Here is a 72,089-nt window from a genome sequence, read left to right as displayed (position 1 = left end):
TAAAAACACGTCAAAACAAATGATAAAGACCAACGGTCAAGGAACAACCTTAAGACAATGTGAAAAGAAAATGGGTGGGTGGGGAAGGGACCCCATTAGGGCATGACCAAGATATGGTATACTTGAATCGTCCGATAGGGATGTTTCCATGAGGTATGCAAAGCAAAAACACAAGGACGCGTCTCCACACTTAAGACCTTAATAAATCGCATGGACTAAGCTACATGGGCCTAACCCTTCATCACAACCCATACACGTATATCCCCACACTTAAAATATGATTGAACCATGCAATCAAAAGAGGTAGGGTTAGAAAAACTTGGCCTGAATTGCAGATGGTCAAGGTGAATCGTTGCTAACTTGTGAAGAGTTGTAGTCGTTGGCAGGAGGTACCAAAACTCGCCACATCACAATCGTCTAACATGGTAAGGACCACACAGCAGCACCTAGGGAGGTAGCTTTTTGATGAAGCATTGGCTAAGTTGTTGGTGGCGAGGTATACCGTACTCAATCTCAACAGTCACTCATGTTGGAATGTTAGATCAGTCTCTCGTCCCATGGCTCACGTCTCTCAATAGATAATAATTGAATCCATAGCTCATACTCAATTTAGAGATTGACAAGAGGGATGGTTCAGAGAGAGTATGACAATGTGCATAATTGATGGTGCATCAATGCATCCCAACCCATTTGGCATAAGTACAAGAAGGAAGGCTAGGGAGCCTTGGTGATAGTGCGCCAATAGAATGAGGTGTATAGTGATGGCAGAGGAGGCCCATCCTGTGTGTGAATAGGGAAATGAGAATGTACCTTTGTCCAAGTATCGAAACATCCCTCAATCCTCACCTCTTAGTTGATAAAAGGGAAAATCAGTCACACTCAGTCCCCCTCTGTCTCACGCTCTGTTGATGATTATAGGAGTGCAATTGAGTTTCTCACACCCTGTTTATTGAATCCTCACTACCACTTGTGTGAGGGTTGTATGCCTTGTGTGCAATTGATGGTGCAATAGTGCATCCTTCCCTATGCCTACATATGGTGCGAGAAGGAAGGCCAAGGAACCTTATAGTGCCACGCATATGAATAATTTATGCTTTATGCATTGAGAGGCCCATAGCCTATGCATGCAATGCTTCATTCACACATCTCACCTCTCAGTTGAATATAAAGGACAAGGATTGGTCACTCACCCCATCCTTTGTCTTACGTTTTGTTGATGATTACAGAGGGCAACCCATACTCACATCCCCATCCACTTAGGATGATAGCTCTCATCGCTCAAGGTTTATTGAGGATGAAGATCGGCTTGAGCTGGTTGATGATGCCAACTTGCATTGATTGATAAAGATGCATACCCAGGGAGGTAGCCAATATGTCTAGTACATGGATTACATCTTGTAGATATCGTCTGTTGTAGGAGTCAAAAGCAACGAGTTAGAAGGCACCTTTTCTTGGACGAGGCTTGTTATGATAGGGAATGTCTTCCTTTTCTCCCATAACAGGTTTGATTTTGTTTGTTTTTTATTTTTTTATTTTTTTTTTCTATTTTCGAGGGGGTGTTTCCACCTTTTCTTGAAGAACAAGCTGGTATGATAGGGACCGAAGTCCTTTTCTCCCACGACTAAAATATGCTTTTTTTTCTTTTTGTTATCTTTGTTATTTTGAAAGAGGAGAATGGTAGGAACACCATGTATTAGAACCATCCTTGCCACCTCTGTTGGATTATATGAGAAGGAAGCAAAGGAGGGGTGGAAGGTGGTTGCGAGGGGCTAACAGAGCGAGACCACCTCATTAGGATAAGTAGAAGGACTATTGAGAGCATTAAGTAGAGCCTCACGATCGACTCACAAAGAACGAAGGGACTATCGGCGGTGATTATTAGGATCCCCAGGGAGGGTAATACGTCTTGAGGTGATAATCATTAATTAAGAAGGGATCATTAGAAGCATCGACTATCTATACTTGGACAGAGCCATTACGGTTGATGACAAGTACCTTATAGGGGTCCTTCCATTGTTGTTGAAGCTTTCCTGGAAACTTGCCAAATCTCGAGTCATAAGCAAGGATTAAGTAACCTTCTTTGAACTCCTTCTACATGATGAAGCTGTCATAATAGGTCTTTCTACAAGCTTGCATGGCTCCATACACTATAGGGCCATCTTGCAAGTCTCATCTAGACATTCCAAAGAGAAGACATGGAATTGCAAGGACTCAGCTTTGCCTAGACGTTCTTTGATAGCCACACGTAGAGAGGGTAACTCCAACTCAACAAGGAAGATGGCTTTTGTACCATATACCAGCTGGGGTTTGTTCTGTCATGCAGCCTTATGGGAGGTTTTGTCTATCCACAGGGCTTCTATAAGTTGAACGTACCAATCATGACGATGTGCAACAATTTTCATTGTGTCAGGATCGAGCAAAGGATGTGATTGGTAAGTTCGACTTAGCCATTGGCTCTAGGGTAATAAGGTGTGGAATTGCAATGGCGGATCTTGTATAGCTCTGCTAGTTCTTCCATAATCTTGTTAAGAAAGTGAGTACCTCTGTCACACTGATGAGTTTTAGGGGATTGCCAAAATAGGTGATGATGTTCTCGTATAGGAATAGAGCCACAATGTTGCCATCATCCTGCTTGAGAGCTTTGGCTTCATATCACTTTGTCACATAGTCCGTACAAACCAAGATGTATCTGTTATGTTTCCTTCTGGTTGGCGGATCAACAGGGCCAAGGTAGTCGATCCCCCACTTCTCAAATGGCTTTAGGATAAGTATGGGTTGCAATGGCATAACGTTGGATTTGGTAGCCTTTCCCATTCTTTGACAAGTATCACAACGTTTGTAGTAGTCATAGACATTCTTGTGGAGAGTCGGCCCCACCAATATCCTACGAGCAAGGCCTTTCTGGCTATCCCTTCTCTCCTGCAAAGTGTCCTCCACAAGGCTCTTCATGGCATGCTTTCAACACTATTCCAATCTCATCTCCTAAAACACATCTACACAATACTTTGTCTTTACCCTTCTTATACAGAGCACCACCTAACAGGGTATAGGGGGCTGATTCCAACAAAAGCTTCTTCTTCTCATGGCTAGAGACACCAGGGGGATACTATTGGGTTTCCAAGAGGTTGGCTATGTTTACGTACCATGGGGCAACAATTTTTATTAGAAAAAGGAAAGCATCATGAAGGTTTGGATCATCTTGCTCTTGTTCATTGCTCTAAGGGATTCACGACGATGATTAGCTAGGATATGGGAATGATCAGGTTTTGTAACCACTTCAAAGTCAAACTCCTAAAACAGAAGGAGCCATCTCATCATTCTTCCCTTCACATCGGCCTTGTTCATCAGGAAGGACATGGCCTCATGATCCACATAGAATTTGAAGTACATGGACAGTAGGTAGTGTCCGAATTTCTCCAAGGCAAACACCATTGCCTAACACTCAAGCTCCGTCATGATATAGTTCCTTTATGTATTGGTTACTTTTCGGCTTGCATAATAGATAGGTTGATCTAACTTCGAGGGGCCCTTTTGGTACAAGACCACACCTAGGCCTTTGACTGATGCATTGATGTGCATATGGAACTCCTTTGTCCAATCAGGAGGTTACATGATAGATGCTTCTATCAGACATTGTTTTAGAGTGTTGAATACCTCGTCACATTCAATAGTCCATGTAAACTCGGCATCTTTCCTTAGGAGCTTATGTAGGGGGGGCTACCTTTGTCGTAAAGTATGAAATGAATATTTTTTAATAACCCACATGGCCAAGGAATCCCCTCAACTGTTTGAGGCTGATTGGCATGGTTAAGGCTGCAATCTTCTCAATCTTTGTAGGGTCTATTGCTATCCCCTGTGCAGAGACAATGTGGCCTAGAAGAACTCCTAAGACGAGACTCCAAAGACACATTTGTTAGGGTTGAGAGATATCCCATACTCTTGACATCTGTCAAAGCACTATTCTAGGTGTCCCCAATGCTCACGGATTAGGCTATAGACATAGAAGTCATCTAGGTACACCTCAATGAAGCCATGCAGATGGTTCTGGAATGCAGCCATCATCACTTGTTGGAAGGAAGCAGGAGCATTATAGAGCCTAAATAGCATCACTCTGTAGGCATAGGTTTCCCATTCTGTTGTGAAGGTTGTTTTGGATTGATCTTCTTTTGTGATCTGAACTCGATTATATCCATTGAATCCATCCAAGAGAGAATAAAGTTCATGAGACCAGCCACTGTGTCCAATAGTTGGTATGTGAAATGGATTAGGGAAATGATCCTTCTTAGTCTTGGAGTTTAGCTTTCGAAAGTCCACACATATTCGAAGCTTTCCATTTTTCTTGAATACTACCACGATGGGCGAAACCCATTTACTATTGAACACTAGATAGATAAACTCAACCTCAAGCAACTTCAAGAATTCGGCTTTCACTAGGGCTGAATAATTTGGATTCATACGTCTCTATCTTTGCCTCACAGGCTTGGCATCAGGCTCTAGATTGATGTGATGTTGGCACATTGGGGGATCAATGCCCTTCAGATCTTTATAGGACCATGTGAACAGTCCAAGTTCTCTTTCAATAAGTCATGCAAGACTGACATTTCTTCTTTTGGAAGACTGATACCCACCTTCAAGTGACGTTTGGTACCATTTTCATCCAAGAATGTTAACTGCTTTTCACCTTTCACTTCGTGGATGAAGGTCCCACGGACTACTTCTGGGTAGAGATCCAACTTCTTCAAGGGAGTAGTCTCCTCTTTTGATGATCAACTCAAACCAACTTCCTTTTTTAGTGGGGACATAGCTTGCTCCAATTGAGATATTGGCAATCACACCCAACTTAGCCTTTTTGTATGGAGCAGTGTGGGCTCAGGATGCAGAATCCCATATGCATAGTGGTGGAAAGTGCAGCCTAGTCTATCCCTATAAAGCATTATACTCTCTCTCTTTTAATGCAATGTCATAGTAATTTTGTCCTTCCACCAAAGTGTTTGTGTCATTGTCAACACACAAGATTGTGTCTATGAGTTCAAGTCTCAATCTTGGAACCTAATTCACTTGTGTGACAATCAGTCGTCTTAATGTCTATGTCCTCATGAGCTCACTCTTCCTTTTTCAATGGCATGGCCTACCTCATCTCTGCTTCCTTCTCTGGTCTTCTAGCTCCTCTTCATCATTGCTCAACTGAAGGTCTCATCTTCCACCTCTATCTCCACTTGACCTTTCTTGGTAGCCATAGCCAGTAGCCTATACCTACCTTGATTGGAGCTTTCATATCTCTCAAACCAAGCCATATCTCATCGAGCTTCCTTTTGAAGAATTGTGTCCCTACTTCCAAAGCTTCTTTATGGCACTTCAATTTTGTTGACATTGGTGGATTATACTTCCAACATTGTAGAAATTTGCCATTGCTACCTTGTTTGTGCCTATTCCTAATCGTACCATTGGCATGCATCATGTAGGTTAGGATTCTGGTCGAGATCATGGGGAAATTGGAGCTTCATACCTAAGCTACCTCCCAATAAGAGGGCTTCCCAAATGATAATCTCTATGAGTTGCCTCAACCAAAAAACTAGACCCCTGTCTTGAAAATCCTAATCTGCCATAGCTCATTTTCATTGAAGCTTCTTTTTCACTTCATCTACTCAGTGATTCAACTCACTGAAGGTCCTATCACTCAGATTTGAAGGTCCCAACATCAAATCAAGGAGGAAAATATTTGGATTTGTAAGAACTTGAAGAATTTTGCAGATTTTGAAGACTCAAGGAAAAAACATAGTGTCCATTGACACTCAGTTAGCGCTCTTAGCACCTGTGTCGTTTGACACATCTCCATCAACTCTTCTGTTGCTCAAATCTGATAATTTTGGAGTTGATTTGCTGCTATCTTTGCCACTCCAGCATTGTCAAAGACTCTCCAATTATTTGATTCAATGAGTCGGGTTTCATACCTAACAAACCCACATCAAACTCGTCCTGATGAAGAAGGCCTATGGGCCATTACTAATGGACAAGAAAAGAAGCCTCAAGATGCAACTCTTGTAGCTACTTAGCAAAAGAATGATGTCAAAGCACATGCCATCATCAAATTGGAGTTGGATGATAGCTACATCCATCATGTAGATGCCTGTGACATGTCCCATGACACTTGGGATATATTAGATACCTTGTTTGGTGCACAGTCCAAATCCTCAAAGTATGGTTTACTGATTGAATTCTTTTGACTTGATATGAAGCCTAATACATCCTTGGCATCTCATATGAACTACATGGAAAGTCTCCCAACCTAGCTTGCAGGGATAAATCTCAAGATGGATGAAGATATTTGTATTGGTGTGTTGTTAAAAAGCCCGCCTCTTGACTATAATAATATGTCAACTACATAACATGCCTAGTCCTAAACTGGTTGACATTAAGGCCTCCCTATTAGAAGAAGAAAATAAGATAAAATCCAAAGAAGAACCAAGCACCTCTAAAGATGAACAAATGTTATATGTTGGTAACAGGCACAAAGGCAAGAAAGACCAGCTGATATGTGACTTCTGCAAAAGGATTGGGCACATGAAGAAATTATATCATGCCAGGAAGAGGTCTCAAAAGGCCTATCTAGCCGCTACTAATAAAGAAGAAGAAGACCATGGAGAAAAAGAAGAAGAAAACCACAAGGAAAAGGACAAGCCTCATCAGTCCTTCTACTCCTATTTTGATAGACTTTTTTAGCCTTGTATTTCCTAGCCCTAATGCTTCTAACATAATCTTATAAACTCCTCATGTAATGTTGTACTATAGCCTCTATACACTTTATGAGGCCCCTGTTATAGCCTCTAGATGTCCACCATGTCTTTGGTACCCACACTTAGCCTTTTCTGCGATAGCCTCTGGTGTTTACCATGTTTGTGGTGTCCCCACACTTTGCAGGTGGTTGCTCACTAAAGCCTCTACACACTTTGTACTTTTGTGGTTGTGATTGAGGAGGGATGTTGAGATATTGGCAGTCATACCCAGCTTAGCCTCTTTGTATGGAGTAGTGTGGGCTCAGGATGCAGCATCCCATATGCACAGTGGTGGAAAGTGTAGCCTAGTTTGTACTTGCTCTCTTTTTTAATGCAATGTCATAGTACTTTTGTCCTTCCAACAAAGTGTCTGCATCATTGTCAATACACAAGATTGTGTTTATGAGTCCAAGTCTCAATCTTGGAACCTAATTCACTTATGCGACAATCAATCTTAATGTCTATGTTCTCATGAGCTCACTCTTCCTCTTTCAACCTCCATAGCCATGTCCTAGATCCATGCATTTTAACAACTCCTTGGAAAGCTAAAAGGGTATCAAAGCTCTTTTGTATCTTATAAGAGGGTTATTTATCTCTTGAATCAAAGATTCATCTTCCAAAGATGCATCAAAGAATATTACATAACAGGAACCTTCTGAGTTATTTTTGGGTTGTAGGAGTAGTGGTTGTTGGCACGGTGCATCGTCATCATCTTCTCTTAAGAACGGTGGATGAGGGCGACAAGAGCCACTACTGAAGGAAGGATTATTATTCTTAATCCATTTCTAATGGATATTTTGCATATAATGCAACTCATTAGCTAGTCTAAAAGGTACTAGAGTCATTCTGTCTAATAGAATGGGATCTTCTACTTCTGTAGCCTTTGGAACTTCTTCCTCATTTGTGCCTTCTACGAGTAGGATAGACTCTTCCATGCCACTTTCATATTCTTATTCCTCCTTATCATCTTTTTCCTCTTTAGACTCTGTTTCTGCCTCTATGGGTGGGGGCTCTGTTGGAGAAAAATAGACACTCTTTTGCGTCTTCTTCTACTTCTGCTTTTTCTCGTGTCTTTGTCTCTATCTTTGTGTCTGTCTTTTTCTCTACTACGGCCATGTAACAGGGAGAATAGTACATCCATGCTTCTATCTCACTATCAGAGGTGACTTTGTAAGTCATCTCTGGTTGAAGCAGGAGGTATTCACCCATTGACAAAGACTCTGCTTCTTCGGCAGTTGGCTTACAATACCCACTAGTAGGGACTATTCCTTTGTTTTCTTGAGAAAGATCTGTTTGATAGCTTCTTTATCTCTTGATGTGCCATTTGTTATCTCACTGGAAGATTCTAGTACAAATTTAATGAAAGTGGATCCATTAACTTTTTTCAATCTGTACAACTTCAACACCACTTTGTTGGGTCCTCTGCTTAGGGTTAGGGTTCCTTTGAACCAATCCGTCTATGCTCTTGCTTCAAACAACCATGGTCTTCCTAGCAGCAAAAGGTATGAGGTCTTGTAGGAATTTGGTTTGACCACCAGATAGGTCTGCCAATAATCTATTCCTGCAAGGGTTGTCTTCACATATGGGAGAATGGCCAAAAGGCTTGATTCTACTTTGGTCTACTAGTCTAATAAGCCACTGCATAGGCTATATACATTGAAAGCCTAGATCCTTCATTGTCACATCCATCATTATGTTCATTGATGAGCCATCATCAAAAAATGTGTTTACTATAAAGCATCCTTCAATCCACACTCTGATCTTTAGGGTACCAGGATCCAAGAAGGCGTTAGCCACATCCACTTCCTTTAGAGGCTCTGGGGCTTTGTTGGACTTGGTTGCCATGGAAGGAGCAATCCTTAGGCCTCTTCTCCTTGTTAGTATGCTTTTGAATTTCTTTTGACAACATCAGCAACTGTCAAAATGTTAGATTTGGTTTGAAGATGTCTAGGTCTTTGACCAAGTCATATTCTTTAATGGGATCCACGGGTTTTCCCAATTGGCCAAGGAATGAAGCCACACCCACTTTTATCTTCCCTTTTTTTTCTAGGAGCGTGAACATCTTCATTTCTTCTACTATAGGAGGTTCCCCTAATGAAAACTCCTTGGGCCAAAATCAGGACCGAACTCCCTGGGCTTTGGTCCGATATCCTAGGTGGTCAACTTGGATCCAATCTCGCTTCTTCATCTTTCTTCCTTCTTTCATGTATCTCCTTCAGAGAGCAATATCTTTTGTATGGTTCTTCCTTAAACCATACGAATAGAAAGCTCCATAGATAGATGATTTTTGGGTACATTCAGTGGCTAAATGTCTTGCTTGATGACACTTTTCACACCATGTATTAGACCCCAACACATCTCTTCCACCTCCCGCAAGAGTGGATATGTTAGCGGTATTCACCTTCAACGTCTATAGCTATTCTATAACCACATCCCTCAACTCCTTCTTGATGCTTGCAAGTGAATTGGATAGGTAGTCCTTCAAATTTTTACTCCCTAGAGTACTTACAGTAGGATTTTGGAAAGCTTATATAATCATTGTATACATTGGTTGGGTTGATCTCCAGAGGGTCCTCTGTTCTAATTCTGATTTAAAGCTCGTGTTGCAACTGGAGATGGTTGATTCCAGTTGGTAGGGTTCCATTGTTGTTGTTGGGTCACCATTGGGGGAATCGTTTGAGGCCATTTTTGTTGTGGCTGAAACATCTTTTGAGGTACTATCGTATGTGGCCATTATGGATTTGGTGCACTATATTGCGACATTGTTTGCATCTGAGGATAGGGGTAGGGAACTATTCTTGGGACTACATTTGGTGGGTATTTTTTAGGATTTACAAATATCTTTAAATAATAGAGAATCCCATACACAATGGTCTTTTATAAGGGTATGAATAAGTTTGGATAAGTAAAAATATGAATAGCTTTCAAAAAATGATTCCGACTTCTTCAATGTGAATAAGTGTTTAAGTGTGAATTAGTTTCAAGATATGCAATGTGAATCGTGTCAAGATTGTGGGAGAGAAGGAAGGAGTCTCACTTGTAGCTCTCTTGCTTGCACAATGGGGGAATACACACAAAGGTGGAGGCTGAAAAAAGTTTTCCCTCTTCTTAGTTGTGTAAGCCAAAAGAACTCAAGTACATAGAAATAGAAGAACCCTATATATGGGTCTCAAACCAAACTCAACTAACTAAGGTGGCATACTAACTGAGCCACCAACTAGAGTAGATAATGATAGCTGTCATCTAGCTATTATTCCTGGGCGGTGTACCAACTGCATCTGCAACTGACAAGTCGGTGACATAAATGCACAACGGTCACCCTGGCATATCACGAGTGGAGCTCGATATCTCAACAAATCGAGGGTTGAGATGAACCCATTTAGTTACACTATAGTGAAAGGGGATTTAGATTAAAAACTAGTTCAGAGAAGTGAGTGTGAACAAGGATTTTAGGAGGTGAAATTTTCACCTTAATATCAATATTTCGAATCAAAAAGCCTATCTTTTGTGGAAAATAGTAGCTTAGGCCATTTTTAAATAACACTAGTCAAGATGGGCATTTAGGATGTAGTCAAGGGAGTCAAATTGATGTAGTATGTCTTTAGGAAGCATGCAATGAGCTGTGGGATCTTACTCCTTAATAATGTAACTTATCGATCTCTTTCTTTCTCTCTTTGACAAGAAGAAGATCCTCTGCTACTAGACTAAGTAGCTCCTCTTCTTCTTTCAATCTACCCCCTTAACTAGGGCCTATGCTTGTTGGAAGCACCCTGTTGCTTTGAGAGCCATAACCCCCTTGGGAAAAAAACTAAATAGAGAGATGATTGAACCAACACAACATACCTTGAGAAAATGCTTGAATGTTGAACTTGAGTTTCTTGGACTTCATGAGTAGCTAGTAAGGCTTCCCATACTCAAGATCCTTGAGGATGTGGCTTTGATATCACATGAAGAAACTATGGATGATATAGGAGAGATCCATGCATATATGCAAGGAAGATGATTGACATTTCATAGTTAAGAAAGTACATGAATATATATATTTTCTAGCTTGAGACACTCACTTCTCTTTTCTTATGGTATGCATTGCATACATTTGTATGTGACCTCTTTCATTGCCACCTCATCCATCCTTATCCATCCACTCTCATAAACATATTTCATATGCGTGTTTATCAAACATGCTAACATAGGAAAATTCCTCCAAGGTAGATGATGCTCTCCAACCAGCTTTCTTCAAAGAGGTAAACCTTTCCGCTTGATCAAATATTCTACTATGGGTCTTGTCCAAAGTTTCTTTTCATGTTAGCCAATGACATCCTTAGGACCATACTAGATAATACCATTTTCATCTATCAGTGGTAGCTCCTCAAGATAGTCCACTTGTGAGAAAATAAAGGGTTTAATTTGACTTACATGGAAGATCTTGGAAGAAGGGAGGTGTAATCTATATGCAAAGTCACCAACTCATTTAAGAATCTTATATGGCTCATAGTAGCATTGTTTCAATTTATTAGCTGAGTGATCCTTAAAGTAGCATTATCTAGACTCGAGTAATCTTAAAAGCACTAGCTCTCCTTCTTGAAAATCCATGAGCCTTTGTCTTTCATCACCACAAATTTTCATCAATTCATATTCCTAAGGCCCCTTTACATTGATGAAGTAGGGGATATATCCTTTCTAGATCTTCCTTTCCTTGTAAATTGATATTTTCATTGAACATGACTATTGGAAGGGGCACATTATAATACAGATCCTCAAAATGGGAAACTCCAATAATTACATGTGTGGTATTATTGTAGGTAAAATTTGCTAGATGAATTAGTGGCAAAGATAAGTTTTAAGCCATTTTTTGACTTGCTCCAATTGGCCATTAGTTTGGGGATGGTATACTATGAAGGGAGCCAAATTTGTCCCTATAGAACTGAAAACTACTTGCCAAAAGTTACTCATGAAATTGGAGTCACGATCATGAGCGATGACTTGAGTTAGCCCATGCAATTTGGTGTGACAATGCCAACCATGATCATAGGGACTATGATGGCTATAGAGATGCTATGATGAATAATTTGATCTTTTGGAAAGATGGAAAGACCCATGAAACTGATGCAAGGTGGCCATCATTTTACAAAGTTTAGAAGAGGCAATGTGCAAAAGAGAAAAGAGGATATATCTATGTGGAATGTTGTAACATATAGGCTATATACAAAGAAAGTGCTTGATTGTACAAAAGTAAAGATTTGGTCTTATGCTCTACAAAATGCAAGGCAAGATATCATGAAAAATATCGAGTGGGATTCACCTTTAGATTCACATATAGTATAGACATATTTGACATACATAGAATACATAAGTTTTATATGAAGACAAGAGAAAGAGAGATGATGAGAATGGTGACCTTAGGACATCTAAGAGTGAAACTAGAGGGGATGGCAAGACTAATCCTAAGTAATCTATGCCTCTTGCTAGGGCTGAACTTGAACATGCCATGCAAGAAGTACAAATAGAGCAAATAGAAGAAAATGAAGAGAAAAATCAAGGCCATAAATAACAGATAGGGAAAAGACACGATGCTTTGATAGAGAGTATTGAGGATACTGATGTAGCACCTGATATATATGCTATACTTGATGAGGATATACTGAGTAAAGATGTTGCGATTGAAAGTACACATGCTACAAAGCTTGTGGATGCAAATGATATAGTGCTAATATATTTAGATAATCTATTGAGAGAGGATATACAAGATACTCATGCCCTATTTGATGTTTTACTAGTACAAACATAGGATAAAGTGACATAAGATGTAAATCAGATGGATGCTTTGAAGTTTTTTATGGGAAGGAGTAAGAATGCTTGTAGGAGGTTGAAGACATAAATTATGCAAGACATATAGCAAGTCTTATTTGATCCATTTCCACATCCTAATGAGCATGATCAACAATGTCATTAAAGCAAGTGGGCTCAACATCCTCAACCACATTTACCATATAAGCATAATGGTGAGTTGCATAACCTTCAAAATTAAATAGTTTAATAGGTATCTAACCCTACTAGATCTGCATATCACTGGATCAGTTTAGTGGAGCCTTTACATTACCATGTGTTCTCTATACACCTAATGTCTTGTGATTGAAGGAATACCAAGCTTTCATCCAAACTCTCTAAAGAATTGGAATCTCCATCAAATACCAAACTATTAGTAGATCTATCATACCATTTGATGCTTTCTTCTTTCCTTTGTCTTTGCCTATAACACTTGTAGATGCACCTAAAGATGTGTGGCTACTTCTTAGTCTCTTATAACTATAGATGATATTTTTGGTCCACTAAGGCACTATGATTCTTACTTTTCTTTCTCCACATAACTATCATGATCATGATCATCATCCAATTTATCTCCACTAGATGCATTCTAACTTCTCATCTTATCAAAGATAACATCTCTACTCACTCTGAATTGACGTGAGACAAGGTTATAACAAGGATACCCTTTCTACTCTAAAGAGTATTCAATAAGTACATTTGTTAGCTTTTGTATCAAGTATCTTTTCTAGCTCATCTAGCACATGAACATATATAATACGACCAAACACTTTCAAGTGTGACATGTCTGGCTTCTTGCTTATAAAGCATTCTTTGAGGGCTATCCCATGAACTTAGCTATGGGAGTTTTGTTCATAATATAGATAACAATATGACTAGCTTCAGACTAAAAGTATTTTGGCATATTCTTTTCAATCATCAAGGCTTGTGAAACCTCTACAATATAACTATTTTTTTTCTCTGCAAACCCATTTTGCTGTGGGGTATACTTACAAGTAAATTGTCTCTTTAGTGAGACCTCAAAAAGTCACTAAACTTATTAGAGAGGTACTCTCTTCCTCCATCTGATCTCAAGCACTTTACTTTCAAGTGTGTTTCCGTTTCAATAGCAACCTTGAAAGTTTTAAAGTGCTCAAATACATCACTCTTTTCCTTCATGAAGTATACCCATAGCTTTCTTAAACAATCATAAATAAATGTGACAAAGTATTTGTTGCCACCGAGAGATATGTTTTGTGTAGATCCCTAAATATCTTTATGCACAACATAACGTATATTTTTTCTCATATCTTTATCGTGCAAAAAGGTTGTCTTACCTACTTACCAAACTCACGTGCTTTACATACTTTATGAAATTTTGCAACTCTAAAAGCAAGAAACCTTATATAACCAATCCTTTAAAGGACTGCATTAATTTTTGCCTTTGCATATTTTCATGTCCAATGTATTTATGCCATATTTCAATGTTTGTAACCTATTCCTTTTCCTTTAGCATGCATAACATCATTCATAGTAGGGATTCTAATATCTAAACTAAACAAATGACCAAATCTACTTCCTTTTGTGACCAACTTACACTCATCATTAAAGTCTTCTACAAAACAACCTTTTGCATTAAATCAAACATGTAGCCCTTTCTCTAATGTTTGGCCAACACACACTAATTTTTTTGTGATTGATGGCACATGGAATACATCTGATAGAGTCTTTGTCTCTGGCCTTTATGCGAGGACAAGGAAACCTTTCCAATGTTTGAAATTGGTTGGTATGAATCATCACCCATTTGCACATAACTTGGGTTTTGTAAATCATGCATCTCTCTAAACCATTTAGTATGACTAATCATATGGTTAGATGCACTTGAATTGACATACCATACATCATCTTGTGTCCTCTTTCTTGTAACAACATTCATCATATGCTGCATAAAAATAGGCATTTATTTTTATCTTCATTCTATTCTGAAGATGATATATAGTTTCCTTGTTGCAATTTACCATTGTGGATATCATCATTTCTTAGCATAACAATGAGTTGCAATATGACCTATTTTTCCACAATAATGACAAACAATACTAGAATTATTAGAATCTATTTTTTTTCATCCACCTCTTCCTCTAGAGCTCCCCTTACCTCTAAAGTTTCCACAGCCTCTTGAAACCTTCATTTCACTGAATTGTTAATTTAACCTATTTTGATGGTTATCACTAGCATGTCCCATACCACAGCCTCTCAAAGAGGATTTTCCATGTCCCCTTTTCGAACTTAAGTAAAATGCTTAGACCTATTCACCACTTCTTTTAGATTATTCATCCTACATATTGATCTCTTTGATGATCAGAAGAGTCATCAAAATGTGAAAATAGATTTTATATATATATATATATATATATATGTATATATACATACATACATACAAGTAATAAATGATTTTCAAGTCTTCTTACCATTATGGTTACCCAAAGTAGATAAAACCAAATCATCATCATCATGCATTGTATCAATCACTAACCAAGACATTTGTAATGCTCATCACCTTCAAAAATGCTCATTTGACTGACATTTTTACTTTCTTAAAAGTATTCAACTCTTGTTTGAGTTGAATCTTTCATACCTTTGTCTTTACTGAAAATATATTCTTAAAATTTGTCCAAGCTAAATGCAAAGTTTTTGCATTTTTAGTATGTCCCAATATAGTATTATCAATGACTATAAATAGCCAATACATCACATTTCTGTCCTTTGCATTCCATTCTTTTCATGCCTTTAATTCACCTGCAATCACATGGTTACTCAGCTGGGGCTCCTTTTCTTCATGTGAAATGAACTTGTAAAGGCATTTTCCAATAAAGAAGTTTGTTACATAGAACTTCCATGATGGTAGTTGTTCTTGTCCAGCTTCTCAATGATGGCGTTTCCACTATTCTTTGCCATTAAAATAGGAAGCAAGTCTTTTGCAACCTTTCACAAAAAGTGCACAATAATACACTAAGTAGTCATTGACTGCTCAATAGTATATGTAATCTACAACTTATCTACAAATAAAACTCATATTTTCTCCTTGAAAGACACCTCAAAACATAGAGATTTCAAATCTATAACCTATGCATCCACTTTCAATCGACAAAGACAAAATTGCAGTATGTGTTGAAACTATTATCCACGACCTTGTGTGTCTAAAATAGGGCCCAAAATAGACTTAGATGGGCAACAAATTAGCAGGCAAGACCTAAAGTGCTTGTCTAGAGAATATATAGTGCTATGCTTGTACACTAATTCTCACAACAATTTGAGGTTTTTGCTATGCTTGGCTTTCAATGTCTCCATAGGCACTATTGTTGAGATATTGGCAATTAGACTCAACTTAGCCTTTTTGTATGGAGTAGTGTGGGCTCAGGATGCAGAATCCCATATGCACAGTGGTGGAAAGTGTAGCCTAGTCTATTCCTATAAAGCATTGTACTTTCTCTCATTTTGAATGAAATGTCATAGTACTTTTGTACTTCCAGCAAAGTGTCTGTGTCATTGTCAGTCCACTACACAAGATTGTGTTTATGAGTCCAAGCTTCCATCTTGGAATCTAATTCACTTGTGTGACATTTGGTCTTGATGTCTATTACCTCATGAGCTCACTCTTCCTCTTTCAACCTCCATAGACATGCTCTAGATCTGACATTTTCTACATGGTATCAGAGCCTAGTTGTGCATGGCTTAGCTCTTCAAATCACTCATTTTTAGCTCTTCTCAATCTTTGGTTAGCTCAGCTTGACATAAACCCTTCATCTTCCACCTCCATCTTCACTCTATCTCTCTTGGTTGCCATAGATATCACCTACCTAATTGTGTTGGAGTAGCCAAATCTCTTCAATTAGGCCATATCTCTTCTTTCTTCTCGAGATTTGTTCCTTAGGTCAATGCGCATGTTTCTAGCCCAAAATTGCCTGACATTGTGCAACATACATCCCTACATTGTTGAAAAACACAGATCTGGAGAAAATTTTGCTGCTCTAAATTGGACATGTTCTCTCTCCCTATTGTGAGCATTATTCCATGAGTTATCATACGACATTTGTTGGTCATATATGTGACTTACTTTAGATAAGAGGGCTGCTCCAATAGAGAGATATTAGAAGATTACTCAGAGGTGGTATTGCACGAAGCCATAGCCAGTAACCTGCTGCTATTCAATTGATGGCACCATCATCACGCCTCACAATCTCAAAGGCTACCATAAAGCTTTTGAAGTTTTTCATATGGGCTACCTCCTGACAAAATTTCAACTCAAATGGTCCACTAGGTGAGCTTCTACAACCAAAATATCTGGCTGCTATCTTGAAACCGTAACTAGCAGCCATAGCCACTTACCTTCAAGCTCATTTTTTCCTTCATTTTCTCTCTCTTGCCACTTAATCCAAACCTTTGCCACTTTGATCCACTAAGAATTGAAGTTTCTAGCAAGATTTTAGTATCCAACAAGTAAGTCCTTTGAAAAGCTTTTGAAGATTTGAAGCTTTCGCTAAAGTACAAGCATGCATCAAGCCTTAGTGAAATTTTATGCTACCATTGCTTGTGTTTTTCAACACACTGCAAGTCAACTTGGTTACTGATCAACCTTAATCAACTGAAGCCATTTTGAAGTTGTTTCAAGCAAGCATTTCCCATCAAATTAGCAAGGAGGGGAGAAATCCAAGCAACAAACTCAAGTTCTTGAATGCATAATATCTATTGATACTTATCAAGTGTTATTTGACACTACATTCCTTGTGTCTCTTCACACAGTTAAATCTTTTGCTACTCAAATCTAAGTGTTTTGGTGCCAATTTGTTGCTCTAGCATGGGCAAAGACTCTCCAACTATTTGGTTCAAAGGGGTTGGGTTTCACACCTAGCAAACCTGCATCAAGCTCATTCTAATGAAGAAGGGTCTTCGGGCCATTACCAATGGAAAGGAGAAGAAACCTCGAGATGCGAGCCTTGCAATTACTTGGCAACAGAATGATGACAAATCATAGGAATTTGATGATGGCTACATCCACCATGTGGATACTTGTGAAACCTCTAATTATACATGGAAGAGATTTGACACTTTGTTTGGTGCACAATCAAAGTCATCTAAGTATGGATTATTGATTGAATTTTTCACGCTAGATATGAAATCAAACACAACTCTTGCAACTCACTTAAACTACATGGAAAGTCTCTTAACTCAGCTTGCAGGAATTGATCTCAAGATTGATGAAGATACTTGTATTGGTGTGTTGTTAAAAAGCGTGCCTCCTGACTATAATAATGTGTCAACTACATTGATCAACATATCTAGTCCTAAACTAGTATTGATCTCAAGATTGATGAAGATACTTGTATTGGTGTGTTGTTAAAAAGTGTGCCTCCTGACTATAATAATGTGTCAACTACATTGATCAACATATCTAGTCCTAAACTAGTTGACATTAAGGCCTCCCTGCTAGAAGAAGCAAAGAATGTAAAATCCAAAGAAGAACCAAGCACCTCTAAAAATGAACAAATGTTATATGTAGATACCAGATACAAGGGCAAGAAAGATCAACTGGTATGGGACTTCTACAAAAGGATTGGGCACATGAAGAAATTCTGTCATACCAAGAAGAGGTCCTCAAAGGCCTATCTAGTTGTTGTTAAAGAAGAAGAAGACCATGGAGCAAAAGAAGAAGAAGACCACCAGAAGAAGGAAAAACCTCATCAATCCTTCTATTCTGATAGACTTTTTTAGCCTTGTATTGCCTAGCCCTAATGCTTCTAACATAAGCTTGTAAACTCCTCATGTAACCTTGTACTACATCCTTTGTACACTTTTTGAGGCCCTTGTTATAGCCTCTAGATGTCCACCACATCTTTGGTACCCACACTAGCCTTTTCTGTGATAGTCTCTGGTGTTTATCATGTTTGTGGTGTGCCCACACTTTTTAGGTGGTTTATCACTAAAGCCTCTACACACTTTGTACTTCTCAGGCTGTGATTGAGGAGGGGTGTTGAGATATTGGCAATCACACTTAGCTTACCCTCTTTGTATGGAGCAATGTGGGCTCAAGATGCAAAATCCCATATGCATAGTGGTGGAAAGTGTAGCCTAGTCTATTCCTATAAAGCATTGTACTTGCTCTCATTTTGAATGCAATGTCATAGTACTTTTGTACTTCCAGCAAAGTATCTGTGTCATTGTCAGTCCACCACACAAGATTGTGTTTATGAGTCCAAGCTTCCATCTTGGAACCTAATTCACTTGTGTGACATTTGATCTTGATGTCTGTTACCTCATGAGCTCACTCTTCCTCTTTCAATCTCCATAGCCATGCTTTAGATCTGACATTTTCTACAACTATCCATGAGAAAGAGTGGAAGAATGGAAAATGTTCTTAATCATTGCTTATATGCTCAAATCCTTGCTTCTTCTCCTTCACTTCAGCCTTCAAAGCCAGTCTCTCTCAATAGAATAGCTTTGATATCATATCAAGAATCATGTGGTGGGAAACTTGCTCGAGTTGCTATGCAAAACACACACCATACACACAAGAGGAAGCTCACTCAAGAGCACAACAAGAGAAATGGAGTCCAAAATGTTTTCTTGCTAGTTTTTCCCTTCTTCTTTCTCACACAATACAATATACACAAAGTATAGATAATATATAGCATAAAGGAAAGTGACAAACTAGCAAGAAAGAAGAAGGAAAAATATATACTCATCGTCTTCCTCCATCAAGCTAGCTGTATGTAGTTGCTACAAACTAAATATAGTAAGTGATAAGTTAGTGGCCATGTGAAGATCATAATGACCACCAACATGCTAAGTGTAGATGTGTGGGATCATCTAACCAAGTAGTTTATCATCAATGTCACATGTATTGAGCTTGCTATCTTAAAATGTGGAAGGTACAAGCTTTGAAAGGTTGATATTTAAAGTAGACAGTGAACAAGAATGGTGAATTGCAAGCTTTGTAGAATTTTTTTGGGGCCAAAGCTTTCAAAATTTAGTCCTGATGTCTTCACAACAGTTGTAGATCAGAACTAGAGCTATAGGTTTTCTTTAAAAACCTTGGCAATTTGGTTACAAATAAAAAATTATGAGCAATTTTCTACAAGATAGACCTAATTGATATTTTTTGGAGTAAGAAGTGATTAACCATAACGAATACAAAGTACTAACACCAACGCTTGGGTAATGATACTATTTATGAATTGGATGATACATAGCTTAGAATACTAAATATAGGTAGAACAATCAAGTTATTCAAGAGAATAGAATCAAAGGAGTATGAAGAGCCAGATCTTGAGGATGAAGATGTAAAGTAGGATATTGAAGATCAAGGAAGGTACACAGCTTATGAAAGATAACAAGAATCAAGATATTTAAGAGAAGTAAAATAGAAGACTATAAAGTAGAAGATCTTGAAGAAGAAGAAGATGTAGGGGAGGATGACATTGATGGAGGAAGTTGATGAGTATACAATAGACATAACATATGCAGCAGATGAGCAAGACTTTGAGATTATAGCTAAACTTGCAGATGATGAAGAGTAAAGGTGGCATATATCAAAGAATGTACAATTAAGAGGGTTTTTCATGTGGCTACACATTTATAAAGGAAAAGAAAGAGAAATGCATATATACAAACATTTTAAACATATGCTTATGGGAGATTTAATCATGATGCGAATAAGTTTTTTAAAGTTCAAAACTAGTCTACAGAAATAGTTGAAGTCTCCATTATTACATTCTACAAACTTAATGACAAATGTGGGTGGACTACAATATATGCAATGACTTTTCTTGAGTGCTAAAAGTAATCTAAGCCTAAAAACATAAACAAGCGACATGTTTTATGGAAAGTGGGATTTTTGACTATTTTGAGAGGATTTTTACAATTTCACCCACATTGGCTTGCAGAGTAGATGAAATTTGATTGATTTTTATTAGATAGATGAATCTATTCAGAGTTTGTGTGACAATGTTATGGACAAAACAAGCTGTAGTTAGACTCAAACCCTAAACAAAAACAAAAATAATAAGTAAAAGAAAAAAAGAAAGGCATAGAAGGCAAAAGGCTATGTTTTTAACATGGAAAGAAATGCAAGAAAATTCTATATAAGATGCATAGACTCTAACATATGGAGGTCTGGGCAATCAAGAGAGCTATCTCATACAAAGGACTTGTGGACTAACATGACTCTACCACTTGACTTGGGTGCCTTTCCCTAGGAGGGATTGCCTAGGAGTCTCTTATTTGGAGTAGGTCAAAGTTGTCATTCAACAAGGGCATCCTTTTATGGTTCACAAGCCTTAGAAGGAACTAAAGCATTACATCAACATGTAAAATCTACATATGATGGAGATCTTAGTCTAATCCTCTACAACATGTACAAACCACTTCTTTATAATACTTCTCTAAAGCATTTAAAGCTTGCCTATGACATGTTCTATATGCAAAGCCTCATAAAAAGAGAGAATGAATTTTTGTAAATCATTAAAAGGGTTGTATATACTTCCTGGCTTTTAGGTCTCTAGGATCCATGACTAGGAGTGTAAGGGTAAAGATACCCCAACTATAAGCATGAAAAGTGTGCTTTATGCTCATGTTGCTTGAAGCTCATCACCCCTTCCTTCAAAGAGTCTCAAGTTTTTTCTTATTGGTCCTTACTATTTGACATTTATAAGATTTACCGTGTTTCTCTCTCTCTTTGAAGACTCTTGTTCAATGGTATATAATTTTCATCTTTCGCCTTGCTTTACATCTTATCCTCTATGGATAGTGGCTAGATAGAAAGCCCCTTGACATTATTGGTGAACTTGACATGAAACCATGTCATTCTTTAGCAAGATGGGAGACAAGGATCAAGAAGCTAAACTTTTGAGGAATTTCAATGCTATATATATTCACATGACTCATGAGGTTCGTGACTTTAAGAGGGCTTATGAACACATAAAATATGAGGAAGCTATGAGCGAGTCTCTACAAAATTATTATCTCAGAGATGAAGTGATTTGATGGGACAAACATCTCAAGATTTTTGTAGGTTTACTAGAAGAAGCCTGAATTTGCAAGTGTGGCAATCAATGGGATAGCATGGCATTTTAGCATGGTAGTAACTTATGAGATATAGAATCATATCCAAACTTTGTATGGAACTCATGGTTTGGCATGGGTTGATTTTAAAAAGGCTCTAAAAGATGAATTTTTCTTAAAAGATGCAGATTTGAGTAACCAAATGATCCTTCTTGGAGTGGAGTCTTGAAGCATGATGAGGGACTTTAAGTTGCAAGCTATTGTTGCAAGAACAACTAAGTGCCACTGAGCAGTTGCTTCTTCCCAAAAGGATTTTACTTTTTCTTTAGGCTGCAAATCCACTATTGTAATCAAGTCTTGAGAAGATTTTAAAAGATAATTCCACAGAAAATGGGTTGAAAGAAAATTGGGCTGATGTATAGAAAGCAATATCAAGATTGGTTAAGAGACAATGAAGGCACAAGCAATTGATGGTTCTATAGCTGATCGTTCCTCCTTTGGGTTATGTGCCTCGGGCTAGTAGACTTCAGCCTTCTACCCACTCCTATTTTAGGTAAGGATGATATTATTGATGATCTTGTAAAAGACATGAAAGATTTGAAGGTCAGGGTGGCTTTAAAAGATGATGATGGGCAAGCTAGTTCTCCTCAAGCATTGCTAGAGGAGACTATGTACGTAGGTGCATATGGTGCGATAGCACCAACCATGAGTGCATGGATTGTGAGACTTTCAAGGAGGTGCATAGATAGAATTTGGTATGTTGAAAAGATGATTTTGGGCAAGCTAGTTCTCCTTAGGCACTGCTAGAAGAGACTATGTACGCAGGTGCATATGGTGTGATAACATCAACCATGAGTGCATGGATTGTGAGGCTTTCAAGGAGGTGCATAGATATAATTTGATATGTTGAAAATATGGGAAATTTTATTTTATTGCAGAGACACGGTAGCCTTTTGCACCAAACTTTGGCAAAGGTGGAATGAAAAAGCTTTTTGAAGATGGGTCTATGTGGACCTCTTATGTAGCCTTGGGTGATGCTTCTTCTTATGGGGTACATATTGAAAAAAAAACCTAAAAGCAAATTAGAGTTATGGTCTTTTGCATTGTAGATGGAAAATAAGGGTAAGGTGGAGCAAGCTGACTTATCTTGTATGGATAAGAGCATTAGATCAAAGATTGGATGGGATTGTCTTGTTGTTACATACTTGATCTATGCATATTTAGAAAAAACTTAGGATACAAAGATGCTTATTCAGGAAAAGAGAAAGAGGGGAGAGAGCTCATGGTAGTTCCAAAAACACTAAGGAGGTGAGTATGCATCACTACCTTCTAGATCAAGGCCTATTCATAGTACAAAGGATGTATCAAAGAAGGAGACTACAAAGCCAAAGAAACAACTAGGGTACAAGTTTTCTTTAAACATTAAGTCAGCCATTGATATTAAGAAGGTGCTAGAAGAAAGGAACTTGAAAATAAAAGTTGAGTTTACTTTAGGTGAGGTTTTGGGAATTGCAAAAAGAGAATTTAATGAGCACATTATAGACATCATCAAGAGGAAGGAACAAGAAATCCAAACTTCAAAGGAAGCAAGCATGCATGGCATTTTGATTGAGGGGCTGATTGATGAGAGTGATGATGACGTTCTTGTTGAAGATGCTATAGAATGCATGAAGATTGTGAAGGATGCATAGCTAGTGCACTATGTAAAGGATGATGTACTTGTAATGATTCCATGAAGTCATTTCTCTAAGAGTCATTGGGTACGAGTGGCCATAGAGACAGTGGATGGAAAAGCATGTATTGCTTTGCTTGATCATGGTTGAGAGATAAATGTCATTGTTTGCAATTTGTATGAGAGTTAAAAGTGGCCTATTAATATTTAGTATGGGTGATAGATGAGAACCACCAATAATACGATAGAAGAGCTTTATATAGAATGTTTGAGCATGAGGGTAACCATTAGGGCTAAAATGCTTAAAAAATAGCACTTTTGTTAATCACTAGATTAAGAAAAGAGTCAATGAGAGTTTACTACATGTGCAAAAATATGGTATTCTTGTCTCCTCTGCTTTGGAGATAGTATAGACCATTTCTTGGATTTTTCCTCTTTTTTGGCCAAAATCTTTGAGATCTAACATATTTTGTAGTTCCAAAGCTCATAAAGCTAAAAAAGACTGACAAAAGATGAGATAAAAATGAGATGCAATTAATACTATCGATTTCATAACTTCAAGATACATTTGAGTTTTTTCTTGGCGACAAGTGTATTTTCATTAGCCTTCTTGACATTCATTTTGGGTTCATCGACCTTTTCTCTTTGAGTTTTCTTCTTTGCATTGGGTGCGCTCCCTTTTTTCCATGGCTTACACAACACATTCTTCTCATTTTGTAAAATCTTGCACCGTCTTTAACAAAAGTATAGATGAAAAATGGGAGCTCAAAACTTGTAAAACCTAATTGTGCATACCTGACTTAGAATACAAAACAAAACAAAGATATAAGATTGAGTTAGATAGTATAAACACATTATAAGTTTTTGACAAGAAAGTATAACTTTTGGATATATGTTCAAGCTTAATAATGTACACCATTGAAAAAAGATGTGAATATTATTTGCTTTGTATAAGGTATTTTTTATATATTTAAATAATATATAAAGCAAATTCTCAATGTATTTTTTCAATTGAATAATATATAAACCATTGAATAATGTATTTTTTGAATTAAAGATATATAAACCATTGAGAATTTGGTCTTGCTCATTAGCACTTTTTTTTGAAGAAATATTTAAATTCAATATGATTCTATAAATGAAAATATATTTGATTTAAATGTTCAAAGTAATTTGTTAAATCATAAGTTATTGATGATGAGATAATGTTATGATCTTTATTTTTAGTGAGACTTTACACCTATCAAATTTTTTGAAAAAATTTCATAAATATTTTGGGTTTTTAAAAAGATTAAAATTTTTAAAAGAATTTTTGGAGTTCATTTATTATTTTAAAACTATTTTCAAGACAAAGATAGGCTTGAAAAATGACCAAAAAAATAAAAATAAATATAAAAATAGGATATCACAAAACGACATGAATAGAAGGGGGGGGGGGGGTGATGACCTAATATCCCTATGACCCAACCCCCCTATTCGTTCCTTTTTATGATGTAATCATCCAATCTCCTTGTTCATGTCATTTTGTGATGTAATTATGCAACCCCCCATTCACGTCGTTTTGTGAAATCATAAAAAATAGGGCATCACAAAATGGTGCAAATAGGGGAGCTGGGTGATGACCAAATGCAAAGGCTACCCCCCCTATTCATGCCATTTTATGATGCCCTATTTTTTGTGATTAAATATAATAATATAGGGTATCTCAAAGTGGCATGAATAGGGGGTTTGGGCGATGACCCAAGGCAATCCCTCTATTCATGTTGTTTAGGATATCACCTAACCTTCCTATTCACACTGTTTTGTGATGTCCTATTTTTTGTGAGATCTTACACCTATAAAATTTTTTAAAAGAAAAATTCATAAATATCTTAGACTCTTAAAAAAGTAGAAAATTTCAAAGAAAATTTTCATTCAAACATTTTAGATATAGTTAAAGAAAACTTGACAAAAATTAGAGTGCGCTCATATGGTGCAATTACAGGGGTTGGTGGTACCACCAATCCCCCTAATTATACCATATGGATAAGTCCTATTTTTTGGTGATTTTTTGTCATGTTAATTTTTTTTATTTTTAAAATAAAAAGTGACGTGTAAAAATATTGAAAACATTTTTAATTACTTTTTCAAAGTATCTCAAGCATAATAAGGCTTGAAAAAATTCGGGCTATTCCCTTGTTATTTTTTCTATCTATCATTACATAATTTAGATCCAAAAGAGACTATCTTTTTGAATAGATATTGCATTAGTATATATTTACGTTATAAATTCTATCTTCTTTAGGAGCTTTAAAAATATATAAGAGATATTGAATAGTTACATATTTTTGAGATAACATATTCTTTTTATCATATCTTTGCTAATCATTCTATCAATTCACTAATTTTGTTATTTTAGAGAGATTATCATTTTATTGAAGAGATATTTAATAATTATATCTATTATAATGGGTTTCATATAATAATTTGACTACCTGTGACTTATTTATTCAACTCCATTGATTTATCAAAAGTTTATATTGTCATATTAATGACTTTACCAATAATTTATTTATCTAACTCTATTGAATTGTCAAAAGTTCATGCTATTTTATGTAGAGAACTTTATATAACATCATATAATACTCTTTAAACCATTTTAAAAAATAAATAATATTATGAATGCTATAGAGTAAAGGAGATCTATAAATATAAGGATTATTTTGGTGGATATTTTGTAAAGAGTGGAATTAGGGGCATATGAAAGGGAAAAGGATACATGTATAGGATATCAAATTTTTTTACAGAAGAATACAACTTTGTCCTTCTTCTATCTCTAGGTCCTCCTCTTGTCCTTTCATGGCTTTGAGCAATCTTTTTTCTTCTTTCCTATCTTTCTCTCTCCATTTCTAGTATTTCTCTCTCCTTGTCTAGACTTTCTCTCTCCTCTGTACTCTTCTTCTCTCTTTCTTGCAATCTTCTCTCTCCATTTCTAGTATTTCTCTCTCCTTGTCTAGACTTTCTCTCTCCTCTGTACTCTTCTTCTCTCTTTCTTGCAATCTTCTCTCTCCTCTTTATCTCTCTCCAGTCCTCTGCTTGACAAATGGTATTAGAGCTTCTCAAGTTCTTGATCCAATTAGTCATATTTCATTTAGTTCTCCCTTTTTAGTCACACAAATCCAAGAACTTTAGGTACACAGGTAGTACAGACATGGCAAGGAGCACTCGAGTGACTAGTGGACATTTCCAAGAAGAAGACATGTAGCATCGAAGACTTTTCATAACCTGGAGACATTTCCAAGAAGAAGATAGGAAACATTTAAGATTGAAGAAATTGATTGGCCTAGTAAACATTAGTTCAATAGTAGCACCAAGTAGGATGCTTATATTTTGGTAGCATTCAACCTGAGGGACTTGTTCTCAAGTGGAGTAGACTCTACTGATCTAGAGAGACATGCTACAATTTCAGAGCTATCTAATAAGTATACATGTTTGCAGAAACATTGACACTATAATTCTAAGTAATTGCACGTGGAAATGAAGCACTTCTCTCTCAATGTCCATCACATACTGATGGCAATAGCATTACACTTTGTCCTTCTACTATGCTTTTCATGTAATGGTAGCAAAAATATGCAATTGGATGATTTTTGAAAGTAGTATCATGGAAGGCCACAATCCATGTCCTAGTGTGACGGTGCATACTTGGTCCCACGGGTCCGTATGCGAAACCTGCACAAGCAACATGGCCCGTGGGGAGGCAGCACCGTGTCATGTCCTGAACACATAGCAGAAGCCAACTCGCAAGACATGTCAAGGCGACACGCTGTCGCATCACAGCATGACCCCGTTGCATCGCGTCGCGTCACATCACGGGCTATTACGCCCTTGATGTCCCTCTCGCATCGTGGCTTGCTCTCATAGCACACGAAATGCATTTTCTAACTTGCACAAGGGTAACTTGGCGCTTGGAGTCGCCGGATCACGCCACGGAAGAGTTCTAGGCTCACAAGGATCCACAATCAACCATCTTAGAGCATGGCGCCACGGGGGCCACACGGTTCACAAGCCACCTTTCCTCGTAATAAGTCATGGCGACACAAACTCAAAATAGGGGGCTTAGCGGCCTCACTCAAAATGAGAACCCTGCAAGCCGGGAGGCAAAAACAATGGTTGCTCCATGAGGCACGGCCTACATGGAGGAAGTGGGGAGACATGGGTTGCACAAGCCTCACACTCCCTTCCCTCATACCTACCCCTCCTCGATCGAATTCGAGTCCATTCGAATTGAATTGGTTCCCTACAAAGAGGATCGAGGTTAATCACCCTGAAAAGGAGTAGCATGAGGATTCATCAACCATTCGAGTTACCGATGGCACAGAGTAATCTCGAGGCAACGGTTTTTTTGGTTTTTTTGTAATACGTCTCGGCACCCTTGCAAGATTTCCCATCCACCTAGCATGGGGAAGAGCTCACCTTAGTTGGCTAGATCTAACCCACTGGCCGCAGGTCCCCGACCTTGATCCGAAGACCAAAGAAGGATCACTTGCCTTGATTTGCTTCTCTCCTCATTCAGATAGCTGAGGTGCTGCCACCTGCTCTAGCTTTCATGTCAAAGACACAACTACCACTTGCATCCTTGAGTTGTTTTCTGAACTTGAATGGAAGTTGTCTCCCCCCTCCTTTTTCTTGGCAAGTAGACTTAGAGTTGCTTCAACTAGGGCCTAAGCCGTGTCCCATCATACGCCTCGTGCCATACTCAAGAAGGGTTGCTTTTCCCCCAACAACCTGGGGCGAACTGTCTATGCATCGGACGCGCAGACAGCTCCAAGCCTCTTATGGTGAGACTAGCCATCCCACTGTAGAGGCTCCGCGGGAACGAGAGATCAATGCCATCGCCTCACGTGTGGCTCTGCAGCAGGACTCTTGTAGTAGCCTCCCATAGTAGACCGCAAGTGTTCCCCAGCACGTTTCCGCCCACCTTGGTTGGTTGCCGTAGTCGCCCTATCCCCTGCCCATACTCCGAGATCGAGATCAATTGCCCTTGCCTCATGAAGGGCTCCACTGTAGGAAATGTATCCACTCATATGGGGTCTGATTCTTCCGCATAAGCGTCTTCATCCCTGTGTATGATACAAGTCTTTCAACTTCACATTGGGTCCCATACCCCGCTGTGTCACATTCAGACCTACACATGTTGCGCCCTCCTAGCTTCCACCTCGGGTCCCAGACACCTTGGCTTCCACATAGTTGGGCGAGATCAAAGGACTCGGTTTCTTTAAGCTTGCCCTGGGTACATGAGCATGCACTCTTCTGGCCTTCTCATAGGCCTTCATGAGTCCACATCTCCCCCCCTTAAATCCATATCCCCAGCCATTCCTTTATCCTCACGGCTCCACGAGTCTTCCCACGCACCTCCTTGCACCCCTCCATCGGTCCATCTCATCAAACCCAAGGCACCAAAATTTTTGCTTCTTTACCCCACTTGTCGGATCAACGAGCCCCTAGCTTCTTTATACTCGCTGGTCCCTACGAGTCCTGGCCCTCTCTCCCTGTCGCTTCACACGGCCCCATTCTTTATACTCCCGGCTCCATGAGTGTCCACCCTTCATTCCCCTTCCAGCCCGACTTCTTTATGCTCGCCCCAAGTCCACGAGCCCTCTACCACCATCCGCGTGGTCCCTCACCCTACTTGGCTTCACCGTGGTCGGCATGGGGCCTTCACTCCTCTTCCTTTACTTGGCTTAGCTTGTTTATACTCACCCTAGGTCCATGAGTCTCTTTACCACAATCCACCCAATCCCTCACCCTTCTTTGCTTCATTGCAGTTGACATGGGGCCTTCTTCCTTCTCCTGGCCCAGCTTTTTTATACTCGCCCCAGATCCACGAGTCTGTGCATCGTTCTTTATACTCTCGGCGTTAGGAGTCTTCCATTCCTTCTCCACCCGGCCTGGCTTGTTTATACTCACCCCAGGTCCACGAGTCCTCTACCACCATCCACCTGGTCCCTCACCCTTCTCCTATGTACCCGGCCATTCTTTTATACTCCCGGATCAAGGAGTCTTGCATCTTCTAACTCAGCTTGGCTGTTCTTTTATACTCACGGTGTCACGAGTCTTGTCCACCTCATCTCTCACCTCCTTATCTCCATCTTCATCTTCCTCATCTTCTTCATCTTCATTTTCTTCATCTTTTCTTCATAAAACCTTGAGGCCGCAACCCGTATCCATATTTTCTTCATAAAACTTTGGGGCCGAAGCCCGCATCAACATTTCATGCTCTTTCCTCTCCATCTTGCCTCTGCTTTCCTTCCACTCCAATGTCTCCTTCTTCTTCAACACAAAGAGCCTTCTCGCCCAAATCCAACTCTTCACCACACACATGCTTTCTTCATACTCCCCGGGTTAGGAGTTGCAAGACCATAGCCTTTTAGCTTCCCTTTATGTGACTTCAGCACCGCAGGTTCATTCAAGCAGTCTATAGTAGCTCCATAATAAGCAGACCATGTCTTTTAGCTCCAACTAATCTAACCCACAGCCATCCATACTCTGCTCCATTTTGCCTCTTGGCTCATTCTTCAACTCATAAAATAGATCTCCAATCTGCATCCTCCATCAAGTGGTCTCACCATAAGCCCGCGTTCTTTATCCTTTTGCCAGGTTCAGGAGTCTTTGGTATCAACACAAGGGTTTCATTCAACAGACTAGAAATTCGCCCGCAGCTAGGCCCTCATCCGCTCCATCAAATACACCCCATCATCTCTACCATGCCCCCATTGTTTATACTCCCGCTAGGTCTGGGAGTCTTCAAAGATCTCTTCTTTACTCCTCATCGTGTACCTGCTTTCTTTATCCTTGCACCAGGTCCACGAGTCTTCTCTCGAGACACTAAGCTCACATGCTCCATCTTCAGCTCACATAGATTTCAGGTCAACAAGCCGTCCTTGAGCCGTGAAAAAAAGAGAGCTACACAACTTTCTTTGATCTGCTTAAACTGCAACGTTCTCTGATTTGCATAAACCTGTCAACCCCCATTTTTGGTCTGCCAACAAGATTTAATCTCATAACATGGACCTCATAGCCCCAAGAGATCCATTTTCAGCAGAGATGAGCATTCCACTTCATTGCGCGTGGTTATGTGCATAGACTCAGGCTCAAACCAATCAGCTACAGCAGTCTCTTCACATTTGTAGACAAATTATGGGTGGCAGCATGCAGCCCTGACCCTGCTTCATTTCACATGATAGCACATTTTTCAACACATGTAACTTGAACATGAAAGGGAGTGAAGGATCGAAGCTTGGACTCGAGAGCTATGGCGGGAGAGCAAGAGCAAGAAAGAGAGAGACAAGAAATGGGAACTCCAACAGTCACAATGTGTGACCGGGCCTTCCTTTATTCAAACTATCACTAAAAGAATAAAGAATAAAGTGACTGTGATGGGCATCCGCCACATGCAGTGTGCAGTGGCACTGTTAGTGTAGTAATATATGGGCGGCTAAGCGGAGGTGCCTTTACCCCCAACAACCTCCCACTTAAAGGCAAATATACCCTAGTGAGGAGTGAAAAGAAAAAGAAAAAAGACAGTACAACATGTACACATGTACAACAGGATGAGGAGAGACGCCATCTCATCCCACGCCCATCAACTCTTGAGGAAGGCAAAGCGCTCTGTAGAGAGGCTTTTCGTGAGCAGATCTACAGGATTCTGGTCAGTTGAGATCTTGACAAGGTCAACAGACTTGTCCTTAATGACCCCACGTATGAAGTGATACCTCACCTCAATGTGTTTTGTCTTCGCATGGAAGACCCGATTCTTGGCTAGGATTCTTGGCTAACTGAATAGCACTCATAGAATCCCAATGCAGTGTAGGGATAGCATCAATACCAAATCAGCAACCAAATGACCCAACCAAATGGCCTCCTTGCAAGTGTAGGGGAGCTACGAAGCTCTATCCCGAGACCTACGGACCACTTATTGATCAAGCGTTTCAAGCCGAGTGGCCATGGCTACCTCTCACATAGCCGACGCGCAATGCCTACCTTGCGGGTGTAGTGAGATTACCTTGATGCTTGATCGAGTTCTCTCCTCTCTCTCACACTCCGGTAGTTCCATGATCCTTATGGCAAGTTCAAGCAACCTCAAGCCCTCTCCGTCAAGCTCCATCCTCCATAGCCACGCAAGATGAGAGAAGAGAAGAAGGGAAGGAAAGATGAAGAGAGAAGATGGGAAGCTTCTTCTCCACGATCCCTCACTCTCACACACTCACTCCCTCACTCCCTCACACTCCCTCAATCCCTCACTCAAGCACAAGTAAGAAGGTAAGAAGCAAGAGAAGAGGAAGAAGAAGCTTTAGCCACACCCAAGAACGAGTTTCTCATTCACTTTTGAACTTTATATACATGCCCTACCTTTTGGGCGGTCATCTATACTTTTTTACATGGCTGGCCATTAGCCTAGGCCCTCTTTTCCTATTTCCCACTGTTCTCACCCATCATGTTCCCACTACTGCATACAATTGGCACAGGAGTGAGCCCGACACTCTTTTTTACAAAGATTCGAAAGCGCCTTCATATCTAATGGTGCACTTTTACTTTTTTCTTTTTTCGAGGTGATACCGTCATTTAAATCATTCAAATTTTTGGGCTTCCATTTTTTCGAACTTTTGCTCCATTTTTCGTTCCTCTGTGTTGTGGTAAACATTACCTTCGGACTTCCATTTTTCCGCACTTCTGCTCCATTTTCCGTTCCTCTGGGCTGTGGTAAACATTACCCCCCCCCCCCCCCCCCCCTAGCGGAGTGCCAGTCCCATGGCACTGGGATGGGGGGTAGCAGCAATGCTGGGAGTGGTGCTAAGTGGAATTAGTGGGTAGATGACCCTGATCAAGATGGTGCTGCTGGGAAAGAGACATGATGGGTTGGTGATTCTGGATGATTTGGAGAGGTTCCGGATGGCTTTGATCTTCTTGAAGGTGCTCGGCCTTTGTTACCCCTTTGGAATCGGCATTGGCGATGATTGCCATAACCAGGACTCCATAATTGTGGATAAACATGGGGTTCCAAGGTCTATGCCAAGAGTAGGCCCTGATTGAGTTAAAACGGCCTACAAGAGAAGGTTGTGCGCTCCCTAAGGGATGTGTCTGCCTTTTGGTGAGGTGTCAGTGCATGCGCAGTGGAACTGGGAGATGAGTCTAACCTTGGGCAAGCCCTTGGTAATGTCTCACACTTGAGGACCCAATTTGTGAGTTGTTGGAACTGTAGTGCAGTGCAGAGCTTAGGGTGATAAGTCTGAAAGTCCTGCCCTTGATGTGCCCTAAGCGTGAAGTTTGGAGAGGGGCTAGGGGTGAACCCTAGGTGCGGTGAGCAAAGTTTTTTTTAAAAAAAAGGGCGGTATACATAGAAGGTGTTTGGCTAGTGCTAATCACTATCAGCCGAAGCGCGGGGGAGTCGCAGGCATTGGGATAGAAAGGCACGGCTTTGGAGATATTCTTTAATTGTAGCTCGAGCCTTCAGAGGTGTGGATGACAAAAAGGGATGGTTACACCTTGTGAAGCGGGTGTCATTCATGTTTTCTAAGAGTTCCAAGCAAAAGGAGGGATGCCCTCATCATTAATCTACTCATAGCTCTACTATCTATTCCTAGATTGATGTCAAAAAAGAGGGGGGGAAGGTGAGCTTCTTCAGCGGTAGGCTTCTGTATTAATAGGAATTTGAGCAACCTAAGATAATTGCAGGTGGTTAGGAAGGCAGGATCCGGGCAGGAGGAGAAGTCCGCAAGGAAGTAGGTGATGGATGGAAGGATATCCTTGTTCAAAGATGAGAGAGAGAGACAGGGAAAACTCCATATCCATGAGCCTTCAGGCTCTCATTGTCTTTTCTTCATTATTCAGAAATAACACTAAACCACACAATACAATGTAAAGTAAACTAGACTGACTAGACTGGCTAACTCTAGTCAAGTCATTGACTAACTACTAGCATGAATTATTTAATGTATTCACATGGAGACAACTGTACACAGTAGCTGTCATAGATGTCGATTACACACCAAGACAAACTGACGGGTGGAGCTTGATTTCTAACACTCCCCATCAAGCTCAAACCAAAAACTCAAACCATCTGCATCACTCCAAGTAGCTGTCTAAATTGAATGAACTTATCTTTACCAAGTGATTTGGTAAAGATGTCTGTTACCTGGTCTTCAATCTTCACATGCTCCAAGTCAATCTGATATGCTAAAACCATTTCCCTAATGAAATGGTAGTGAACCTCAATGTGTTTCGATCTTGCATGATAACCAGGATTACTTGCTAACATGACATTGCTTAAATTATCAGAGTACAGCCTTACTTTGCTGTCCAAGTGTATTTCCAAGTCATTCAGCAACTTCTGTAACCACATAGCTTCACAAGTCGCTAGGGCTGCACCACGTTACTCTGCTTCCGTATTGGACAGTGCAACTATAGGCTGTTTCTTACTCTGCCAACTGATCATGCTACTACCCAATCCAAATGCATAGCCGCTAGTTGACCTCATGTCATAAGTGCAACTAGCCCAATCAGCATCAGTATACCCCATCAAGTCAAGGGGTTTCCCATATGCATAAAACAGCCCATGATCTGTGGCACTCTTTACATATCTCAGAATTCTCCTGATTGCATCCAAGTGTGGTTTGCGAGGCTTCTACATGAACTGACTGATCAACCCCACAGCATAACTCAAGTCAGGTCTAGTGATCGTGAGATAGATCAAGCTGCCTACCATCTGTCTGTACATGGTAACATTCTCAATCTCTGTCCCAACATCAATCTACAGCTGGACATTTTGCTCTAAAGGCGTATCCATAGGCTTGCAATCAGCCATACCATATTTCTGTAACATGTCCTGAGCATAATGCTTCTGTAGCAGCCATATGCCTTGAGATGTAGAGACAACCTCAATCCCCAAAAAATATTTCAGCTCTCCTAGGTCCTTGACCTTAAACTCAGCCTCTAAAAATATCTTTACTTCAGCAATCCCGCTTTCATCATCTCCTGTAATGATTAAGTCATCAACATAGACAACTACGAATACATAACCACGATCTGTCTTCTTCACAAACAAACTACGATCAGCATCACCCAATCGAAAACCATGTTGTTGCAAATAACTGCTGATGCGAGCATTCCATGCTCTGGGTGCCTGTTTCAGCCCATATAATGCCTTTTTTAGTTGGCATACATGTGCTGGAAATTCTGGATGCACATAGCCTTCAGGCTGTTCCATGTAAACTTCTTCATGTAACTCTCCATTCAGAAAAAGACATTCTTTACGTCCATCTGCCATAGTTTCCAGCCTCTAGCTGCTGCCAAAGCAATCACAATTCTAACTGTAGCCATATTTTTACAGGGCTGAAAGTCTCCTCATAATCAAGACCATACTGCTGCGCATACCCTTTAGCAATCAGCCTGGCCTTGTATCTTTCCAATGATCCATTTGATTTACGTTTTACCTTATACACCCACTTGCAGCCAATAGGTGTTTTGCCCTCAGGCAACTGTACCAAATCCCATGTGCCATTTTCAGCCAAAGCTGAATATTCCTCATCCATAGCAGCACGCCAATCCTCATCTGCAAACTGCCTTATCAAACTTACTTGGTTCTCTAAAACCTGTTAATTTTGTCATATAAGCATAATGAAGGGCTGAATATCCAGTGTAAGTGTATCTATCAATAGGTTGTCTGACCCTCTTTGATCTCCTGAGCTGTGGCTCACTATGAGCTTGCCTCTCATGAGGCGGCATATAACGACTCTGCCTAGCACCTGGCGTCATAACAGATGGAATCCCCAATTCACTGTCTAAGCTGTCACTACTAGATGGCTCATAACCTGTAGTGAGTGGACCTATTACATCTTCAAAATCCTTTTCTTTTCCCTTATCTATTCTCCCCCTCATTGACATATCCGTGTCAGTGGATGTAGTAGTGTGACTACACAATCGTCCTGTCCAAGGATTCACTGTAGATGATACATCACCTATTGGACCACTCATGGAAGTACTCTTTGCAGGAGTATTTTCCACACGACTCATACTGGGTGAGCCATCAGTAGGCACTGCAATAGGATTCCCATACCAGGATGCTAACTCATCAAATACCACATCTCTGCTTATGAGTGTCTCATGCGTAGAAGGTACATAACACTTACAAGCTTTCCGTTCCTGTGCATATCCCACAAACACACTCTTCATTGCCTTAGGATCCAATTTCTTCCTCTTTTCATCTGGTATATGCACATATGCAATGCTGCCAAATACCTTCAAGTGTAAAATATTAGGTTTATGACCATACAGCCTCTCATATGGAGTAACATCATGAACCCCTGTTGTAGGGGTTCGATTCAGTACATAGACAGTAGTCATCAACTGCTTCAGTCCAATAACCATTTGGCAGACATTTCTCATTTAGCATAGCTCTAGTTGATTCCATTAGGACCCTATTTTTCCTCTCTGCAACACCGTTTTGTTGCGGTGTATAGCAGCAAGTAAGCTGTCTTCTGATCCCATATTTAGCAAGATACCTGTTAAAGTAATTCGAGACATATTCACCTCCTCCATCTGATCTCAAACATGATATGTAGCAGTCCAACTCATTTTCTGCATGCTTCTTGAAATCTTTGAATGCATCAAACACATTATCTTTATGCTTCAAAACATAAAGCTAAGTGTACATACTGAAATCATCAATAAATGAGACATAATACCGTGCACCTCCAAACGAAGCATTATGTGAAGGACCCCAGACATCAGAGTGCACCAACTGTAAAGGCCTAGTGCTGTTTTTTACATGTCTCATGAAAGGAAACCGTGCCTGCTTCTCAAACTGACATGCAGGGCATACATGACCAAAGTCATTATACTTGAACTTAGGTAATCCAAGTACTACTTCCTTCTGCTACATAGATTTCAGCTTTTGTACTTTGACATGTCCAATCCGCTTGTGCCAAATCTCTACATCCCGAATGGCACTCTCATCATGAGAAAACATGGCTGCCTTAAGTCCCGGAATGGTCGCATCCAAAGTAAACATCCTGTGATCCCTTCTGCCCTTGGCAATTAACTTACAACCATTTCCATACTCCTCAATGAAACATCCATCTTTGTTAAATCTCACTTGTAGATTCTGTTCTGCCATTTGACCCACAGACAAAAGATTCTTTGTTATGGTCGGTACATGTAATACATCATGCATGCCTTTCTTCTTGCCATCAGGCATCATGAGAGGAACAATCCCTTTATGATTTATGTCATGTTGGGTGTCATCCCTAGTACATACATGACCATGTGTACCTGCAACCATCTCATCAAACCACTCTCCATGCGGTGTCATGTGGTTTGACGCTCCAGAGTCAATGTACCATCTATCATCTCTATTATGTCTCGGTGCATTTTTGGATACGTGCTCCATGGCAAATAGTCTATCAACTTACTCATCATGAGCACCACTGGAAGATGCATAGTGCCCATGCTATCTTCCCTTTGCCTTCATATCTCCCTACTTCTTGTAGCAATCCTTTGCAATGTGCCCATACCTGCCACAATAATGGCAATCCTTGTCCCTGTTGGACTGATCAGATGACTGCCATGAACTAGATCCACCACCTCTACCTCGGGGTGATCTCCCCCTGCCTCTAAACCTGCCAGATCCACACGCTGGCCTTGTGTATTTGCACCATGCCAATTACCCTGTTGCTGTCCATAAGCATTACCACGACCTCGAAATGAACCATGACCTCTAGATCCCCTGCCATGCTGGCTAGAGTATAACACAGTGTCTCTACTCTGAGATACATTGGAACCTAAGCAACTAGCTCTTCCCAGGTAGGGGGCTCTTCTCTAACACAAATGGATGTGTCAAAGCTTTGTACTCTTTCCCTAATCCATTCAAGGCAACAACAATCATATCATCTTCTGATACACTTGAGCCAATGGTAGCAAGTTGATCAGCTATGGTCTTAATCTCCATGGTATACACTTGGATGCTCCTGCCATTCCTAGACATGTTGTTGAACTGTTGTTTCAACTGGATCTTTCGTGCATGTGTCATGGTTCCATAATTTTTCATCAGTATGTCCCAAGCATCCTTCGGAGTCTCACATCCAGTGATTTGAATTACCATAGCATCAGATATACATAGAGAAAACCAACGCATCACCTTGCATGCTCTCTCATTCCATAGCCTATGAGCTCTTTTCTGTTCATTAGTTGGATTCATTGTAGGCAACTCAGGAGCAGCCTCATCTCCTATACATAGATCCCAATAACCCCTGCCAACTAGAAAGTTCTTCATTCTGAATTTCCATAATGCAAAGTTCTTGTTGTCTAACTTCTCTCCAACTATCTGAGTGATATTATCAGTCCCATGTGCATTAGCCATGATGCAATAGACTGTTTGTCAGATGTTTAACTACTTGCAAACCAATAAGTATGACTTACCAAGTTCAGTCCACAACAATTTATGACAATTTTTTGCAACTAATTGCAGTAAAAAACCAGTGTATTTCAGCCCACTGATAACCCAAAAAAGTCCCAAAACAAATGGTCTAACCCATAGGTGAAATAGTCAATACATATGCTATGTATTTGCTTTAGTTTAAGCTCCTGCAACCTCACTGCCAGGACCAAAGATGCAGTCTGAAAACTATAGAGTGTGTATAACCAGCAACAATTTCAAGCCCAAAAACAACATGCATACATGTCATACATGTCCCAGAACTTCCTAGATAGCTGCTAGTACATGTGTCAAGCCATATATAGGCATAGAAGCACAAAACAGTGCATAACCAGCAAGTACAAGTGTCAACTAATTTGGTTGTAGGTTGCAGTCAACCAAAAATCAGCATAACAAGCTTTAAGCAGCTCCAAAAAGTCTTCAAATCATGTCATACATTTGCTCTAGTGTGACAGAGTCAATAGATGACTATGCAGGTAACTCTAGGCTTCGTGCCTTCAATGAGCCAAGTCATACATTGCATTTACAGTCTATATTCAGCCAAGAAGATGAACTTGCATTTGCTTCAGCTCCAAAACTTTAGCATTCAGTAATATCCAAAGCTCTCTTTGATCCTCTAAGAACTCAGCATACATATGTCACCTCATGTAGATGACGGTTGCCCAAGGTAGCATGTAATGCTTCAGTGGAAAGTGATGCTTGTTGTTCACTATTTAATGACAGTTTCCAACCTGTCAATGGCTTTCAAATATGAGTGTTCTGAGCAAGAAATCTTAGCTCCAAGACATTAGATCCAATGTATACATGCTTTGACACATTCTTGTGCTTTAATGATGCCTTTTGAGTGTAACACAAAGCTCGTGTATGTCAATAATGACTGAATGCATGCTGTCCATTCATTTTCACAGTAGTTCAGAACTGATTACAGGTCTGTGTCTATTACTCCAGCTCATAATAGAGCTCCCACACAAGCATTTTCTTCTTGTACTCTTCAAGTACCTTCAAGAGTGAGAATTCATGCTTTATGGGTCTTGTACATACAAATATCCTTGCATTATTTGCTTTGCAGATGCCTTTGCCATTAGAATACATTGGTTCAACACCCTTTTTGAAGCACCTCTTGCATCATAATCCATTGATATTGATGAAGTTGCATCGCCATTTGTGCTATACAAACAAGGTGAAATTATAGCTACTCTAAAGTCCACTTCAGTAGACTACTCAAACACCCAAAACTGCTCTGATTGAGATATTCAACAAACCCAATATGGATCAAACTATTCTTCCCACAAGTGAGGTCTGAAGATTTGCAATAGAAGAGCAAATATGCCTGCAAGTTAGATTAGTGTACTACAAGAGCATTGACAAAATACTGAGTTGTTGTTGTATTGAAGCTCTGCTCATGGCTGTAGATTTTGCATCCTAGGAAACTATATAGAGGGCATCAAAAATCTATTTGTAATCTACATGTATGGAAACTTAGATTTTAATCTAGTCTAACTGCTCCCATACTTGGATTAGTGATCACTCCATATACGAAAATTATCAGAATGACTCATAGCATCGTATGTGTTCGATTGCAGTTGTTGGCTTGTGACCACTAATCAAGCTTCATAGCATGTCATTATCAACAATTCACTAAGTATCACTTCAGAGCATTATCAGCACTGCACTAAGTAACACATATTCATTGGCAAAGAAGTGAAAAGATGATGAATTCTATAGGATAGACAATCCCATACCACCTATGAGATCAAACCTTCTCTCACAAATATTGTTGATCAATCTCTGCAGAATGGCACAGACTAGTGCCTAATAGGAAGGCAGCTGATCAAGCAGGGGCTGGAAGATTAGCTACTCTAAGCTTCTCTCTGTTGCAATATTTTTGAAAGTCTTTGGTAATTAAGATTTAGCTAGATAGTTGTGCTCCATTCACATTCACAATACTTCTCCACTAATATCTCTTGCAATTACAACATCACTTGTGCCTTGTAGAAGCAAAAGTCTCACAACAATCATCCCCATTTGTTGAAGAACTAGCTCTTGAATATCCAAGCTCGAGGTTGGTTCCAGATAGCGCTTGACTAAGACACCAGTAGGAGTAGGCTTTTGACTATCCTAGCCTAGAAAGTTCTAGAACAAAACAAATTATGCAACTCCCAAATGATGGTTAAGCTTTTGCAACATTGAGTTAATAAGGTCATAACCAAGTTGATTGGTTTAGAAGATTGGGTCCTTATACAAAAAACTTGCTGAATCAAGATAGTTTGCAAATAATTAAGATTTGCATAAGAAGTGGAGGTAGGCTAACAGGTGATGTGAAGCATCAAACTTTGTTGTCCTCCTGACATTAACAACCTTCTTAAAAATTGCATTCAACAGAAACTCACATTCCTGGACTAGAAGATCACCCCAACAATCAACATAATATTGTGCCTAAGAAGATTCAAGTGCTTAGAGTTTGGAAATTTGCCTACTTTTCAATGTCAATCCTTCAAGTGCCTAAGGCTAAATGTACTAGTCTGAGCTTTGGTAATTTTGATCTTGAAATAGGTGTGACTACTGTTGTAAGTCCTAAAGATGACAAGCTTGATACATGTGAAGATGTTGCAATGGTAGTCTCAAGTGGGGAGAATGTGCATGAGCAACCTATTTTCTCTAGAGTGTAATAGAGCCAAAGCCTGAGATCTCTAAACTTGAGCCAGTGGAATAACCAAGCCGACAGCTATTCTTGCCTAATTACCATGGGTTTAGGCTAGTGCCACAACCTGAATACTCCTATGAAGCCATAGAAACCCTGTCACAAGAGGCTTCTCAATTGCCTAGTAGCTTCAAGTCTTTTTTAGATCCAAGCACAAGGTATTTTAGCCTAGTTTTTCAGCCAGGTTCTTATGCATTTACCCATTATCAATTTGTCCCTACAAACTATAGCTCCCTACACAAGATGAAAGCTCTGAGGAAAGTGAATCAGATGAAGAAGCTAAGCCTATGAAACCATCTCTACTACACCAAAGGTGAAGGCCCCTTCTACAAAGATTAGTACTACTAATAATGGCAAGCCATCAATGCTCTAAAGGACATAGTTTTCACTTTCTAAGGCAGTTCTCCAGCCATTGCAGGAGACAATTCTTCCAAAATGATTGTAAGGCTCTAGAGCATGAGTTGGTAGGCTCTCAAGTAGAAACTTGCTTCTATGCCAAAAGAAGGTAGGTCATCTTAACATTTGGTTGGGACTTTGCTACAAATTAGTGTCCCTTCAAATATTTTGAAAGGCTTTTGAATTTGATAGACTCTCAGACAGTAGCTTGCTTCTATGCACAAAAGAAATTGATGCCTCTTGAGATGTTGGATGTACACTTGAGATTTTTTAGAAGGGTCATGAGAGTGATTTGATGGTGTCCCTTCAATTCTTTTGAAAGGCTTCTAAATCTAATAGATTCTCAAATAGTAGCTTGCTTCTATGCATAAAAGAATGTACATAATCAGCACGCTACCTACAAGTGTATCTTTTTTCAGGCATGTTACTTCAATTGTGTTAGTGTCGAGAAATGATGCTCTGTCATTCGCATCATCTAGTTGCCTTGCCACCTCATGCCCTCCAGCTTTGTTGAAAGGTCCTTATATAGGCAGATCATCTCAAACAACACATGGAATGATGTGCCATAGATTACTAGCTAGTCAACCATGATTAGCCTCCATTAACACAAGCATGTTGTCATAGTCCCCTTGAAAGCATTGTGTTCTACAAGAGAGTCATTAGAGAGCAAGAGCCAAGCAAGTGGTTGGCATTAGACTTATCATTGGATTATTCAGGTATTGGATAGTTGGGGATACTTACTGATAACACTAGGTGTGATGGTCCAACCCTTAGAGACCCACGTGGGATCCCCTTTGTACCCCGTCTAGGCCCTGAAGTAGCTCTAGACCCTTCCCCCAACTCTGCCATCTTGACCCCTCAACATGTCACAGGGCACCCCAACACATCACAGAATGTGACACGGAACATGACACTGAGCATAACACACACACAAGATTGCACAAGGGCCCATCTTGAGGGCATCACATCATATTCATAGCAAAATGTATGTACAAGGTAGCCGGAGGCTCAGCAAGGGACCATATCATGGTTGGTGGGTGGAGCTATCAACGCGTTGCGACACAACACCAACACCGTGGGTGAGGGACTCCCTCACCCACGGTGTTGGCGTTGTGTCACAACACGTTGATAGCCCCACCCACCCACGGTGGGTGAGGGACTCCCTCACCCACGGTGTTGGCGTCGTGTCGCAGCGCATTGATAGCTCCACCCACCCACCGTGACATGGTCCCTTGCTGAGCCTCCGGCTACCTTGTACATACATTTTGCTATGAATATGATGTGATGCCCTCAAGATGGGCCCTTCTGCAATCTCGTGTGCGTGTTATGCTCCATGTCACGTTCTGTGTCGCGTTCTGGATGTGTTGGGGTGCCTTATGACGTGTTGAGGGGTCAAGATGGCAGATTTGGGGGAAGGGTCTAGAGCTGCTCCAGGGCCTAGACAGGGTCCAAAGGGGGTCCCGTGCAGGTCTCCAAGGGTTAGACCATCACACTTGGTATCAGAGCTACCTCCTACCCGATTGCTGGGGTGGTCAAGATGGGTGGAGGCAAGTCGGCTAGGATTTCAGGCTATGAGTGTCCAACAAGTCGAGACGTCAAGTCAAGCTTGTTCTTTTGGGGGTAAAGGCACCTCCGCCTAGCCGCCCATGTATTACTACACTCACAGTCACCGCCATTGCACATTGCAGGTGGCGGGCGCCCATCACCGTCACTTTATTCTTTATTCTTTTAGTGACAATTTGAATAAAGGAAGGCCCAGTCACACATTGTGACTGTTGGAGTTCCCATTTCTTGTCTCTCTCTTTCTTGCTCTTGCTCTCCCACCATAGCTCTTGAGTCCAAGCTTCGATCCTTCACTCCCTTTCAACTGGCATTAGAGCTCGGCTTCCCGACTCTTGAGCTTGGTTCGTGGCATTCTCAGCTTCCCATCGACTCCCTACTCGCATTGGGTCTCCTTCCCGACAGCCATATCCGACTCCTTCGAGCTCCCATCACTCCCCGGCTTCCCGAGCTTCTTCTCGGCGTTGTTGGGCACCTTCAGGGCATTACATCAGAGGTATTGCTTCATTCTCTTCAGGTTTTCATTGAGTTCACAAGTCAAACAGTGGACAACAAGAAAAGGGTAGCCATTGGTTGAGCCTCTCATCGGAGTTGAAGCTCTCTCTACCACTTAGGCTTGATTCAAGCCCTTCATTGGCCCCTTTGGGCCCCTTGAGGCCCACCCTACCTACCCCTTGAGCCCAAGAGGGCCTGCAAATCTGTCCATGTCAGCTAAACAATTTACGCCACCAGTCTAGGCCATTCCCATAGCATGTTTTCAGCCCTTGGCTTTGTTGTAGGCTCTTGGGTAGTCTTCTATCTATTGGGCATTACCCTTTGACTCCTTGTGTGGTCCCCCTTCACTTGGCATTGAGCTTTAAGCTCCCTACATTCAGATCTTGGTTGAGCTCACATTGTTTACAGGTATACTTGCTGTAATACAGAGCAACCCTCTTGCATCTCATGCCTATGGTGAGTGGTGATAGCTTGATGATGCCCGTATGCCATTGGATGCCTACATATTGTTGGTGGATGCTATGTTGATGGTTTGCCATCAAATTGGCACTCATTTGGGTCTACAAATACTTAGTTTTGAGTAGTGAATCACTACTGTAATAAAAGCGGGCTGAAGCTATTACACATGCCTTAGGTTATGCCTATTGGTTCTGGCCTATGTCTTGGATATATGCCATGAAGTATTGATCTTCGGGGTATGACTTCGAGCTTGGATTTCATTCCGGATGCTTTTGGAAGAGCTTTGACATTACACACTCATTGACATGGTTCATGCTCGACAGTGGTATATGCTTTGATGGTGATGCTCCTTGGGTTTATGCATACCCGTTGCCTAGATGCTCATGTTACGGTTGATTACCCTATGCATACATTGAGCTTGAGTGCTCATTGAAGCTCTACCTTGGATGCATTTTGGATTATCTGGATTTGTCTTGGATGTTACTTGGATTGTCAGAGTTTGGATTGGGATGTATTTGATGTCTTACATGCTTATGGATGCTCTGCCACCTACATGTTCGGGATGTACTATTGATGTCTTGTCTAGGACTTATATCATTGGCACTGTGTCTTGCCTTGGTTTGAGCTCTTGAGCTCGTACATACGCTTTTGTGCCAGTGGGAGCATTCTTGAATGCTTATCAGACATTGATCAGGTGGTGCTTTTATGCATTGAGCAGTCACAAACACTTGAGACTTTGGGATTTCTTACCCTTTGGGATGATGCATGGTTTATATGTCTTGGTTCACTGTATGCTTATGAGCTGAGTCCCAGATTTGGATGCGTATCTTTGTGAGCTGACACCTACTTGTGTCAAGTTTTGGTAGTGGCAGGAACACTTTGCTCTGTTGACTAGGGGTGTGCCTACTCACTGTGGCAGATATTTGTATGACATGCTTGGGTGTTGGATTCATGCTTATCGACCATCATATGCTTATGTTATGCCCGCATGATGCCGGCTTTGGTCTTGGCAGTATCTGATTGCCTTGGGATCTAATTTTGGCACTAGTAGTTCTCATTTACTGAAATTTGTAATTTATTACAGCAAGCATATATGTATGGACTGACATGGATTTTTCATGCTGAACCATTCTGAAATGATGTACTTTCACTAGTACTTAGGGGGCAGCAGCTTTGGTTATACTTTTCTCGCCATTTTCTCTCGATTTTGGTGATTTTTGGTCATTTTCTGCAGTAAACAACAAGCAATTTTGAACTGTTTACAGTCTTCCAGCTTGCATTATGGCGAGTTCGTCCACTGATCATGCTATTTTCAACATCACTAAGCTTGATGGTATGAATTACTCTTATTGGAAGAGCCAGATTTGGCAGGTGTTGGTGCAAAAATCGCAGATCAAACCTTTGAGGTTGAGTGAGCATCCGCCTGCAACTATGCCAGATGAGGAATGGCTTGAGCTTAATGAGTTATGCAAGTCCACTATTGTATTATCTCTCACAGAATACATTCACTACAATGTATTTGAGGAAGAACAGAGTGTATGGAAGTTGTGGGATAAAATCAAGAATCTCTATGACAAGAAAAGTCTAGCGAGTCAGATGTATTGGCTGAAGCAGCTTATGGATCTGCACATGAAGGAGAATGTGACTATGTCTGCTCACTTGAGCCAGTTCCATGCTATACTCAAGAACTTGACTTCGCAGGACATCACTTTTGCAAAGGATGTCATTCCTCTTTTCTTGGTTGGTACTCTTAATGAGTCATGGGATGTATTCCGCACTGCATTATGTGCCTCTACTGCTACCTTGAAATTATCTGATGTTGAGAGTGCTCTTCTGCAGGAAGAGGTTAACCGTAAGAATTTGGATGCCTCTCATGTGTCGCATGCTATGACAGTTAGAGGCAGGAATGATGGATATGGAAAGCATGGCAGTGGGAGTGGGAGTGGCGGTGGCCGTGGACGGGATTCTCAGAAATCTCGGTCCAAGTCTTGTGGGAAGTCACGTAGCAAATCATGTGGCAGGAATGCATATGTTACTTGTCACCATTGTGGGAAAAAGGGCCATATTAGGCCACAATGCCATGAACTGCACAATCAAAGGCGCAAAGATAAAGGGAAAGACAAAGTGCAGGATAAGTCTTCCGATCACAACATAGTGCCTGCAAAGTCCAATGTTAAAATTGAAGAGATCAATGTTATGCAGCCTGAGGATGTTGATGATGATGATTATATCCTTGCAGCTTCTTCTAGTGCTTCGCAGATGACAGAGATACACTCTATGTAAAAACAGTGTTGGCTCTTGGACTTAGGTGCGTCCTTTCATGTGACACCTTGCTGAGAGTGGTTTCATTCATACCGTACTATTTTGGGTTTTGTGCGCTTGGGTGATAACAGCTCTCTTGATATTACGGGCATTGGTGATGTTAGGATGCAGTTTCCTTCTAGCAATAGTTTTGTTATGCAAGATGTACGTCATGTACCTACTTTGACACGTAGTCTCATGTCAGCTGGATAGCTTGATGATGCAAGATATCACGTATGTTTTGGAGACTCTGCATGGAAGATCACTCGTGGCAAACTTGTGATTGTGAGAGGTGACAAGGCTGGCAGCCTCTATCCCTTGATTGTATCACCTTCTTCCCTTGATCATGTTTTATCTGTGGGTTCTATCCCACATGTATCTCTTTGGCATGCCCGTTTGGGCCATATGTCTTTGAAGGGAATGAAAATGATTTCTGGTTTGCAGTACTTACCGCCCCTTGATTATGCATGTTTTGATTCATGTGAGCATTGTCTTTATGGCAGGTAGACTAGGTCTACACATAAGAAGTCTGGTAGGACACGCATGAGTGAGCCCTTGGCATTGGTACATTTGGATGTCTGTGGGCCCATGCCTTGTCCATCTATGGGTGGTGCAAAGTATTTTGTTACGTTCATAGATGATTTTTCATGGAAAGTTTGGGCTTATCCCATTAAGCTAAAATTCGATGTCTTGGCTGTGTTTTAGAGATGGCTTGCATTGGTTGAGAACCAATCTGGGTATAGGCTAAAATGCCTAAGGATAGATAATGGGGGTGAGTATGTCTCACGTGCCTTTGAGAAATTATGTGATGAGAGGGGTATTAAGCACCCCCTACACCCCCCCAGAATGGTTTGGCTAAGCGGATGAATAGAACCATCGAGGAGCATGTACATAGTATGCTTAGCCACACAGGCCTACCACAGAGCTTTTGGGCTGAGGCAGTTAGTACAGCTGTGCATGTCATAAATAGATCACCTTCTAGTGGTTTGGATTTCTAGGTTGCAGAGGAGGTATGGACTGGAAAACCTCCCTCTTATGCGCATCTCCGTGTCTTTGGATATGAGGCATTTTGCCATGTGCCTAGGGACAAGAGAAGTAAGCTAGATCCTAAGAGTGTCAAATGCATTTTCCTTGGTTATGGGGATGTAGACAAGATGGGTTACCGTCTTTGGGATCCGCAAGTGCGGAAAGTCATTTGCAGTCATGATGTAGTCTTCCATGAAGACAAGATGCATCGGCAGCCTGAGAGAGTTGTTGAGATCCGCAGGTCATATTTCAGGAGGAGCAATCGGACCAGTCTGTCCAATTCCCAAAATCAGACCAGAGCACCAGAGCTTGAATAGAAGGTGGTTCACCTAGCCACAGTCCTGGGTACTGTGGTCACGTCTATGATCCCCCAGGGAACCCAGTTTAATCTTGGAAGCTGGAGACCAGACAATGTGACCAAAGATTCACCTAGAATAGCTACGGACATAATTTGGAATTGGACGTGACGTTCGAAGACCAGCCAACCAACTAACCAACCCTGAAGCAGAATAGGAAATGTAGCAGGGTCTTTCTGTAAGACTTTAGATTGGCTAGGACCCGCACCTAGAGCCATAGTAGGCTACAAACGTAGGCAGTAGGGTGGAGTCTGCATCAAGCATTTAGTGCATCCTCACCTCACCTTCTGATTTCATCACCTAGGGTGCACTATGAGGAAGGGAAAAGCTTGCTTCCACATTGAGCACTAGAAAGCACGAAGCACAAGTTGTGGATAAGATTAACGACAATTTCTAGTAACAAGGAGCTTAACAGGAAACATAATAATATCAAGGAACCCACTACTAGGAGAGGATCCCAAAGCATAGCTGGCTACTAGGGAACCCCATATGTAGGGCCCTAAGAGGACACAAAGATTCAAAGGACCACAACATAGAGAATCGGATGCTGCCAGAGTTACTCAAGTTGAACGATGACCTGGTGAAACGGGAGAAGTGAAAGCAATGTCAGGATCCCAAGGCGGACAAGGAGAGGACCGACTCGACTTGGGAGAATTCCCAGACATGGTGCAGGAGCTAGTCAACGAGTATGACTTGCTAGCTAGGATGGTAGTTCAGGGTAGGCCAGTAGAGGAAGTGGTAGTGACCCTAGAATAGGAACGAAAGGCAATCAGAAGGGCGCTAGAGAGCATGATCGCCTATAACCAGGAGCAAAAGACTAGGAAACTCCAACAAGATGTGGATATGTACGAGGCCCAGTGTGTGCTAGCCTTGGCTGGAGCAGCAAAGGCAGGACCAAATGCAGAGACAAAGTGGGCAGTGGAGGCTAACTTGTCATTAAGTGAACTTGTAGCCAAGTGGCTCATGGACAACACATCCATTGAGCAGGGCACGGCAGCCTTAGCCACAGCCTTACTCTCAAGATTAGGGGTCACACAAGGGGCAAAGGGGCAATCTAGGATCCCTATAGTGGTGAAACAACTGGACAAGTATGAACCTAGCAACGACCCATATAGCTTTGTGGAGCAGTTCGAACAGGTTTGTGAAGCAAACTGCCTCACAGACCCTGCACAACGCTCCCAAGCTTTTGGGTTGTGCTTAGGTGATAAGGGAAGGGTGTGGTACACTAGCTTGGATGCAGTCGAGCATGGGAACTTTTCCCATCTTAAAGACCACTTTATCAAGAGGTTCTTTGAGGCAGGATCCTCCAACAACCTCATCGTTTGCTTGATGAATGTTAGTCAGAGGGAAAAGGAGGACATAAGACACTACGTCACACATGTACGTAGCCTCTTCAAGAGGATCCCGACCAATGAGCAACCTAACGAAAAGGTTGTGTCTACAATATTCATAAATGGAATGCGTAGCGAGGAACTCTACAAGGCCTTGGCTAGTAACTCCACCCTACACAGAGATGTGCTGGCTAGGGTTTTTGATGAAGCAATAAGGGTGGACGACCAACTTAGGGAGCAAAGCATGAGGAACACCAGTCGGGATGGTACAGGCCAGAGGGCTTCAGAGTGGTCAACGATGTCGGGTGAGAGAGAGAGAGCTCTAGCACATGGGATAAGGGAAAGGGAGTCGACCAAGGCGTGGACCTAGCTGAGGTAAGGATGGAGCTTGCACGTTTGCAAGAACAAATAAGAAAGCCTACGCAAGCTCACGTGCAGTGTATACACTGTGGAGGAAACCACCTTCTAGCCGAGTGTCAAGATCCTAGATCTAGGCCGTGTTCGAACTGTGGTAGGTTGGGACATGACACGTTGCACTGTAGATTGCCTAGGAGGTTTCCATATGCGAAGCAATACGATAGGCCATCTAACTTCCTTGGCAGGGGAGCCCAACTGGCACTTCTAGCACCAAACGACATGAGACCAACCATCCTAGGCTAGAGATGAACCCAACAGGCATACCCAAACCACCAAGACCCTACATAACCCAACCACCGAGTGACGCTCCTGTTCACTATGTGGAGGAACCTAGTGAAGAAGAGAGCTACATAAACCCATACATCTCCTATGACGAGGAATTCAATCCAGTCCTAATGGATTATCGATCGGTGTCGGTGATGGCGCTAGGAAGAGGAAGAGGCAGAGGCTTTGAAGGACCAAGCCTGGACCCAATCTCATGTTGAACCTGCGGTCATCTAGGCCATATCTCATCACGCTGCCCAGAAAGGGAATATGCAAACCAGGACAAGGCTGACCTTCGATGCGTCGAATGTGGGATCACACACCTGTTTCCTGATTGCCCTAGGTGAAAACCATCAGCCAGTCCGGCCAACGTGCCCTCTGTGCCATTGGGGCTATTTGGGGTGGGAAGACACACCCATCCCACTGCATGTCATGACGCGAGCGCAAACAAGATAAACAGGCATCTCACTGCCTGGGCCAAGTAACCTGGACGTAGCCTCGCTGGGAAAGAAAAGCCAAAGGAGAAGGAGAAAGAGAGCAGATGCAAGGATCACTATTAAGACTAAGGAAGCTACAACCTTAGTGACGGGAAAGGGGGTCACAGATGCCAAGGTAGAGATCTCCACCCCCAAGATAGTGGAACTAGGTAGTGCCAAGGTGGGGGAATACCCTCATCCCAGGCAGCAACTTGAGGCTATCACCAAGGTAAAGGAGTGGGTCAAGGATGCCCAAGAATACCTTAAAGATGTAGAACCCATATTGGAGGATTCGATGGAGGACCTTTCTAGTGCAAGCACACCCGATTTGCCATCGTAACCTCAATCGGGGAATGCACTAATACCACAAGAGATGCCACAAAGGCAAGACCATGGAGAAGCTTGTCAACAAGCTAGCCACAACATGTGGCCGAAGAGTGGTGACCAAGGAGGAAGCCAACTACCCAGCAACCTCCTCACCACCTTAGTAACCACCCCAGTGACTATGAGTTTGGGAGACCTACTTCAGCAGCACCCTCCATTGTGGCAAGAATTGAGGCACTGGGTGGAGGGGAAGGGGGAGCATGCTACAACTGACTTGCACGAGCAAGACGTAGTCACACAAATTCCAAGCCTAATGCTGCACTCAGTTCCAAGGTCACTACACATCAACGCTTTCTGGGAAGGCATAGAGATGCGTGCAGTCTTACCTGTTTTAGCCTTGGGGGACGCAACATGGAAAGGAATTGTGGACATTGGTACTGGGGTCTGTGTCTTGAGCCATGCAGTTCTATAGGCCTGGGGAAACCCACCTATGGAAGTGAAGATCGCAGGAGTGCAGTTTTCTGTAAATTTCATTGTCATGAAGGGGTTGGACTACGACATACTGCTAGGCCGGCCATGGATGAGGAATGCACGAGTGGTTGAAGATTGGGGAAACAACCTCGTATTCTTGGGGAATAGGATGGAAGCGGTAAGGGTTGAGATGGACACATGGAAGACTACCCCAGCCAACCTCGATGCTATCTCGACCATGCTAAAAGGCGATGCCCAGGCGTGCAAGCCTTATGGGACACTGACCAAGTACATTCCCTGCCCTGAGGATGAGAGGGATTGAATGAATGTCTTGGCAACCATTGACCTGCCATTCTCATATGAGGAAGAGTTGTATAAGCAAGTGGCTGAGTCACCGAGCATGCCAGCAGAGGATCCCACTGTGCCACTTTGCATGATGGCGGGGAGCTCTCGTGGGATCTAGGGAGACCGGTCTCGTTCCACACCCCCACTAACAAGCTTGAGCTTTAGGGAATCATAGGGTATCTAACCACTAAACTCAAAGGCAATAAAGTGGCTAATCTAAAACCCCTAAGTGATCTCTTGGCTTGGCCTGAATGGGAATGGACCAAAGTGCACGATCTCAACCTACCATACAATTGGGCTTTAATCATCGACGAAGAGGAGATCGGAGAGGAAAACCTAGGGGATGACGAGCAGTCGGAGGGGCAAGATTCCGGTGATGAGGAGTACGAGCACTATTGCTCTGAGACGGATGAGAGCGAGGAAGGGTTTAACACGATAGATTATGACACTGAAGGGAGAGCAATAGAACAAATTGAGGCAGACTCTAGGCCGAAATGGAAAAGGGAAGGCAAGAATGGAAAAGGAGTCGTGTGGATGGAATGCGATAGGACTTGGCTAGAGCAGGTGGGAGCTATGGATTATGAGCAGGCAGGGGTGGCAAAATCGCTGGTAGTCCCAATACTGAAGATGGATTCACCTACTAGCTACGACCCCCAGGAGAAACCCCTTCCTCAAGCGAGGGATGTGAGTTTAACTTGGAGTCTGAAGTCAGTATAGAGAGTGATCCCAAAATACCCCAACCCTCTAAGGTCGGATGCACTAAAGGGGACTTGCCAGTCCACTTAAGGCGCAAGCACATCAAGGAGTGAGCCAGGAAGCAAACTAGAGATTCAGAAGGAGAGAGGCAAAAAAAACCATAGGACCTCCCCAAACGCTTCACGAGTTTAAGAAGGGTGATAGAGTGGTGGTTTTGCTAGGAGCAAAGAGACAAGGGCAAGCCAAGGAACAAATTGAGGGACCCGCCAGGGTCAAGAAAGTCGACCTGGAAGGGGAAGGCAAGAAACTTCGACCCGTGTTCATTGCTGACGACCTGACCAAGGAGGAGGAGGCTAGACTGGTTGCTCTCCTGCGAGAGTATGTCGATGTGTTCGCCTGGTCCTTGGAGGAACTAAGAGGAGTCGATCCTAGGGTTGTGACCCATAACATTCCCATGGTCCTAGAAGTGGTGCCAACGAAGCAGCAACCTTACCCTATGAATCCCAAACACGCTCATGTGGTGAAGGAAGAGATCGATAAGCTCATGAAGGCGGGATTTATATATGAGATCAAGCGCACAGATTGGGTATCGCCCATGGTGATCGTTATGAAAAAGAACGACAAGATTCGAGTGTGTGTGAATTACAAGAAGGTGAATGCCGCTATGAAAAGAGACAACTACCCTTTGCCATATACCAAGCACATGCTAGAGAGAGTAGCAAGCAAAGAAGCTTACAGCTTTCTGGATGGATTCTCAGGCTAAAATCAAGTGCAAGTGCATCCTAACGACAGGCACAAGACTGCCTTCACCACGAAGTGGGGTGTCTTTGCCTACATTGTTATGCCCTTTGGGCTAATGAATGCTCCTGTAACCTTCCAATGATTAATGTGCACGATCTTCAAGGATATGCTACGACGCGAGCTGGAGGTGTTTGTAGACGACCTATGCATACACTCTAGTTGGACCGAACACTTAGAGAGGCTGGGAGCCATCTTCGAACGATATCGACTATACAAACTCTCGTTGAACCCCTTGAAGTGCCAGTTCTGGATGAAGCACGTATGCATCCTAGGGCATGTAGTGTCATGGAATGACATTGCCACTGACTTCTCAAAAGTCAGGGCCATTACCGACCTCCCACCGCCCACCAATTACAAGGGCATCCAGTGTTTCATAGGCCACACAGGATACTACCAATGCTTTGTACTAAACTACGCACTGATTGCTAGAGCATTGTACAAGTTGCTCATTATATTCAAGTGGATTGAGGAATGCCAACGCGCGTATGAACAGTTAAAGAAGGCTCTCACCACTGCACCAATCTTGTGAGCCCCAGACTGGAGTGTAGCATTCCATGTACACATAGATGCCTCCAAATTTGCTATCGGAGCCGTTCTATGCCAGCCTGGAAATTTAGACATTACCTGTTGGCCACACCCTTCTTCTTTTACATGGACCATCAAGCCCTGCTGTATCTTGTGAACAAGCCATGCGTCGCTTTGATTGGACCGCTAAAAATGTGCTTGGACAGAGGCGGGCACACTATAGTTGGTATCAGAGTGAAACTTTGTAATGAGGTGTGATTGATTAATGTATGGTCCGTAAACATATCCTAAACAGAATATTCTAAGTGGTATGGCTTGATTGTCATGCACCTTCTACACCCACGAATGCTGACATGCAAGAGAAGAAACTCCTTCTCAAGAAAATTAAGGCAACCAAGTTTGGTGGAAAAGGAATAGATGTAGCAACGAAGGCGGAGATATGGATTGTGTCAATGAACGATTATTTCTTTGCTATGGGAACTGCTTTTGCCAATCAAGCAATGATATCCAAACTTAAGCTAGTTGGCCAGGCTTGGATATGGTGGAAGAAATGGTGCAAGGATCAAGGTATCTTTGAAGTTGTGTCACTTGGGTTCAACGAAAATATGCTATACGGGGACGATACCTTCTACCAACCTACCATACTTTGAGGATGAATGATTTTTTCAAGTTAAAGTAGTTGGAATTAACCTTGGAAGCCTATTACTCAAAGTTTGTAACCCTACTAAAATATGCACCGCCTATGGATATTGCCTAGCAAGTATCCAAGTTTTGCCATGGCTTGAACAATCCTCTAAACCACCCTCTTGAAGCAATGCATCCAACAAACTTGCAAGATGCATTACAATCATCCAAGGACTTAAATTGGGAAATTGTGATAAAGATGATTCCCAAGCTCAAGGCAAAAGAGTTGCCACACATGCGGAGAGATAGGGCACATCTGTAAGAGATGTCCCAATCATCGATGCTTCCACTACAATGAGCTAGGGCATGTCTAAGTAGACTGCCATAACTTAAGTCTAGAAGATATTGAGCCTCCAAGAAAACGAAGCTACACAAGTGTAGTCTTTGGATATATAGAGGAATCATATGAAGACAAAGACTTAGAACCTATTACACCTCTAAAGGATAATTAGAAATTTTAAAAATCTCATGGACATATAATAAAACATGTATTGGGCTAAAGCTTACTCTTGCAACTACAGTTAACCTGAGTAAAAAAAAGTTGCGTAAATTTTGAGCCTAGAACCTACAAGTAGTCAGAGATACTTTAGCAAGGAATGATATTTATAACTTACAATGAATTTCTCCTAAGTTGTTTCTTATTAACTAATATAGATGGGGTCTTACCAGAATGTCAAAGCTTGGGAGTATTCTTTAGTATTACAAGCAAAGCTGATTGTCCATGGATCTCAATCCACATCTAAAAAGAGGACAATTTGGAAATAGAGTTTCCAAGATAAAGGACCACTTCGGTCCGCTAAAAGAATCCTAGGGCAATTTGGTCTAAACAAGAAAATCCTGCCAAGGATAACCAAGAATCTTGTGACCACAAGTGATATCCGCGTTGTTTCTATTGCAAGGAGGTAGGTCATTTCAAAAGGGAATGTCCAAAGCACCCTAAACAATGATGCTCCTAGTGCCACAACATTGGGCATATCCACATCAATAGTCCCAACAGGACTCAAAGAGAACTTGAACTTACAAGAAATGAAGTTGTACAAGCTTCAGTGATCTAGAACCTACCACGAAATTATCTAATACTTAGGAAAAACCTAGAAGATATTAATAAGATGTAACTACAATAAAATTTATCTTGTAATCTGAACTCGGATATATATCAAATACAATAATTTGTTGTTTTAAAGACCGCATGCTTATGAGTGGTCAAAGTGTTGCAACGAATGTATGATGGGTATCACTCCATAGGTTCTAGAATGAAACCCCCAGTTCTCTTGAGATGAGGACATCTCGATTTCTCTAAGGGCAGTAGGATGTAATATTTCCATGCAATTAAAAGTTAGTTGGTTAGTTCAAAAGTTAGTTAGTCCATTAATAAGTTAGTAAGGTTACTAACTAAAGACCAACTAAAGTAAAAACTAACTAACATTAATAACTAATAATTTTTATTTAATTGAACTTATATTTTAAAAAATCAAGAGTCATAATCCGATATTTTTTTCAAATTGACAAGGACTGTAGCCACCCTTCACGAAAGTTACAACATGAACGAGAGTTATGATCCATATTAATCACTAGTGTTAATGTGTATAGTATGGATGGCCTAAAAATATTAGATTTTTGGGAAAAAGTAGCATATTTTAGATATTACTTATTGTAAATATCCTAAAGAGATATGGAATTTTCTAGAACTCGATGTCATGTAAAAAAAAGCAAGTGATTTTTAAGCTAGTTTTGGAGATTTAATTTAAAAAAAAGAAGGATTGGCAAAATTGCGCAAGCTGTGATTGCAGTTTATAGGCAGTAAATATCACTTCGAATAGGGAGAAAAAGGAGCGATTTGAAATATTTCTAAGCAAGTGTCTTGAGGTTTTACCCCCCTTTCAACGCCAATGGAACCATCAGAATTATGATTTGAGCATCGGATCACTGATTTTTCCAAGATCCCCTTCACAGAGAGCTATTTTTCTTAGCCCCAACCCTTCTTCTCTTGTTTAGCTATAAATATGAGGCATGGGGAGCAGTTAGGGAGGCACAAGGAGACCCTGAGAGAGAGAGAGAGAGAGAGAGAGAGAGAGAGAGAGAGAGAGAGAGAGAGAGAGAGAGAGAGAGAGAGAGAGAGAGAGAGAGAGAGAGAGAGAGAGAGAGAGAGAGAGAGAGAGAGAGAGAGAGAGGAGTTACCTCGAGACGCTGCGACGGAGAGAGTTAGCTCAATTTCCCCTACTCGGTCTTCGACTAAGCCACCTTCTCTTATGCTCTCCCATCTCAAATTCATTCCACCTCTATCTCTTGAATCCACTTGCAAAAAATGGACCCCAAGCGAAGAATGTGGCATGCAAATCTCAATCCCACAACTAGCAACAAAGCTTTGGGCGAAGGTATCACTTTCAATACAACTACGGTACCGGGTGTAAGTAATACATTTTCAAATTGTTAGATGCTTGCTTTGATTCCCGCATGAGATACATTAGGTCTTATACTATGCCGCATGAGAATAGATCATTGAAAGGGATAAATTCCATCTTTGTAATTTTAGGATACATATTCAAGTATAAGAGTTAAAACTATGAAAAAGAAAATTGTACTCATCCATGTATGGTAAACGCATCTACACCTAAGTGGTGGATGAAAATGTTATCGCGTCTATTCTTGCATTGTTTGGAAACATGCAATTGGTTTTGTTGGTTGATCTAACAACATCCCAAATGCTTTTACATTAATCAGATTGTTGGATTGTCATTTGGATGTCTATTCCAAATGCTTGTGATGATTGATGGTAAATTCATGGCGAGGGTCTGTGATGACAAATTTCCATGAGGATAAATGAATGTTTTCTTGGAATAGGATATTAGGGCTGATTGCCTTGACTGTGCTTGATTCTTAATTGAATTAATTAAGGAAAGGATATTTTGCATGGGTGGATCATCTCCAAGTTTGCATCACGGATTAACCTAAGAAGGGCACTGCTCGATTCACGGGCTGAAGGTCGAGTGGTGAAAAGGTCAACCACCACGGAAATGGTGTTTGACTCCTAGGTCGCTTGTGGGTCAGCCGGATACCCCTTGTCAAGTTCAGAATGGAGTTGAGGACATCCGTGGCCGTAATGTTTGTGGCATTGGAATATCCTATTCTAGATAAAGGATGGAAATTATGGTGCCATGTGATTTCGACTGGGTGCTTTAGCAGGGCAGAAGGGACATATAAATTCTCTTGTATGGGCACGAGACAAAGATTAACTTGAAGATAAGTTACGGGACTTGTTTGTCAAAAGGATTGCTTGCATTGTTTTTGTGTCTATGCTATAAATTACGCGAATGAACCTTATTCCCTAAAAGGATTAATTAAGGAACATGGTTTTATATGTCACATATAAATGTGGTAGGACCTAATAAGATAACTAAAGAACTCTTATTGAGGGAAGCGGGTGGGCATGACCTCCGATGGGTCTTCCCTACAACAAGGTGGTCCCAGATAATTGGGAGGCTTCTCACAAGGTTTTATCGATTGACCCTTAGTAAGTGTTAGGTTAGAGCCTCAATTCATGCCGTTTTAGGGGACTGGAATGGGACTATGCCCTAAGTGCAGAAAGGTTGAGCGGCACATCCCTCTCATTTTCCATTCTCTTTGAACCAAGTGCATCATGGATTTGACTCGGCTTGGGTATCTCTACATAAAGTAGGATGTCCAAGACCCGATGCTTGAATGCTATCAGGAAACCTTGACCACCAGGAACCCAAATTTTAGGTCGATCCCCTGCGAACATTCCATTGCGAGGCGGAGTTGAGAAACCCTAGGTGACAAACCCCATAACATTCCATGGGAGTGCCGGGTAGTGTCACTTAGATTCGTCTCTCGATGGTGGAATATTAAAAACGTGCCTGGACAAGCGGGCAAGTTACATGTGCATTCACCTAGAGTGTATTAATTTGGCAAGGGGATATGTCTAGGGAGAGGCTCTTAGCCCTTAAAGGTATACACTAGATTGAGAGAAGGTTGAATGATATAGAGAGTGCAAAATCAAGGAGGATAGGTTGTGGAATAAGGATAGGTTTGATAGCAAGCATAGACTATAGTCTAGAATAGTGCAAGAGGGTGATTGGGTACTGATCTATGATCGTAGCCTAGATAATTAGCATAGGATTGTTTAAAAGATGGTAAAGATGTGGTTTGGTACTTATGTGGTGAAGCATGCATATGACAATGATACTTTATGAATATATTGAGATTAATGCGATAGTATTAAGGGTACCCATTGCATGCAAGAGGATTAAGATCTTCAAGAAAAGAGAGAACGATACATATGTAGTGGGAAACTTAGAAGAGGATGATCATATGGATAGAGAAATTGAAGAGGAAGCAATGGATGAATAGGAAGATGAAGAGCTCGAGTTGATTGTAGAGCTTAGTAAATATGAAGATGGATAGTCATGGTCCATTCGAGGGATGAGTAGGTTTAGAGGGGGTGGATGTCGTGATGCTACACATTCACTCTCAAAAAACCTTGGAAGGAGAATGTTTGATAGTTGATTGGTAAGAATAAAGTTAGCATCAATATTTTTATGTTTTGGATTGTTTAGTGTGATATAATGAACATCTAATTCATGTTTATTTTACCATCAGTTAGAAGAATAAAGACTTGAGTTGGGTATCTCATAATGGTTTCCTTCTTGTCTCCAGAACTCTACCCCCCCCATGCCCTTGATGTGCTGCCTCAAGTTCAACAACTATACCTTTGTATGAGTTACATTATAGGCTAACTTTGTTATGTAAAATGTGATGATAATAAGATAATTTGATTTTTATTTTTTTGTGAATTTTCATTATCTATATGCCTCATAATTATAACATGTTACATATAAGTGCTTGTTATAACACTTGTCACATTGTGCTTAGATAAATAGCAAGGAACTAATGTGTTTTGTATTGTGGTGAGTAGACTATTAAGTTAAAATATATAAATTAATATTTTAAATAATAATCAAAATAAATAATATTTTGGTGAATCTATATATTAAGTATAATAGGATGTATTTATATGACATTCTAGTATATGTACAATGTACATGATATTGAAAATTATTACTTCATTTGTGAATTATAAGTTTAAGCTTCTTTAGTGGTAATCTTAACAAAATTATTAATCTTTAGTACTATTAGTTTATTTGATTTAATCTCTCTAATATAGATAATATTAGAGTATTAAATTAAGATATGTTTTTATCTTTATGGAATGCTTTACTATTTTCTTTATGTGGTCCATTTTTAGAAAGCTTTCCTAGATTTCTTTATAAAAGCAATTAGATCGCAAAAAAATAGAAAAATAGGTGAAAAGCTTAGTTTTTCCATTTCTCCCTCATCCAAGGTCGAAACTCAAAAATTTTCAAGCTGTTTTGGATTTTTGGTATGTTCCAAATGTGATATGATTTTAAATCATCATGATTCGACATATAACTCTCTACAACAATTGTAGAAATGTACATGAAACTTGTTGACACATAGAAATTTGCATTTTGATTGATATTTGATTATCTTTGTAATTAGATATATGGAATGAATGTAAATAACTATGCAAACTAGTATTCCATAATGGAGGGATAACAAACCATGGCTTTTGTCCATGGGGGATTCACTAATAGTAATAAAGAGACGTCACCTACGTGCAAGAAATATATGAAAATACCCCTTATCTACCCCCTATTTATGGGACCTTACCTTATAAAATGTACCTTCCTTCCCTTAAATAACCCCTCTCCCTTACACTCATGTGGTACCATACGGTAAACCCTAGTGGACCCCCTAGGCTTTTGTCATAGGGGAGGTTAAGCCCTATCTTGCCTTTTTTTTAATTCTTCATGAATTTATAAGCTTATTAAAAGTTCTTTTATATTTAATTAGGTTATCTGTATCTAAGATTTTGGATGTAGATTTGCCATGTGGTCCACTTTGCAACAATGGTATTAGAGCTTGGTACTCTCCAAATTTAAATGTATCTTCCCCCCATGGCATGCAAGTATTCTGATAGGAAGGGGTCTAATAAGCCACAATGCAATGAAAGAAATAAGTGAAGTGATGTGAATAGTGAAATTCCCCCTTGTGGGTGCATATAGTATGAGTTAAGAAAACATATTTTTAGTAACACTGGAAGCTTAGTGGGTCTTTGATCTCATAAACTCCTTATTACCATTGAAGGAGTATAATCACATATTTCTTAACCTTGTGGAATTCAAGGGTCCCATCTTAGATAGGATAGTCTTTGGCCACTCTTGTGGGAATAAAATATTTACATAAATTGTTAAATAAATATGAATTATTATTTTTGAAAGCATTTTTTATGTGGCTAAAGGCTATATTAATGAGTATTTTGTAACAAAATAAGGAAATAAAGTTGTTTTTATATGTTCATACATTGTGGTAGCCTTGATCTAGCCATAGATTCTTAGTCATTAGGATCAAGACCTCCTAGTTATTAGGGCCATCTAGCCATAGATTCTTGGTCATTAGGATCAAGACCTCATTTTCTTGATATGTTTATTTTCATTATCTAATTAAGTAGCCATGAAGCTTCAATAAGGAGGATAATTATTGTGCTTTAAGTAGGAGTAAATGCTCAATGATGTGTTTGGCTAACAAGGTTTTGAAAAGGATCCTCACAAATTTTTGGAAAGGATGAGATGCAAGTAACTAAGGCAACTTGAGGAGGATGTTTTCTTTCTAAAGCTTGGAGCAAGGTTCAAGCTTCTCACGAGTCATGTGATGAGGTGGATGTGAGGGATTTGCATATGGTGCAAGGTGTGTTGCTAGTTCAAAGCACTTGGACAAAGAGTTTTGAAACCCTTAATCTATGCTCAAGGAGGGGTGGACCTCTCCCCAAAGACAAATCGTTTGAATTACCTTGGGGGGAAGGGGGGGGGGGGGGTAGAAATAAATTAACCTTATGCTTTGGTGGATGATACAAGGAGTGAAGAAGAAAAACAAACACATGCCTTTATGCATGTCGTAAGCTTTAACTTGCTTTTTGACCAAATTTTTAGTTGCATGATGATGACTGGAGAAGGAAGGAGAATCTCGTATTTGGGGAAAAGCGGTGGAGGAGAGTGAGAGGAGAAAACACTAAAAAGCCATCAATGTCTCTTATTCTAGAAATTAGTGGGGGCAATTGTGCTGATGTCTAGATAACGGGAGTAGATCGTGAAGTTTAGAGCATCATGATGAAAGCGAATGTGCTATTTTGCATGGCTACATGATAGCAACCACTGTGCAAAGAAGTAGAGGAATCAAATGAGAGTAGTTGGTTTCTAAGCTTTACAAGCTGTGATGAAGCTTTGGCATCAGCCTCTATCATAAACACTAGCAAGACATATTGTTCATCAAGAAGAACTAGTTTTCGTAGCTCTTTTGGTATGACTGCAAGGATTATCAACCATTAGGATCAATAGGAGATGTGGTGAAGCTTGGGAAGACCAAGGGCTTTATGCCCTACTAGTGCATGCAACAAGGAGCTATCCCTTGAATAAAAACCCATTGTTGGTTGGCCCTTCAGTTTGACATCCATGTCTAGACACTTTCTTAGGGTGTAGGGTCCAAAATAAGAGCATAAATGGCATGCTAGGAAGGACAACTTGGTCTGCTACACTCTAAGAGTAGGTAACAGAGTGTTTGGAGGTGAACTGCAATCTAATGAAAAATACCAAATTGCTAAGAGCCTTAACTGCTACTGAAGAAGCTAGCTCTTCATATTTCTCTTCCTCCTATCACCATCGAGGAGATAAAGCAAAATAATATCCACTATTGGAGATTATGTTTTGTTTCTATCCTTTTTGGAATACTTGATATGTATTACTTGTGTTGAGCTCTATTATCTTGTAGCTCTACCAACCCATAGGACTACTGAGTTCTCTTTCCTAACTTGTTGGTGAGAGCATGGTTACCCACAAACATGCAACTACTAATAGAAAACTAGGGTTGCTATCATGGAAAAATAAAACCCTATGATAATGGTGGTCATCCAAATTACAATAGAGTTGTTTTTATCATACATGAGGTGGTTCATAATGATTTCTGCTAAGGGAAAATCAAAGGAGAAAGATAATAAGAATGGAAGGGACCTTTAATAGAGCCTAGAGTTATCTAAGATGACATAACTCGACTTACTCAAAAACTCTAAATCCTAGAGGATTGGGGCAGGGTTTCGTGGGGATAATAATGGGGAGGGTAGTGCCTACTAAAGGCAAATTGCAATTCCTATTGCAAGGATAATCGAGGGATGAAGCGTAGATTACTCACCCTGGAATAAGAGGGCTTGTACCCAAAATACCTCTATCATGTGAGAGATATGAATGTTAACACCAAGGATTCGATGCAAACGCATCATGACCAATCTCCCCAGGGCAAGAAAGATCCAAGGGTTTAATGCTAAGCATTTAAAAAGGGAACTCCACCTAGCAGGTGTTCTGAGCACTCACCCACATTATTGGTTGTGCTTATAATTTTAGGAGCACTGGCTGCCTGTGAAAGGATTTTTTGACCCAAGCTCTCATAAGAAACTGGTATCATGAATGAGGTTAAATTCATGGAGGGGTGTGCCAAACCATCCCCAGCTAGCCACCAACCCTATCCAAGGGGGTTCTAAATAACCGTGATGGGAATATGCACTGAACCTTCTATGAGAGGTCTCTCCATGGATTAGTTTGATCGTAGGAGGATGCTTGGATGCCAAGGGGAGACTTTGGCTGTAAATTCCCTACCTCTAGGTCCTACTCAAACGATCTATGTGACTTGAGATGGAATCTCAAGGCCTTGTTACTAGTGCAAGGGTGGAAATTTGGAGGAAAATAAGATCCTTACAGATCGCAAGAATCGTCCTATGGACGAGATTTGTATTTGAGTTTGAAATTTTAATATAAAGTCTACCTTTCAAGGAATTTGCATGAACTATTTTCGTATTAGTGCATAAAATTACATAAAGGAACATGTGGCTAATGTGTTAATAAAGAAAGATGCTTGTATGTGTTACCACTAATGTGCCCTTAGGTAAGTAGAAAATTAAATGCAATATGAGTCCACCTCGGTTTAGATGCTTTGCGCAAAGTAGATTGATGCTAGAAGGTTGTAGCATGACTTGACCATTAGAAGCCTAAGAAGATTCAGGTTGGTCCTAACAAGGTTGGTCCATACGCTTCATTGCAGAGTAGACTCGGGATTCGCTATCCGATAACCTCAGTGACATTCCGTGGGAGTGCTAGGCAAAGTCTTTTAGATCAGACTCCCGATGGACTACCAAAACTTGTCGTGACCCAGGCACATTACAGTTGGTATTAGAGCAAACCAACAAATAACACAATCAAGATAAGAATAAATAAGGAAGAGTAAAGTGATGTTTTCAGTAGAAAACATTTTTCTTTTACTCACTTCAGGATTGTTGTTGCTTCTAGACCCACCAAGCATGGAGCAGGTTTCTCATATTTTATATCAGGTTCAGGACGGCTATGAATTCTTCAAGTTATCGCAAAAGAACTGACATGATGGGAACTCTAGATCGCCTCTACAACCCTTCACCACTATATGCGGAAAGGCGTTGGACTTGGAGTGCAGGTTACTGCTACATAGATGCTAACCCATCCTGTTTATCTTAAAAACAATTTGAAGAGGCTAAAATGGTTGGAGAACTTGAAGATTATCAAGTTATTCATCTTCCATGAGGCATGTGTGAACTCGATCCTACACATCGGATGCCCATAGGTAGAATAGACTAGCTACATCTATGAGAAGGTGGTCAAAGTCTTGCCAGTAGATAGAATTAAAGTAATGGGGCGAAACAAATGTCATGGCTATCAAAAACGAGGATTTTTTGAACTATCCATGACTTATCGCTTCTTGAGAATCCATTTCCCAAACCCATATTACTATTCTATTCCTGTAGTTGAATCCAATAAGGAATTGTTAACCTGGCATTTGCAATATTTCCATGCAATTAAAAGTTAGTTGGTTAGTTCAAAAGCCAGTTAGTCAATTAATAAGCTAGTAAGGTTACTAACTAAAAACTAAGGTAAAAACTAACTAACATTAATAACTAATAACTTTTATTTAATTAAAAATATTTTATTTAGAAAATTCAAGAGTCATAAATCCGATATTTTTCTTGGATTGACAAGGACCATAGCTACCCTTCACAAAAGCTACAACGTGAATGAGACTTATGAGCTATATTAATCACTAGTAATAATGTGTATAGTTTGAATTGTTCAAAAATATTAGATTTTGGACAAAACTAGTATATTTTAGATATTTTAGATATTATCCTAAAAAAATATGGAGATTTCTACAATTGGATGTCATTTAAAAGAAAAGACAAGTGATGTTTTAGTTAGTTTTGGAGATTTTATAAAAAGAAAAAATAAAGAGAGGGATTTGCAAAATCACGTGCGCTGCGATTGCAGTCTATAGACAAAAATAAGCACTTTGAACAAAGAAAAGAAGAAGGAGTGAACTAAGAGCTTTCTAAACAAGTGTCAAGTGTCTTGGGGTTTTACCCGAACTTTCGGAGCCAATGGAACCATCAAATTTATGATTTGAGCATCAGATCACTGATCTTTCCAAGATCCCCCCTTCACAAAGAGCTCCTCTTCTCAGCCACAAGCCTTTTCTCTAATTTGATATAAATATGAGGCGTGGGGAGGCACAAGAGGCATAAGGAGACCCTGAGAGGCTGCGAGAGAGAGGTAGAGAAAGAGAGGTAGAAGGTTACCCCTTCAAGAGGCTGCGAGAAGAAGCTTGAGAGAGAGTTTAATGTTCCCCCGTGACCCCTGTGCCCTCCCCCATGAGAACCCCCCTTAGATTATTAAAAAAATTTGAAATTTTTTTAAATCTCTCCCTGTGCCATGTGCATGGCGGGGAGAGAGAGAGAGAGAGAGGGAGTTAAGTGAGAGAAGGGGGGCATGCAGCCCCCCCAGATGGCGGCAGTCAGCCGCTTCCTCCCCCCTCCCTCCCTCGGCTACACAAAAACATCACCCGTCCCCTCCCTACGTCGCCACCTCCTCCCTACAGCAGCAACCCCTGAGGGCATTGATGGCAACTTCTCCCCCCTCCCCCCCTCCCCCGTGATTCGTCACCCGCTGTACGGCAGCAATGGCCTCGGGCGTCTGCCAGTACACCCCCTCCTCGTTCATCAGGCAGCCAGGAGCACCCCCCTTGGGGCCTTCCATCAGCATACTCCACCACCCCCCTCCTCATCGCCAGCCTGCGGCCCCCCCTGGGCGTGACATTAGCACCCCCCCTCCCCCCCATCAAAAAAGAGGAGTGGAAGAGAAGAAGTGGAGGGAGAGAGAAGAGAAGAAGAGGAAGAGAAGGAGAAGTGGGAAAGAAGAAGGAGAGGAAGAAAAGGGGGAGAGAAGAAGGGAAGGAGAGAAAGAGGAGAAGGAGAGAAGAGAAGAGGAGGAAGAGGGAGAGAAGGGGAAGGAAAGAAGAAGAAGGAGAAGGAGAGGAGAGGGAGAGAAGAAGAGTAGGAGGGAGAAAGAAGAAGGAGAGGAAGAAAAGAGTGAGAGAAGAAGGGAAGGAGAGAAAGAGGGGGAGAGAAGAAGAAGGAGAGGGAGAGAGAAGAGAAGAAGAGGGAGAGAAGGAGAAGTGGGAAAGAAGAAGGATAGGAAGAAAAGAGGGAGAGAAGATGGGAAGGAGAGAAAGAGGAGAAGGAGAGAAGAGAAGAGGAGGAAGAGGGAGAGAAGGGGAAGGAGAAAAGAAGGGAAGGAGAGAAGAAGAAGGAGAGGGAGAGAGAAGAGAAGAAGAGGGAGAGAAGGAGAAGTGGGAAAGAAGAAGGAGAGGAAGAAAAGAGGGAGAGAAGAAGGTAAGGAGAGAAAGAGGAGAAGGAGAGGAGAGGGAGAGAAGAAGAGGAGGAGAGAGAAGGAGGGAGAAGAGGAGGAAAAGAAGAAGGAAAGGAAGAAGAGAGGAAGAGGAGAAGAGAAGGAGAGAGAGAAGAGAGGAAGGGAAGGAGAGAAAGAAGAGAGAGAGAGAACCAAAAGAAGAAGCAGAAGAGGTAGAAGGAGAGAAGAGAGAAGTAGAAAAAGTAGAAGAAGAAGAAGAAGAGAAGAAGGAGAAGAGGAGGAAAAGAGCTAGAAGAGGAAGAGGAGAGGGAGAGAAGAGGAGAAGAAGAGAGAGAGAGAGAGTAGGAGAAGAGGAAGAGAAGAAGAATAAGAATAGGAAGAGAGAGAGTAGGAGAAGAGGAAGAAAAGAAGAAGAAGAGGGAGAGAGAGAGAAGGAGAAGAAGAGAAGAAGAAGAGAGAGAGAGAGAGAGAGAGAGAAAGAGAGAGAGAGATAGAGAGAGAGAGAGGGAGAGAGTTGGTGGGAGGTGAAGGTTCGAGGAGCCACCCCTCATCGACAAAGGATCCCCTGCCCGTGACCTTTCCCTCCCGAACCGGTCATCTTGAAGGCCACTAAGGCCCGAACTATCCAAACCCCGAGTAGAAATGGCTCCCAAGAAGAAAATCGCGAGAAGCGTAGGTGCCAAAGCTACCGTTGGTACCGGTAATGCGAAAGAGGCAAGCGGAGAGACCAACGCAATAAATGCCCCTACGAACACGAATCAACCCAGGTTCTTTAAGCGTTATAGTTAATTATGTATTGTTTCTCATGGAAGAGATAGAAGGGATAGCTACGTGCATGGAACAAGGATGAGTCGTAGGATTTTTGTTTACTCTAAGCGCTCGGTTGCATGTGTGAAATGGTAGAGTATGGAGTTCGCTTAAGTTTATATGCATGAAATGATAGCTTTTACACACATAAAATGATAAGGTTTTCGCGTTATTTCACATAAAGTAATAGCTTTTAAACTAGTTCAGTGCATGAATAGTCATTTAGAATTCATGCTTTGCGATCATGACTAAAAGAAACACATGAAATGATAGTTTTTGATTGATAGAAACCTAGACCTTCATGAGATCCGGTGCATTAGGAATAAGTATAATTGCCTGTGAACTATTTGATCGATCATGCTATGGACTATGGCAAATGGATACGCTCCTAGCTTAATTGAAGCTGGTGAGCTAACCCTAAATGGATTGTTGACCCAAGTTATGCTTGGTTGTTTGAAAAGGTTGTAAATTCCTTGAGCAAGTGTTTTGATACATCCAAGTTAAATTCTAATTGTACATACAGTGGGATTGAGATGCCTTGAAGCAAGAGGGTGTGCATTCAATTGTTTGTTAATGTGGTTTTGGATGTTAAGCCAAGTGGGGTGTGTTTGATGATTGCATGGCCGGGTCTGAGATGACTGATTGCCATGGAAACAAAAGGGATGTTTTCCCTAGTAAATGTTATTAAGCTGGTTGCTTCAGCTATGGTTGATTTCCTAAAGGGATAATTAAGGAAGGATGGCGCTAGCTACCCCCCGCGAACCGCCAAATCCTAACCAAGGGGGTTATGAATCCGCGCCGGCAATGTGGATCGAACCTGTTGTGAGATGTCTCTCCGTGGAAATTACTTGGCGTAGGAGGACGCTTGGGTGCTAGTGGGGGCTCTGGCCATAAATCCCAATGCCTCCGGACCCTACACAAGAGTTCTACGTGACTCAGATGGGATCTCGAGGCCTTGATACTAGTTACAAGGCGGAATCTTGGTAGGATAAACCTTTGGGTTTTGTTGCCGGGAGACGGAAGGATTTTTCTGCAGAGGCAGAAAGGAACACTTAATTCTCCTGTATGGGCAGGAGACAAATATTAATCTGAAGATAAGTTAAGGAAGTGTTTGATCTTGTTTTATCTTGTCTTTGTGTCTATGCCCTAAATTACGTAAAGAAACTTATGAGTAATGGGTTAATTAAGGAAGATGATTTTATGTGTCAAACATAACGTGGTAGGTAATTAGATAACTAAAACAACCCCCGAGGGAAGAGTGGTGGATGTGATCAATGGGTCTATCCTATGGAAGGGTGGTCTCGGTTAGTCGAGAGCTTTCCTCAAAGGAAATATTAACGAGAAATGTTAGGAAAAAGTCGGCCTATGACCTTAGACAATGTTGGCTAGGAACCCGGACTTCAAGTCGATCCTAGTGGGAATGGCCGGATAAGTTCCTGTTGAGATATCGAGCTCCACTCGTGATATGCCAGGGTGACCGTTGTGCATTTATGTCACCGACTTGTCAGTTGTAGATGCGCTTGGTACACCGCCCATGAATAATAGCTAGATGACAGCTATCCTTATCTACTCTAGTTCATGGCTCAGTTAGTATGCCACCTTAGTTAGTTGTCTTTGGTTTGAGACCCATATATAGGGTTCTTCTATTTCTTTGTATGTGAGTTCTTTTTGGCTTACACAACTAAGAAGAGGAAAACAGTTTTCAGCCTCCACCTTTTGTGTGTATTCCCCCATTGTGCAAGCAAGAAAGCTACAAGTGATACTCCTTCCTTCTCTCCCACAATCTTGACATGTATATGTTGCGGGATAAGGCTTTAGCCCTTGGCAACCTTATTTTTTTGATTTGAGGCCATTTCGGGGCCTATTTTGGATGCGGAAGTTTTCTGCACGCACTCAGGAAAAGGCCCAGTTTTATGCTGTGCGACCACTGTTCTACATGTCGGTGAAAAGTTACTGTAGAAATTGCATCGTATGCTTGTGCACAGAGACATTGGGAGTTTCAGAATCATCCTTGGTTCCTGTTTATGCAAAATCATCACTAGGAAGTGACTGTGTGGTCAAATACCACTTTCGCCAGTTTTGCAGATTTGCCCTTGTGAGGGTGAAGCTGAGTTTTTGCAGTGACAGAATTTTTCGCAGTGTTCTGTAATGGCGTCTGATTCTCTTTCACAGATTGTAACTGAAAAGCTTGACAAGAACAACTTCCAGGCATGGAAGTTTAGAATGACGAATTTCCTTATGGGAAAAGGATATTGGGAATTTGTTGCAGGAAATGAAGAAGAACCAGTTCTTCCTGATGTTCCCAATCAATAGCAAATGCAGGCATTTAAAGCATGGCATGAGAGAGCCAGGAAAGTTATGTACTGGCTGTCTATCAGTATTTCAGACTCTATGATTGTGCATATTCAGGATGCAAGTACGCCAAAGGAGGCATGGGATACTTTGTCAAAAATGTATAGCACAAATATGCAAGCCAGGAAAATGCAGCTCAAGCAAGAGTTGCATAATGTGCAAAGAGAAAATATGAGCATCAATGACTACCACATGAAGGTGAAGAAGATTGCAGATGCACTTGCTTCCATTGGGTCGCCAGTGGAAGATGATGATTTAGTTTCTGTGACCTTGAATGGTCTAGGAAAGGATTATGCACAGTTTCGGACATCCATTTCAGTTCGTGAAAGATTTCCTGATTTTGAGGAGTTGATTGCTCTTCTAATTTCTGAGGAGCAGAGAAATGGTGGTGCATCTTCTTTAGGAGGAACTTCAAAAGAAGCTAACTTCTACTCAAATGCTGGAAGAGGTAGAGGCAGAGGTAGAGGAGGCCGATTTGGAGGCCGTGGTAGAAATCAGAATATGCAGCAAACTCAAGAAAACCAGTCCTATGGAGGAGGACGTGGTAACTCTAGAGGCAGGGGGAGCCAAAGAGGTCGTGGTGGATGGCAAAGAGGCCAAAATGCAAACAGTAATGTTGAATACTACTACTGTGGTAAAATGGGTCATATGGCTAAAGACTGCTATAAAAAGCAGAATGACATCATGAATGGAAAACTGCAACAAGGAAATTATGCATCTTCCAGTAGACAGGGTGATGACAGAAATGAGCATTTGTTTATGGTGCAGCACATGAACAATTCTGTGACAAGTACAGAAGAAAGCAATGATGTGTGGTATGTTGATTCAGGTGCATCAAACCACAAAACCAGGATTTGTGAAGACTGGTGATGATACTGCACATCCTATTGTGCAGATTGGAAAAATTCCTTTGTCTATGCAGGATGGGAAAAAGAAATACCTGTCCGATGTATTTCATGTCCCGAATATCACCAAGAATCTGGTTTCTGTTGGTCAAATGGTTGAGCAGGGCTTGCAGGTCAGATTTAATCCTCATGGATGCTTTGTTGAGGATATGAAAAATAAAGGTCGCTTGATAGCAAAAGGAAAGAAGAAGGGTAGAATGTTTACATTGGATGCAAACATGCCTGAATTGAGTGCAGCAATGTTTGCACATGGGACCAGTGTAGTTGCAGATATTGATATCTGGCATAAACGCACTAGTCATGTTAATGTACAGCGACTTAAATCAATGCAGGCCCAAAACATTATTGCAGGATTGCCTAAGTTCAAGGTTGCAGAAATGCATAAGGTATGTGAAGCCTGTCAGTTTGGAAAACACGCAAGGAAACCATTTCCTAGACATGTTCAAGAGAGTAAGAAGCCATTGGAATTAATCCACTCTGATGTGTGGACTACTAAAGCTACATCTCTTGGAGGCTGTCATTATTTTGTCACTTTTATTGATGACTATAGCAGAAAAGTTTAGGTGTATTTTATGAAAAAGAAAAGTGAAGTTTTTGGGCATTTCAAAACTCTTAAAGCTATGGTTGAAAAAGAAACAGGTCTGCAGATAAAATGCCTAAGGTCAGATGGAGGGGGAGAGTACCTCTCAAATGAGTTTGCAAGGTTCTTGCAGGAGCATGGCATAAAGCAACAATATTCATGCAGTCATACCCCACAACAAAATGGAATTGTAGAAAGAAAAAACAGGCATATTGGAGAGGTATCTTGTGCCATGCTTAACGAAAAAACTTGCCAGATTTTTATTGGGCTGAGGCAGTTGCTACAGCAGTCTACATAATGAACAGGACTCCCACTGCAGCAATACATGGCATGACTCTAGAGGAGAGGTATACTGGTAGGAAACCAGATATTTCTCATTTGAAAATTTTTGGCTGCATTGCCTATGTTCATGTGCCAGATGAGTTGAGATCCAAGTTGGATCCAAAAGCTGAGAAGTGCATCTTTATTGGTTATTCTCTGCAGCAAAAAGGGTATAGATGCTATAACCCTTCTACTCATAAGTTTACAGTGAGCAGAGATGTTGTTTTTGATGAGATGAGTAGCTGGTATAAACCAGTAAATGTGATTGATAATGTAGATGCACAAAATGGTAATGTTGCACAGAATTCTCAGTAGCAGTCACAAGATATTAGTGGACCTAGAGCGTCCTCTAGTAGTGGTTCACATTCTTCTCCATGGACAGGTAGATTGAGATCAGGAGAATCTTCTCAAAGCAATGCAGATAGTGGTATGCAGGTATCACAAAAAGGAAAAGAGAAGGTAGATCAGCCCATGTTTGATGTGAATGCAGGTCACTCTTATGTGGATGGTGAATCCAGTGGCTCAGAACAGAGCATTGATGATGAGTTGGGTATTCCTTCTATTGTTACACCTGGAGTAAGGAAGACCAGGGATGTTTTGAGAGCACCTGGGAGTGAACCCACTTTGTGCAGGTTTACCAGAGTTAAGTATCTTGTGGATAGGCTGAAATATGATGGATTTACAGCCATTCACTATGCATATATGGTTAAAGTGATATAGGAACCAGAACCCACTTCTTTTGAGGAAGCCATGGGAAAAGAAAAATGGGAGAAAGCCATGGATAAAGAAATGGATGCCTTGGAAGTAAATGCTACATGGGAATTGGTACCTTTTCCTAAAGGTAAAAATGCAATTGGCTGTAAGTGGGTTTATAAGGTGAAGCACAATGCAGATGGTTCTGTGAACAGATACAAGGCAAGATTAGTAGTCAAGGGGTATGCACAAACATATGGCATTGACTATGAAGAAACATTCAGTCCGGTTGCAAGGATGGCAACCGTAAGAGCAGTCATTGCTATGGCTGCATCAAAGGGATGGTCTTTACATCAGATGGATGTAAAGAATGCCTTCTTGCATGGTGATTTGCAAGAAGAGGTCTATATGGAGCAACCACCAGATTATGTGCATGCTGTTCATCCTGAGTTTGTTTGCAGGTTGAAGAAAGCCTTGTATGGCTTGAAGCAAGCACCTAGAGCATGGTCTGACAAGATAGGACAGTATCTTGTCACTATTGGCTTTCAGATTTCCAAGGCAGATTTCTCACTTTATGTGAGAAAAACAGAGAAAGGTATTATGGTACTTGTCATTTATGTTGATGATTTGATTATGACAGGTGACAGTGATGAAGATATCCTTCATGTGAAAATGCTATTGAAGCACAAGTTTGAGATGAAGGATTTGGGAGAGCTGCGTTATTTCTTGGGCATTGAGGTGATTAGATCACCAAGTGGGATACAGCTCTTGGAGAGGCAGTATGGATTGGACATGCTGTCCAAATATGGGATGACAGGCTGTAAGCCTATTTCAGTTCCTTTGGAGTAGAATGTGAAGCTGAGCACAGATGCAGGTGAGCTTCTGGAAGACCCTACTATGTACAGATGCATAGTAGGAAGTTTGATTTATATGACTATTACCAGGCCAGATTTGAGCTATGCTATTGGATTGGTAAGTCAGTTTATGCAGGTTCCAAGGAAACTGCATTTGGATGCATCTAGATGCATACTCAGGTATGTGAAGTCCACATTGCAGTATGGACTATTTTATGAGACTGGGGTTCAGATACAGTTGCATGGATACACTGATGTTGATTGGGCTGGTAGTATTTCTGATAGACGATCTACCAGTGGATATGTGTTCTCTTTTGGGAGTGCTGCAGTCACTTGGAGCAGCAAGAAACAGCCTACAGTTG

This window comes from Lygodium microphyllum, chromosome 5 (assembly GCF_053477565.2).
Source record: "Lygodium microphyllum isolate KBCC chromosome 5, Lygodium_microphyllum_v1.1.10, whole genome shotgun sequence".
Taxonomy (NCBI): domain Eukaryota; kingdom Viridiplantae; phylum Streptophyta; class Polypodiopsida; order Schizaeales; family Lygodiaceae; genus Lygodium; species Lygodium microphyllum.
Note: the sequence above shows the minus strand (reverse complement) of the source record.